At 40.4% G+C, this 68,017-nt stretch overlaps 1 protein-coding gene across 1 annotated transcript; it reads left to right on the top strand.

Moving 5' to 3' along the window:
• Positions 1–7,373: 7,373 nt before the first annotated feature.
• CNIH3 (cornichon family AMPA receptor auxiliary protein 3) lies at positions 7,374–51,668 on the top strand. Its single transcript, XM_030945616.1, has 6 exons — positions 7,374–7,529; positions 28,374–28,442; positions 30,828–30,875; positions 46,318–46,430; positions 48,854–48,997; positions 50,685–51,668. Exons 1-6 carry the CDS (start codon positions 7,449–7,451, stop codon positions 50,710–50,712), a joined length of 483 nt encoding a protein of 160 aa, XP_030801476.1. The 5' UTR covers positions 7,374–7,448; the 3' UTR covers positions 50,713–51,668.
• The last annotated feature ends 16,349 nt before the right edge of the window (positions 51,669–68,017 follow it).

The raw sequence follows: 68,017 nt of genomic DNA, 5'->3' as shown, positions 1-68,017 counted from the left end.
TACAATATTCTTCAGTACTTCTGAATTCAGAATTTACAGAATTCTTCAGTACTTGTTGTCAAATGCTAAAATAGTTTTTATAAGGGATTTTAGCTGAAGTGACTAGAAATTCTAAGTGATACAGAGTGCTATAATCATTAGTTTTACTCCTACAGTTAAAAATATCCCTATTTATGGCTTTTCTATTTTCTCTGGTTTAACATGAGGAATATGTTCCAAAGTTACAAAAGCTTAGGGGATCAGTTTGGAGAGGGTTTAAATTCAGTGTTTGATAAAGAGTTGCATTGCTGATGTGCTAATAACACAACTCATGTTTTTTTGGCAACTGATTTATCTATTATTTTCAAATAGAGATCAGCCAAACATCATCCTAATTTAATGAGTTAGAGGACAAGGAGACAGGGCTACAGGGGTCCTGAGCTGATGGCAACCAGATAATTCCTACTGTTACAGCAGCACATGCTGCTGTACACCTGCATGGCCTCTCCTTCCTTTTGTACCACAGATGAGCCCACCTCTCATAAAACTGCATTAAAAACAACTTTTCTGAATTAATAAAGCCATAATTGAATGTTTATATATTCATTAGTCAACACTGTTACTTATGCAGACCATATTGTAGATATTCATTTATGCCTGCAAGTTAAAAATGACTAAGACCATTAATTCACTGAGAACACATATGTCAGTTTGGTGAAATACTGATTTTTTCCCTAAATTATAGCAAAGACACCAGGTCTAGGTTTTCTGCAACAGATTGTTATTTTTGGGACAGCAGGGATGAGCATTCAGTATCAGTCTCAGTACAGAAAGACAAAGAGCATTTGGTTTAATTGGAGATAATTTAATCATCCTCTGAGAAGGAGAACTTTTGAAGGGCATTGCATATTTGACTTTGTTCTGGCATCTCTGTTCACAGTGATGGAGCAATGGGGTGTGATCTGATACAACCTGCAGTGGGTGGGAGCACCAGCAGGTCTTGGAGATTAGCAGAGTGTTACAGGGAGGGAAAAAATGAAACATTGTCAAAATCAGAGGAATCTGGCCCAGAATGTTATTTCAGTGTTTGGACAAATGCATATCTTATGCAAATTGTCTTATTAGAGGTCTGCAGGGTCTTCAGTGACTAATGAAGGATTTCTTATGAGAAAGCTTATTCAGAAAATTTGTCATTCCTTTTTAATTTCTTTGATGGAATTCAGTTATTCAGAATTGATGAAGTTGTAACCCACTCTCTCCCCAGCACAGACACAAATTAAATTTCTTCTTGGCAGGATTAAGCAATGTTAGCAAGAATTACTTCTGTATGCTTTCCATGTATTGATTTGAAGCAAAATAGGTAATGTCAAAGGCAATTAAGACTGTTTCAGACATTCCATGTTAAGATCTTTCTATTCCCTTCATGGGCTCCCATTTTTATGTTTGGCTTCCCCTCCAGACCAAAGGTCTTGACCAGTTCAGAAAAATCTCCTTGGGAAAAACACACAGATGCTATTTTGCCAATGCTGAAAATTTCATTACTAATTTATGGAAGGTTCCTGCTTTCCATGTATTGGGAGGATTTCACATCTGGAAAGAGGTAACTTTTGCACAATGAAGATGACTTCTCCTGTTGCCATGAATAATTATGGTTTTGTCTAATTCCAATCCTTCTGAAAGTTCCACACATAGACATTAGAGATGTGTTGTAATTAAGCAATCCTTTCCCCAATCCATTTCACTTTAAAGCAGGACCTCCCCTGCAACTGCTTTTTCCACTTGCTTTTTCTCCTCTGTCCTGGAACCAAGGGCAGAGATCCTGTCCTTCAGGGAGGACTAATATCCTGTCAGATATTTCACCACTGGTGAGGAAGCAGTCCTGATGAGCTCCCAGGAGATAAAAGCTGGATTTGGAGGAGGTATGGAAGTGAGAGGCAGTAGATGGACTAGGCTGAGACTATGAGCTAACAAGAAGATAAGGGGAAAACAGGCTAATGGGAAAGAACTGTGCAGTAGAGGGACAGAGGAGGCTGGAGCAATGAGAAAAGAATATCTTAAGAATTAAGAGATGGAAGGGCATCTATGCTCACAGAGTTGCTCCACTAATCCTGGAGGTAATGGGAAAAGTCACAGATTCCCTGATGACAAACACTCTTCTATTTGCTAGTAGATCACTGATGACATGAAGAATCAGCATGAGTGTCCTGCCTCTGTGGTTATCAGAGCATGGCACAGAACAGTACTGAGATCACTTTGTTTTCAGCTGGGGGATCTGAGCTGCAAACCTGAAGCCCCAGTTTTGCCAGGGGCCATTATGGATATGAGTGAGATTCTGTGTAATTCTGGTACAGGCTGGAAAGAGAACAGTAGAAGCAAAGCCATTATAGTGCTCTGAACAGTCTTATTTTGCTCTTTAGGAATATTTCTGTATCACATATTAATCCATGCTTTTTAAAGTGGATTTCTATAATATGGAGTTTATAGCCTAACAGGAACCTTACAAACTTCACCAGAGACAAAGGTAAAGATGTGTACTAAGCAGGGAATAAGCCCTGGCAATGAAATAGGCTGGGACCTGACAATTCTGCTGGAGATGACCTGAGACAGGCAGTGGAACAGGTTGCCCAGGGAAGCTGGACTGTCTCTGTCCATGAGGCTTTCCAGACTGGTCCAGATGAAGCCTTGAGCAATAAGCCTGACCTTGCCTTTGTCACTGCTTTGCACAGGAGGTTGGACTAGAGACAGCCTGAAGTCCCTTCTGACATAAACTTTCCTGTGATCTTATGATAATGTACTTAAAATATATTCATCCAGGTCCTACAAAAAAAGGTGGGAACAGCTGGCAGTAAAATGAGATTATTGTCAGTGGGTTTGTGAACTATCTTATTCTTGGAAATCTGAAAATGAGACTTCATTAACAAAATGTCACTTGCCTTTATTATTGCAAAGGTAACCTTTTAAAATGAACTGACCATGAAATAACAGAGTAGTTTCATCTAGAATCTGCAGATAATCTGAAATAATAATGCACAAGGGTATGAAATGCTTCTATTAATCTCTGTGGGAGATTAGTGGTAAAGCCCAATGATAGCAATTTGTATATAAGCATTGTTAATAATTTAGTATTACTTAAGGTTCACAAAAAGTCACATATATTATTAAAAAATAATCTGTGAATGAGAGTTCTCTACTATAATTAATATAATGGCTTTAACAGGCATTCAGTAACATGTTACACTTAAAGAACAAGGATGTAGCAATAATATATAAATCTTAAAACCATGAACTACTTTGGCTGAGGGTGTATCACCTTGTGGGTGGATTTACAGTGATTTTAGCCTCCCACTTCAGGGACTGCAAGCTTTAGAAAGACTTGTCCTTTAGGTTTATCCAGTTGTGGTAATTATTTGGGAGTTGAAAGGACTCATTAGCAGTCCCTTCTCATCTCTGATGCTGTTCTGTAAATTAGCCACTGGAAATTTCTTTAAGTACCTTCGAATTCTTTCATTATCTAGCACAAAAGGTCATTTCACATAAAATCAAGTGCTCTGAGACCTGCTAATGTAAGGACATGCTGAACTCGTGAATCTATTAAATCTGTTTTCACAATCTGTTTTCACAATTGGATGTTTGTTTTTGAGGGCTGTCTACTGCTCACCAGATGTTCTCTGTTATTATTTACCTAGTGACTGAATTTTTATGGCTCCTTCACAGAGGTCCTCACAAAGTAAAAAACCATCCTTACGTAAAAATGTCCCTGATCCTGTTTGTGCTCTGAGCTATGGTGATGTTTGCAGAGTGATAGCTTTGAAAATCAGCACCTCAGTACTATTTGTACAAATGCAGCACCACCATCTATCTGCTTGTGATGACTCTGTGTGAAATTGGGATCAGACTGTACTGCAATCATATCTTTCAACAAATATGCAAAATAAAGAGAAATTCTTTCTGTTTACAAGCACCAGATCCAAAGAGAGATAACTAGCATTCCAAAATTGAATCTGCTCAAGGACAGCAAGAGCCCTCACAATCTTTTGTAAAACCATTTTCTCCACAAGGTTTACATATGCACTGTCACGATCTCTCTGTGGGTACTGTGGGACAAAGCCAGCTCATGTACAAACTTGTGCTAGGAACTGTTGTCAAGCTTGAAATGCCTTGTGTACCCGTCATCAAATATATTTAAAAGAAAGATACTCTGGTTAAAGATGAACCCCCTTTTTAAATCAGTCTGAACAGAATTTACTTTCCGTTTCTTACCGACTCTCTACTTTGTCTTCAATTCATCTCATGGTTCAGCTTTCTGACTATTTTTTCTGTTGCATTCCTGAGTTACAGGTGTGAGCCAAGAGAGAGAGAGAAAGAGAGAGAGCAGCAATCCCTGCTGGAAATGGCTTGGGAATACCATCGAGGAAGCAGGAGAACTTGTGAGATTTTGAGGATGGAAGAGTGAAAGATGGAGTGCTAAATCTGAGACTGTGGCTGCTAAAATGAGCTGCTGAACATCAGAGAGCAGGAATTACTGCATTCCCTGAGAGTGCTGCAGAACCTCTGAGCCTTTTATTTTTTAATAGTAGAAATCCACACGGGTCTCAAGAAGTGTTAAAATAGCAGGTTTTGAAAGCAACAGTTTTTCATCAAGGCAAAAATATATTTTATATGTATAAAATAGGTATCTTATGCTCTGTGTTTATCTGTTTTGCCCATTCCAGGTTCCCTGAGCAGATAATCCTGCAGTCTCAGCTCCCACAGCCTCCACCCTCAGCTGCCTCTCCCTCCATCCTGGCTGCTGTGCTGTACATCATTTCAAAGGAGCACAGCTGGGTGCTGGACTGTAATTTCTCATGCAGCTCAGATCAGGTCCATTAGTTTATTTGAAGGTTAGGACCAAGACCATGGAAGTGCACGAGGAGCTAATAGACAGACCAGTGCTCCTGCTGTTCTCACGGGGGCTTAAACCATGGAGAAAATAGTCAGGCACATCCATATTGTTTTCACCTTTTGCTTCACGATTTGCAGCAGTCTCATTCATAAATGACAAAGAAACATCTCCCTGCTGTGAGGTCCTCATACCACAGAGAGCTGTAATGAGTTTGTAACGAGATGGAGATAAGGAAGGTTTTTTGTGATTACTCAGACAAATCTCTGAGTGCAAATCAGAGATGTGCTGAGTGAGGGGTACGTCTTTCCATCACTCTCCATGGCTTAAACATCTGAGGATACTTAAGGTATTTTCATGGTATTTTGTGAGAAGAACTCAGTAAGACAAAAATGTTCTAAATGCATCTTTATGGATTTCTTGCCTTCCTTGTATGTCAGAATCTTTTGTAATTTGACAGCCACTAGCAGTGATTAATGGCTAGCAATATGGCTAGGGGCAATGTGTGTTTCAAAGTCAGTATCAGGGAAGCCTCTGTGATGTGGGAAGTCTTTGGCTGTGGAACTGTCTCCTTGCAAAATCAGAAACAAGTGTTTTGCCTGTGTGCTCCTTGAAGAGCTCCAAATAAATAGCTGGAATATTAATGAAGATGAGAGTGGAAAACAGGGGAATATTCACCTTGGAGTGTGGTGCTAAACTGAGATTTAAGTGTTGTTTCTGTTTCAGTTTTTATGACAGCTATAGTAAATTTATATTTTTCATATGTATGCATATATATTTGTGGAGGTGTATACATATAAATGCTCCAGAAATAAATGTTTTGTTTTCTTTTTCTTAGAAGCATCAGGTGTTTTCTGTGTTGAATCTTAGCATGGGTAATATATATCCAGATATTAAAGTAACCATGGCAAAATAATTAAATAAATATTTCCAAAAATGACTCCTGTACCTTATTCACTGTTCTTTTCAAAAGGTATGGTTATGAACAAACCATTTACATCCACAAGTACATACTCTACAGGATTTCAGGTACAAAAAAATTAAAAGGTTAGAGAATTACAATAAATAGGTTTACTGCATCCCTGTATAACATAAATCTCATTTCTATTTGCCATGTCCTGTCCTTCTTAATTAGAACATCGGACCACATGTACAGTCTGGAGCAGCTCAATTATGAAAGGTCAGATCCATCAGTTTATTCCTGATTGGTTTATTAATTACTGGCCTTGACTCTTGATTCAAATCAACACTCTTTCCTCAGGATAAAAGTCATTATTATGTTACAAATAATATGTTACAAATAATATACTGTACTTTTAAACAAAAATATATTGGAAACATTTACAAATAAAGCTTCCACTGGACTTGGCTTTGATAGAATTATGTTCTCTTGTGCCATGAAGTCTGACTTTCACAGGTGACCGCTGGCAAGTTTCTAAACAGTTTTGTTACTGAATCACTTTAATCCATAAAATGAATGGATAAAAAATGCTGTGAGCTGACATTCTGTTTCAGTTTTGTAAGGACACAAACATATAAGTTCAAATACATAAACTTTCAAATACATAACTTTCATCCATGGTTTTCAAGATATTTTTAAATGGGACTTCTGATGGTTCTCTGATATTTTCTCATGAAAACTTTTTGCTTGCAAACCTGCTGTATTGTGCCAGCTGATGTCCTCCAAAGAAGTGGAAGAACTTTTGATGGTAAATCAAAACCAGATCTGCAGAAACAGCTAAGTTGTGTCTGGAGACACTGTGGATGCTGTTAAAGACAAGGTACTAATGAATCTATCCATTAAAAATAAGAGAAGGCAAGAGCTTGCTTTTCCTTTCTTATTTTACATATGTACTTCAGCAACTTGGATATTGCATATCCCTGAAAGCAGTGGCAGTTAAGAAAGGCTTTATTTATCTACTCCAACAGTAAATGCCTTTTTCAGCTGATGGGAAAGGGCAGACTGATCCTGCTTTGCTCAGCTGCTCTGCTTTGGTTCATGAGCTCTTGGGCTGGGCTCCTGTCCCCTCTGCCTGAGAGGATGGACACCACCGCTGGTCTGAGCCTGGGGAATGCTTCACCCACTTTAGCTGTCCCTGAAAGGAAAAAAAAACCCAAAAAACTTCAAAAACCCTCATCAAAGCACTTCAAGTTTAGGCACATAATTATCTTCTCAAGATTTGGCCCGAACTGATCCCAGCCTACGCTCCTTCCTCTCACGCTGTCGTGACAGGATTTCAGTCAGAACACGCTGCTGTCTCTGCCTGCAGAGACGCTCGAGCGGCAGAGGATCCCCCCGCCAGCCGCGCTCCGCCGAGCCCGGACCCCCAGCTCATTCCGCCGGCGGGACCCGCCCCGGGTGGAGCCTCCGCGGGGCGCGGATCGCGGCTGAGGGGCCGGGCCGGGCCGGGCCGGGGGCGTTGCGGGGCTCGGGGCGGGCCCGGGCGCGGCTGCGGGGGGCGGCGGCGGCCCGGCCCCGGCTGCGTGAGGCGCTGCCCGCTCCGCCGGCCGCGCCGCCGCTCCGAGGGTCGCCGCTCGCCCGCCGGCACCTCGCGCCCGGCGGAGGGGGGCGCGGAGGGCTCTCCCCGCCATGGCCTTCACTTTCGCCGCCTTCTGCTACATGCTGTCGCTGGTGCTGTGCGCCGCCCTCATCTTCTTCGCCATCTGGCATGTGAGTACCCCAGGCCCGTAGCCCCCGCGCTGGAGGACGGCTCCAGCCGCGGTCCGCGGAGGGTCCCGGTGCCGTGAGGGAGCGGGGCGGGCTGAGGCGGGGGCGAGCAGCCCCCGGCCCGGGCGGCCGGGGCGCAGCGTCCCGCGGTGGGGCCGGGGCGGACGGAGCTTGCCCGAGACCTGTGCCTGGGGGACGGTGTCAATTACACTGCTGGGAGCGCACGGAGCCGCGGCCACGGGGGTTTGGCACCTCGGGGTCTGTCTGTGGCAGCCCGAGGTCTGTCCGTGGTAGCCCGGGGGCTGTGGGAGCTCGGGTTCTGTCTCTGGCAGCTCGGGGTCTGTGGCAGCTCGGTCGCTGTCCGTGGCAGCCTGGGGTCTGTCTGTCTGTCTGTCTGTGGCAGCCCGGGGTCTGTCTGTCTGTGGCAGCCCGGGGTCTGTGCCAGCTCGGTGCCCGGTGCTCAGGTCCCCGCTGTCCCGGCCCCGCGCTGCTGGCGGAGTTCGGCGCTCTCCAGGTAACACCATCTGCTTCTCTCGCCTGCGAGCAGAGCGCTGTGACGGGGAAACCGCCCCGTATCTGATGAAGCAGATACGGTGTTTTCCCTTAATAACTTCCTAAAAAGTTGAATGAGAAACTCTCTCGTCCTTCGGATGCACGACCCGCTTATTGTGGTCCACCTTTGTTAATTTCACTCCACAGGGCTGCTGCGCTGTTCTGGGTGTCTGTGGTAGGCGTAAATGTGTAACTCAGAAGATGTGAGATCATTCTAATGCGTAACTTGCAATTCTTTTGAACTGTTACATATTTTAGAATTAATTACACTTCGTGTGTGCTACACGATAACTCCGTGCTGTAAGCGTTCAGGATGGAGCAGGGTAAGTTGGAATATTGAGTGAGTCTCATGGATGCTTCTACAGCTCCCTGATGGACTATGATTAAAAGAAAAACCCTCCTTTGACTAACAAGCATGGGAGCTGCAGAATTGGTTTTTATTGAAGTGGAAGTAAAGATGCTATCTTAGTTGTATTTGTACTCTGAAAGAAATCCTTCTGTTGCAAGAGTGCTTTGAAATTTAATTATTTTGTACGCTTCGTGGGACTGTTGCGTGTTCTTTTTTTTATTATTTTTTTATTAAGGAAACCACAAAGGTGTGATGGTATTGCCAAGTGCTGTTGTGATGTCAAGTACTGCAGGGCTGGAAAGGATCTCCAGCAGCCAGCTACTGCACTACTGTGAAAAAAGGAGTAGTAAAATTTAGATTATTACTCATGTTTTCTCTCCTCCTCTTCTGCAAACCTTTAGGTCTCCAAAAGTGAGAATTCCACAGCTTCCTCAAGGGGCTTAGAGTTAGAAGTGTGTTCTCCTTTGAATCTCTAGCTACAAATTAAACTGCAGCAATTTTAATGGTTGTTTTATGTGTTTTAAGTCTGTCACTGTGTCCTCTTTTTTTGAGTCTGGAGTTGATGTTGTGTGAATTCATAAAGGACTTGTCGCAAATCTGGCAAATAATTCTCCCATAAATGACTGCAGTTACTGCGAATTTACTCTTAGTGAAACATTTTTAAACTTTCATTCTATAAACTCATGAAGAGCAATCCCTGAGTACAAGAGCTCTGTAAAGGCAAGTAGGAAAGAAAACCTTTTCTTGATACACTTATGTTTATGCTGCATGTTTCTTACATCTGTTAAAAAATTGTTGAGGGATTGAAATGGAAAATGGCTGGAAATGCTCTTGTGTTGTAAGAGCAAAAGAATTGGCACTACCTTTTCTAGTAAATAGAAATATAATAAAATACATGGTTTGTGAAGGAAAGTCATGGAATAACAGATTTAACTCCTTGCCAAAATAAACTTTTAGGTGTCCATGTTGTCCACATACACAGAACACAAGCATTTTTATTATCCTTTCTCTATGAACTGGTGCAGTCTGGTTTCTTCTCTAAGTTATGTATTGAGTCATAGGAGTTTCTTTCACCTTAAACATCTCAGTAGTGAAAATCTTCCCAAGAAACAAAACTCCTACTCCTTCCCCGTGACCTGATTTTTCTTCCACTATAATATACTGGTAAGGGACAGTAAATATATTACGCATAGGTTCTAATAATGGCAGAGGAGTGTTCCAATAATTACATTGTTCTGTTTATTTTTTTAAGCCATTCTGCTGCTAAGAATAAGTTGATGAATAATCTGAGTGTCCTATCACTCTGGAAGATTTCTGAGAATAAGAATTTATATTTTGCAAATTATTTTAAAGGATAAGAAAAACGGTAGCATTTGGACTTGATATTGTTCTAACCTGAAGCTGAATGAGGTTTGGGCATATATCTGGAATGATTTAACAGCAGATTAAGTAAAACTTAATTTTCTTCCTGCTGGCAAGTCAGATGAATTATGAGTTTCATTCATATTGATCTAATAAATATAATAAAAAACTGTACAACCAAAACAAGAGAGTAAGATGAGGACTTTTAGTTTTGGACACTGTGCTTTTCTGGTGCCTTTCCTCTGAGAAGTTAGACTGTCTGTACATTCCTGTGCTCCTTACTCTTGGGAAGCAGACAGAATGAAGCTGCTCAGAGCATTTCAAAGGAATTGAGAACAAAATGCACACAGTCCTCTGGATACCTGGAATATATTGTAATATTTTTCCTGCCTCTGGGTGATTTTCTTGTATAGGTAGCCAGAGGTGTCTGTCATAAAAAAACCTCCCAACAAAAGCAAATTAGATATTATCAGAAACATTTGTTTACGATAATTCCTGTGCAGAGCTTAATGTATTATTGCTGGAATTTCACTCATTTATATTCAATGGAAGAAAAAGGCTTGAAAATCTTCATGTACTGCATTAAACCAACGTGACACTCTGTGGTGCAGGAATTTTTACAGCATTTAGGTTTTTCAGTGACCACATTACCTCTGGGTGTAATGTCACAGTATTACAAACACCCTATAGAAGTGTGTGATACAACAGCAGAATTTGCTCTACTAACTACATAATTTGATATTCTCATCTGATCTTGTTGGAAGCTCAAGAACAGTATTAGTCCTCCTATTAACTACCACAGGCACTTTGTTTTGCTGCCTCAGCTCTTTTTCTTCTTTATATACAGCTTTTTACTGATCAGTTTTATTCCATTCCTAAATGATCTTGAACTAAGATTTTAGCTTCTTGTTGACATTGAACTGAGCCCTATCAAGTCTGTTTGAACTCCCAACAAGACTTGACACAGCACACTGATTTCCAGTATAGCTCCACTGAGTTGTGTCTCAAGTGAAGTTAACTGAAGTTGACCAAGTTGTGCCTTATTTCTCCTCAGTTAAAAAGGGATGTGCTTGTGTTGAGTCCTGCAGCACTATGTTCTCTTAAAGCATATTGGTTTTGAGTAATCTGAGTCCTTCCCTTCTGGTGATATTTTAAGATGAAAAGCCTTGCTTTGAGATTTGTTATTTAAAGGAAAGCTTTAAGAAAAGAGCTTTTCAAAGTGGTCCATGGCAAAGCAATTCATAAGTACCAAGAACATTACTGTTAAAAAGAATAGAATTTCCGTGGTGGGCCATCTCTTTTTCAAGTTGTACAAGCGTATCTTTGCATGTGACTCCTTCATAGCCTAAGGATTGCCAGAAAGTTTCAGGGGTATCATGCCAGTGAAAAAATTGGCAGTGCCAGTGTGAGAAGCTGTGCCACACTGGATGCTTTTTGGAGTATTTTGATATAGTTGAGAACAGAGATGACTCCAGGAACAGCCCTCTGGCACAACAAGAGCAGCGTGTGTTGAAAGTGATGGCAGCTACTTGAGCCAAGCATAAGGAGAATAAAGCAGCAAAAGATGGAGCCTTTTTGGTTTATGCCCTCCACACCACCTTATTTTTCTTTTGGATAGTATTAATCTTGATAAATTACTTAATATAACTTTGGCTTCACTTAACAGTTACAAGTTCACAAGTATAATTAAAAACAGTGGCAGGCTGTGACTGACCAGAGTGATATAGGCCAAGATTGACTTGTAGTTTTAATCAAAGCATCCTTTTTTTTTTTTTTGCAAACACCAGGGAATTAAGCCCCTGTGATCTGTATTTAGTGTTGTTTCTGCTAATGTCTTTGTGTGTTATATTTATCAGATACCTTGAGTTATCTATGCCTTGTTTTCTCATTTGCTAAGTGTGAGAACTAAACTGCAAGTACTGCCTGTCACTTTATTTAAGACTATTCTTAAAACGTCTTTGCTTTCTGACAGAAGGTGCTATACACATGTAAGATGTTGCCACTTCTGGTTTTTGTCACTGCAGCATCCTGGTGATGTGGACTGTGTTTTATTAGCACTCAAGTTTCAGTAGTTCAGGTAAAAAATCCAAAAGCTCTCAAAGAGTTGTGCATGTAGAATTTGATAAGTATTTGGTTTCTGACTTACTTAGGCTTCCTCATAAAAATCCTAGCCTAATTTTTGATAAATTGTACAGCCTTAATTTTGAAGATACATAAAAAGCACATAAGCTTGGCTTGATAGCAAATTCAGTTGAGCAAAATTATTTGTTCACAAACTGTGTGCTGATCTGTCAATGTTCTCTGTGTATCTGTGTCTTATTGTTTCTGTAACTTAGATTTGGAGGAGAGCTCTGCCCTAGCTAAAGCTGTAAAGGGATCTGTGATCTGACTTGAACCTGTGCTTCTCTCTGGTGAAGGCTGTCAGTCATCTCAATTTAACCTCTCTGCAATGCTTTAGAGCCTCTCTAGAAAAGAAAATCTGTAATTTCTTTGCAGACTTCTGGTCAAGCCTGAATTCTTTTTAGACATTAAAGCTCAGTACTGTTCTCTAATGAGTCATTAATGCATTTCTCTGAGAATGTTGGATAATTACCTGCTTAAAAATAAAATCAGATTAAGGCTCGATGAAGGGGAGCACAAATGCTATTGCTGTGTGTTATACATATTTCTTGAAAATATCTTTTCTTGACTAAGCAGCTAAGCACATTGTCCCTCAAGGTTTTATAGTCAGGACAGTTTAAGGAATGAGTCTGATATTTCCACTCTTTTTAAAGACAGAGCACAGCCAGATCGCCCTGGCTATAACATAGCTTGACAGTTCCCTTACAACTTTTCTTTCAGAAGTTTGTCACATTAATGCTGACAGACACATATTAGGCCAGGCAGCACAGGCTGTGGAGCAAACTGTATCTTTTATATTGGGAAAGAGGTATATCTCAGTTTAGTAACCTTGCCATGCTTAAATAATAACTAAAAAGATCATAGAATTCAGTCTGTGGGCTCCAGCACAGACTTAAGCAGGATCTCTGTGTATGCTTGAACTGTCATGATGAGATTTATTTGGAGAAAGATTTTAAATTGTGTGTGTTTGCCACTGGCTGTAATTCTGGATGCCTCACAAGTCACAGTGCCTCCATTATCTGTGTAAAATAAATTATTCTGTGGAGTCTCGTGCCTCCCACAATATGTGCAGAGAGCTATTTAAATCTTATTTGGTTGTCACTTATCCGAGGGGTTTTTGGTCTTAGGATTAGTTGTAAAATCTACTTACTAAAGGGATTTATATCCAAATTGGTAAAGAATGTATTTCTAGTGCTTTTAAGTAACTGCTATGCTTGTTAATAAGCAAGGCAATATAGCTGTCATATTTTATTAGACCATGAGTAAAACTCTTAGACTGAGTTGGAGGCATGAGTTTATAGCTCATTACATGTGTTTGTTTATTCAGCCACCACATACTGCATTAAATCAAATTTAAAACATTGAATTCAGCCTTCAGACCTCTGGCTTAGTGGATTACCCTCACCCCAACATAAATATCCTTTTAGCAAAGTATTTTTCAGAAGGAGGAGGAAGGTCAGCAGAGAATGTTTTCCATACAGATAACAGACATCTCTTTGACCCATTCCTCTTTGTCAGACATGCCCCTCATTTATGACCAGTGTGGCTGCTGACAGCTGGAGGTGACTCTACCAGGCAATGGAACTAGGTCTCATTTAAGTTGTAAACTGGGGATACTGGGAGGCTTACTCTTCTGGTGATGATAGTTTGGAAAATACTTCCAATTTCTGTGGAAACAAAGTATCTCTCCCACATGAAATAGGTAAAAATTATTATTATTTCCACTCTGAAAAGAGTCACTTAAAGTCACAGGGCAGAGTCAGCTGATGGGGTAAAGGCAGAAGAATGTCAAATACTGTTTGATTTACTAGGTCACCTTCCAGGGTTTCACAGTTGGAAGTTCCCTGTTCAAAATTCAACTTGTGACCATGATGGTGTGCAGAGAGCAAGAAGCAATTTTATTAACTGAATGGTTCCTGTATCCCTTGTTAGTAATTACAACTCTAGAAACGTCTTGTTCCTGATAGAATAAATGGTGAAAGGTTCATAGAATAATTTTGTTTGGAAGGAATCTAGGAAATCATCCAGTCAAATATCTTCTTCAAGGCAGGCCTAATTTCAAAGTTAGGCCAGGCTGCTGAAGGACCTGACCAGACCACTTATGAACTCCATGAGTGGAGAGATGAAACACTGCCTGGATGGATGAGGGGAGAGCCGTGGATATTGTCCACCTCAGCAAGGCTTTCCTCACTGTCTCTCACAACATCCTCACAGGCAAACTCAGGAAGTGTGGAGTGGATGAGTGGACAGTGAGGTGGATGTGGAGCTGGCTGAATGCCAGATCTCAGAGGGCTGTAACCCATGGCACAGGAGAGCGGTGTCCCCTAAGGGTTGATACCGAGCCCAGTGTTGTCTGGCTTACCCATCCATGACTTGGATGAAGGGGCAGATATGTCCTCGGCAAGTTCACTGGTGGCACCAGGCTGGGAGGACTGGCTGATACCCCAGAGGGCTCTGCAGCCTTCAGAAGGACCTCAGCAGGATGGAGAGAGGGGCAGAGAAGAACTGCCTGAAGTTCAGCAAGGGTAAATTCAGGGTCTTGCACCTGTGGAGGAATAACCCCAGGCACCTGTATAGGCTGGGGGCCAACCTGCTGGAGAGCAGCTCTGTGGAGAAGGACCTGGGGGTCTGGTTGGACAGCAAGCTGTCCCTGAGACAGCAGTTTGTCCTTGTGGCTGAGGAGATGAATGGTATCCAGGGATGCATTAGGAAAACTGTTGCCAGCAGGTCAAGGTCCATGATTCTGGCCCTCTGCTCAGCCCTGGTGAGGCACATCTGGAGAGCTGTGTCCACTTCTGGGCTCCTCAGGACAAGAGAGATGTGGAGCTGCTGGAGTAGGTCCAGTGGAGGCTGCAAAGGTGATCAAGGGCCTGGAGCTTCTTCCTTCTGTGGAAAGGCTGAGGGAGCTGTTCTGCCTTGAGAGGGAGCCTCATCAATGTCAGTATCTGAAGGGAGAGTGCCAGAGGTTGGACCAGGCTCTTCTAGAGTGGTGTCAATCAATAGAACAAGGGGCAATGAGCAGAAGCTGTTGCACAGGAAGTTCCACCTGAAGATGAAGGAGAAATTCTGTACTTGCAGGTAACTGAGCACTGGGACAGATTGCCCAGAGAAATTGTGGAGTGTCCCTCATTGGACATATTCCAGAACCACGTGGACACAATCCTGTGCCGTGTGCTCTGGGATGACCTTGCTTGAGCAGGAGGTTGGACCAGGAAACCCACTGTGGTCCCTTCCAACCTGATCCACAGGTGCAATTTCTGACTTTTACATCGTCCTCGTGGTGCATTTCCCTGAGAAAAGTTTTGTGCTGACTTCTGTGGAACCCACCCCAGGAAACTGAATGCAAGATCATGGAGCAAATCCTCCTAGATGCCATGCTAAGGCACATGGAAAAGAAAGGAATGGTTGGTGACAGTCAACACAGCCTCACTAAGGGCAAATCACACTGAGAAATTTGGTGACATTTTACAACTGTGTTGATGGATGAGGGAGGAGCAACAGGTGTCATCTGCCTGGACTTGTGCTAAGCATTTGACACTGTCCTGAGTGACATCCTTGGCTCTAAACTGGAGAGACATGGATTGGACAGATGGATAACTCAGTGGAATCAGCTGGACAGTTGCGCTCTCAGAGTTGTGGTCGGCAGCTCGATTGTTGAGACAAGTGGTTTTCCTTGGGGGTTGGAATTGGAACCAGTGCTGTCAAACCTCTCTGGTGACACAGAAGGTGGGACCAAGGTCACTCTTGGTGGGTTTAATGACACCAGGCCATGGGGTGTGGTCAATATGTGGGAGGGAAGGGATGCCATCCAGAGGAACCTTGACAGCTGGAGAGGTGTGTCACAAAACAACACGAAATGAACGACACTCACACACTGAGATGTCCAAGGCAAAAAAAATGCCATTTCTGGACCTTGATATTTATAGAATTGTAAAAGTGACAATGGATTGGAGGATGAAATTCCTGCTTCTCCAACCACACTGGTCAAACTAACGGTTCATCAATTCTCTCTTCCTCCAGAAGGGAATGCAAAACAATCATTATTTACATGAAAGTGCGTAAGAAACTCCATTACAAAAATGTAAGCATCAGAAGGCTTAGAAGAACTTCAGAAGAACAGGGCAACAGAGGTGGACCTGTGTGAGCCTCATGACATTCAGCAAGGCCAAGGACCAGATCCTGCACCTGGGTCAGGTGCACCCCAAGAACAAACACAGCCAGGGTGGAGAATGGATGGAGAGCAGCCCTGAGCAGGACTGAGGGGTGTTTGTTGATGAGAAGCTCAGCATGCCCTGGCAATGTGTGCTCACAGCCCAGAAACCCAGACATGTTCTGGGCTGCATCAAAGGAGATGTGACCAGCAGGTCAAGGGAGGGGATTCTCCCCCTCCACTCTGCTATCCTGACATCCCACCTGGAGTGCTGCGCCCAGCTCTGGAATCCCTAACGTAAGAAGAACTGTTGGAGTGTGTCCAGAGTAGTTCCACAAAGATGGTTTGTGGTTTGGAGCACCCTGAGAAGGGTGAAAGAATTGGAATTGTTCAGCCTGGAGAAGAGAAGGCTCCAGGGAGACCTTACAGCACCTTTCAGCACTGGAATGGGGCCTACAAGAGAGCTGGAGAGAGACTTTTTACAAGGAACAGAACAAGAGGAAATGGCTTTGAACAGAGGGTAGGTTTAAATTCAGAGAGCCATCAGTGCACTCTGTGAATGCAGGACAAAAGTCTTTACGTTTTTCTCAGCTTCCCATTGAAAAGGTATTGCTATAAAGCAAGGATTTATTTTAGGATTGTCATTGTGGAAAGTTACATTAAAATCACAAAACATTTACAATGGAAGTAGGTTTTCTCAGCAAGATACTGCAGGAATGCTGAACTTGTGGCTCCAGTTTTGATAATGTGAGCACATGAAGCAGAACGTCGGGGAGATGAAGAGGTAGTGCCATCACTGAGTTCTCCCATTGTACACGGCTCACCAATGTAACAGCTCAAGAAAAATCTGAGTTAGTCTTGGGTCCTTTTAGTATTTCTATGCTTTTGCAGGTCATGTCATATTCTAGCTGTCAAATATAGGTTGGGTTTTTTTTAAATACATCCAGAAGTCTTAGCACATTGCTGGAGAAACCAAAGCTTAAAGAATTAAGGAAACTGACAGTGAAATTAGTGATAATTAGTAACTTATAGCCCTTGCAATTATCTCATACCAGATAGTGTGCAAGTGCCAGGCATTGTTGATACAAGCACCATTTTTTTAATAGAATGACATTTGATTTTTTAAATGCATTTAAATGCCAACCATCTTCACGCTGTGTGTGAGTCACGGTTTCAAGTGTGTAATTGTTTAGTCAATCTTCTGTTGCATTATTATTTTATCACGCTATGAGTTTGGGCTAAATAGTTCACATTGTATCACCATCTAACTAGAATCTTCTTTATACATTCACAGAATGGGCATTTATGAGCAAACATAATGAAGGCTCCACTGAAATCAATTTGATTGCATGTGCTTCAGAGTTGTTCTTCCCTCAGTATTATATAAACACTATTAGCAGATCCTTTAGAAAATTGATTTGCTGATGATCCAAGTGACAGGCCTGTTTGGAGCTATGCTGAAATGTATCTTTATCCTTAATCATGCTTTTGTCATTAAAGTAAGGAGTTTTATGAGAACATGGCTGAACAGATGAGGATGTTTTTGGGTGTTGTTCTTTTGATCTCAGTTTTTGATCACTTTTACACGTTGTTGTGTCCCTTCCCCTTGCCTCTTTTCTGCACCCACAGCTCCAGTGCTGCTTTATTGCTTCCCCTTGCTTTAGCCCTGCAAACACAGCTGTGTGGCTGAAGGCCATTTCATATCTATCTGTGTGTGTGTCTTGGCCTTGGAGTTATTTCCTCCAAGTTCTGCCTGGCCTCTTTTTGGCCAAGAAAGAAAACTTGGGAAGGTCTTTAATGTGGTCATCCCTGCCTGGTGCTGCCTGCATTTAGAAGAGCCCCTGCTCCATTGTCCTGCCTCTTGCTGGTCCAGCTGGGCTCCTGCTGTGCCCCTGAAAGTCAGGAAGCACAGATCCAGCAGAATTTCTGCCTCCCACAGGCTTCTTTCTGAGACAGCTTTAGTAGAACCCCACTGCTGAGTGGGTAATGGGGAATAAAAATGATGTGGGAAGGGAGAAAATGGAGCTGTGGGAGGGAGGACTTCAGGGAGAAAGATGTGAAGGAAAGAGGAAATGAGAGGAAAAAAATCCGTGTATGGCAAGGGGGCTAACAAGAGGGAAGATTGCTGTGTTCTCATTTGGGAGGCAATTATTTGGGCAGAAGAGGCTGCCTGAAGCCAGAAGGTGTGGTTAATTCAAGTGTTGGATGTTTTTGGGCAGCCCATGTTATGAGTCTTCTGTGTGGGTATGGTGTAATGTGTGACATGCTTGAGCAGATTTTTTAGTGACAGAACCCAGATTCCTTTATGTGACTCCTGGGTTTTGGTGCATGTGCATAAATTGCTGCTTGTAGGAATGGAGAACATGGGAGAGGGGGGAAAAAGTATCAGCAGCAATGAGAGGAAAACTAAGGAGTGTGTGGGGAAAAGGAAGGTAATACTTCTCCCAAGCATGTATCAGCATAACGGAACTTTAAAATATCAAAATAATAACTTGTAGCAATGTGTAGGAGTCTTTGGAAGCTCAAGAAAAGAACAAATTGTGTTGTGGTGATAAGACTGGATACTTGCTTAGAGGCAGCACCAGCCAGCTGGCCAGTCTCTCACCCATGACTTTTATCTACTGATACTGAAAAGAATCTTCTCTTTTGATCTCGTTCTCTTACCGTCTTCTTTGGGGCAAATATTTTTTTCTAGTTGTACCTATTTTGGTACATTTTCCCATCTGTTTACTACCCTTTCCCTGAATTTATTCTGCAGAAACAGTCTGTTTATTCCTAGCTTTGGATTATCAGCTTTGAGCTGTTAAGTAATAGAAAAAGTGCTTTGGTTCACTTTGAGAATAATTTATGAAGATAGAGCTTTGTGGCTGCAATGCATCTGTGTGTTTCTCCTTGCATATACTATAATTCTGATAAGAACTAAAAGTAGAAACATTGCACGGGAGCACACTGAATTTAAAGTGAGATAGATTGGAGATTATTTGTAATTTTGAGGAAAACCAGGCCACCTTTCCTGCTCCCTTGTGCACCTGGCCAGCCTCTTGTACAGGTGTTTCACCAACTCATGTCTAGCCTGTCCCCAGTTTGGTGTGGAAAAAACTGGATAGTGAAGAGTTTGGCCTATGCAAGTAGCAGATGTACAAATCTGTAGTGGTGCATCTGTGATATAGGGGCTGTGAGAAAGACATCAGAGTTGTTTAATTTCTTACTGTGTTTTCTTAGTCGAGATGGAGTTTAGTATAAAGAGAAGCAAGGGCAAAGCAGTGCTATCTCTGGTGCTGAAAGCAGAGTTCTGCAGCCTCTCCTGGACATGGACAGAAAATCACACTGCTTTCATCTCCACCCGCTTGCTTGGGGGACCTGCAAACCAATTCATCTGCACTAGATATTCCCTGAATCACAGATCTGAGTTTGACACCTCAGCTGTAAAGCTTGGATCCAAATTCCCATCATTTCCTCTTGGCCCATTGAAGACATCAAGACTAGGGGTGAAGTCTTGGCCTAAGTTTATACATATGCTTGTTGAGTTTATCTGCAGATGTGGTCCTTGTTTACATCCTTTCCAGGACAGAAGACAAAGCTGGTGCAAGAATCTGTATGACTTTGTTACAATGACCTTTGCTTTGATCAAGGCACTGGAGCATCTCCCTTCTGAGAGAAGACTGAGGGAGCTGGGCCTGTTCAGCCTCAAGAAGGGACAACACATTGGAGACCTCATCAAATGTCTGTCAGTATCTGAGGGAGGGTGCCAAGAGGACAGAGCCAGGCTCTTCTCAGTGGTGCCAGTCAATAGGACAAGTGGCAATGGGCTGAAACTGATGCACAGGAAGTTCAGCAGGACTATGAGGAAGAATTTTCCTGTGAAGTGATCAAGCACTGGAACAGAATGGCCAGAGGAGGTGTGGAGTGTCCCTCCCTGGAGATGCTCCAGAGCCATGTGGACACAATCCTGTGCTGTGTGCTTGAGCAGGGAGGTTGGACCCACTGTGGTCCCTTCCAGCCTGACCCATTCTGTGATGCTGTGATGCCTTTTCTTAGTTTGCTGAATGTGTGGCTGTGACGGGGAATCCTTGCTGTAGCAGGTTGTTTGCTTTTCAAGTCCTGACCATCGCATCTAGTTAATACCTAACTAAGAAGTGACAGCATTCCCAGTAATGACATGTCAGTTTGATGTCACTGGTGCTCTGTGAATAACTGATCTTGGGGTTTTGGTGCTGAACTGAAGAGATCAGAAGCAGTTAGAGACTGAAATGTTTAAAAGGTTTTGATCTTGTTATCTAAATTGAAAAACCTGTTTGTTTTATAAGGAATCCACATTAAGTACCCCAGTGCATGTAGGAGGAGGAGACCATATGCATGAAGAGAATATTGGCAGCATACTTGTGTCAAAAGCACAAGGAGTGTGGGAGATTTATACTCTGTTCCCTATTGCTGCAGAGATTCCACCTGTATTTCCCCCAGCCTACAATGATGCATAGATATTGTGCCTTTGGGGCTGGTGGGAAACACTGTCAAATTCTCTGTAAGATTTTATTGGAAGAAAGAGAAGAGCACAAATGCAAGTGCTTGGGAATGCCAACCATACCTGCTGCCTTTGGTTCAGACCCTGACATTAACTCACCACTGACCCATGGAGTCTTCAGCCAACTGAGATAGAAGAATAGTTTCTACCACACTGAATGTAATTAAATGGAAGTATTGCATCTCTACATCCAAAAAAGCTTCCCTTCTGTTCAGAACAATGTGGTGTATGCTCCAGTTTAGGTGCTAATTGAAAATGTGGGGGTTTTTTTCTTCTTATTGGTATCAAGTGTTTGTGTCCCACTGAGGGATGAGTTGTGGAGTGTGTTTGATTCACAGAACACTGCTGCCTTCTGAACTGGTTCCCTGTAGTGAATGCAGTAAAGTAAGGTGATAAAAAAAAAAGGGAAAAAAAGAAGAATTGTGACAACAAAATGATGAAATCCTTTGAGAGGGAAAGAAGGATGGCAGTCTGGACAGACCTTAAAAATTCCTCCTCTGCTGGAGGTCTGTTTGGAAATGTGTTCTAGCTGCAGGGAGCAAAACTATTAACCTATTTAGAAGCAGGCTCTGTACAGCTATATTAGCATCATCCCTCCTGCACAGCTTGCTGCTTGTCTTCCTTCTCTTAACAAAATGCACTTTATATGTGCACAGCTGAATTTTGTCTGGCTGCATTTCAGCTGGTGTAGACTGGAAGACAGCGAGTGGGTATAAAGTTGTGATAAAAGCCCAGGTCATCTCTGTCTGTGGTGAATCAGTGGGACATTTGTCTCTCTGCTGCAGGAGGGCGTTGACATCTCAGTTTCAGGATGACTGGGGAAGATATTTCAGTATCTGTGGTGAGTGAGTGAAATCTGTGACCAGAGTCCTGTTGTTAGCCAATAAAAACTGTTTCACCTTGCAGTTAGATGAAATTATTTTTAAAAGTCCATTTTATACGAGTTGTAGAAATCTGTCAATAGATGCTTGTCAAATCATCCTTCTGGAAACATTGTGTGCACAACAGAATTTTGCAGTTGCTGAGGGTTTTTTGGTGGTTTTGTCAAAATTAATAACATGAATTCTTTACATTCAGGAATCAGTTTGCTTTTCCAAACTGTGATCTGCAGTGTTGCAATAATAACTGATACCATGGACAGAGTAACTTTCCAATCAAGGCACTCAAAGCTTGGTACAGTGTGGTTGTATTCCTGAAGATAAATTTCCTTATTTTTTCCCAATGTGGATGGAGTTTTTCGTGCTTGTGCTAGTAGGTGTGAACTGTTTTGAGTGACTGCCAAACAGTTATTCTTGATTCTTAGTGGTTTCCCCTGCACCTCACTGCAGGCTTGGAAATCTGATTTCGTGTAGCTGTTGCAGTGATATTGCTTTTGTCCATCTGTATAGAGTTGGGGTGTTTTTTAATTTTGCTACTTTTTCACTTGCATAGTTTTTATCTATGCAGGGAAAAATAGAGGTGTAAATATAGCAGTTCAGGCTGGCATGTTTGTGCACACATGCTCTCAGCAAAAGAGCCTTCCTCTATGGATATTCATCAGTATTTACAATTATATCTCTATATTTCCACTGGTAGGTAGGAAATAATTTTGAGTCATGTTTACAGAATGAAGATTATGCATTTTTAAATTTGCATACTGGACTTTCTATTGGAAAAGCCTTAGGATCTGGCTTAAATGCTGGAGAAATTACATTAAGATTTTCATTACTTTAATTAGCTTAAGCTTCCAGTTAGAGCCTAAAAAGTTTAAATCATATTGTCCTAAATGCAGCATCTTTTACAGAAAAAGAACTTGAGTAAAGGGATATAGGCTGGGTGCTCAGGTGTTTGTACAGCACTGGATAGAGCCACATTTTGGATTTCTGTGTGGAGGGTTGTTTGATGGTGGCAGCATGTGAAATTCAAGCTAAGTAGAGCAAGGAAATGCCATACAGTTGTTAGTGTGAAATCTGACAAATAGAACAATTTTCTACCCTTGAGTGACTTAAAACCATTTGCAACCTTAATCCAAAAAGGCTCTGCTCAAAGCAGTGTTCTGCTCTAGAGATGAACAACAGCACAATAATCAGGCAGAAGTGCATGGTTTCACTTCTCATGTTATTAGTGTACTGACAGTATTCTCTCTTTCCCTTAAACTTTATATGGTGCAACAATCCAGAGGCTTTGGTTCTTCTGCCACCGATTCTGTAAATAATTTAATTTCTTTGAGCTTCATTTTTTCCCTTGTATAAAAAATGGAAATTATATTTTCCTTTGTTAAAGCCTTCATTGCCTTGGAGGCAGATTTATAACTGCAAAACATTGTTAATTATTATTGTTTACTTTTAATAATATGCGGTGAATTAATTACTCAGAAAATGAAAGAGAAGAAAGGAATACTTCCCATCTCACTTTTTTCTTTGCCCTTGATTTGGCTCTATTGCTAAGGCTCTCATCAACACCAGCCTGTCAGATCCACTGGTCTGGGAAGCCACTGTGTGGCATAGAGAGGTATGTGAAAACCAAGACTGGAGACTTCTTTCCCTTTTTTAATAGGAGATGCTTAACAAGTGGATATAGACAGGAAATACAACATGATAAAAAGCATAAAATTCACTGGAATTTGGGGGAGGTTGCCCCTCCATTCATACAATTTTGAAATATCTTTCATGCTTGGTAGCATTAAGCAGATTAATTCAACCAGAGGGCAAAGAGGGATGAAGAACACCTCATAGATAAATTTCTTGTTCAGGTTCATTTACTATCACGATAAGAATTGGGTAGCAAAAAAACATTCTCTCAATCTGTCACTTGGTTGTTGCCCCTGTTCTCTGTAGCTCCTTATGGGCTCCCTCACATCCAGGCAGTGACTTCTCTTCCCTTCCAGGTCCTTTTTCATTCCTCCCTGGCTGACTCTTACCTGACTGACATTTTTTCAGTTGCTGCTTCTGCCCAACAAAATCCAGCCAAGTACCTCAGCCAATTTCCTCATGATTCAAACACATTTTCCCAACACAGTTAATATCTCTGTGCATCCATTGCTGGGCAGCCATGAAGTTTAGGAGCTCCTAATCTTCCTCCCTTCTGTCCAAGTGCTGACCTGCAGTCAGCCTGGGTGCTGTGAAAGCTGCCTGGGAGAGTGCAGGGGGGACAAATTGTCTAAAAGAACCATTAAAGACAGTTCCTTCAATATGGGATGGTGGTGCATTGACAGGGTGGTGGCAAGGGAGCATATGTTAGGTGTTACTGTTCTGTTCTGTGGTTGGTGTGCTTGTCATCAAGTTCTGTTTTATCTTAACTTTCCTGAGATGCCAGTAGGCAATAATATCCAACTTCTTTGCTGTCACTGCATTCACACCTACACCAACTTCACTGCCACCCTAAACCACCACATTCTCAATTAAAATATGTTTCTGTAAGAGCTCAGTGATTTAAAAAAAAAAAAGTATCTTCCCTAAAAATGAGATATCATAGCTAATTTCTAACATCAAGTGAAATTTTCATTTTGGTGGGTACATAAGCATAAAAAGAAAGCAAAATTCATGTTTGGTTTTGTGTGAATACTTCCTTATTCAAAACTGTTATGGTCTCTCTGATAAGCAGAGAGAGTGCAGGCAATTAAAACAAATTTTATAAATTTACTTGCAATTGAAACATGTATTGTCATCACGATCTCATTGATGCATTATGTGTATAAATTGGGGCAAACTCCTTGCTGGCTTGTACTGGGAGTTTTGAGATTTGCAGATGGTGTGAATCACCAGAGACTGCAAGCAGTGTTTTTATAGAACTTCAGTTTTATTAGGTGGAAAACACACACAAGTACTCTTCTCTCACCAGGAAAAAGCATGGCTAGGGCAGAGGCAGAACAAACTTCCTGCAGTGATTTGCAATGTGGATTCACAGGGAAAATTCCCCAAGACAGAAGGTAATGCAATATCCATTGTCCATTCAATCCCTGGCCTGTTTCTGCAGTAATTATAAAAAATGTTGCTAAACATGATGCACTTTTTCTTTTCCTCACAGGGCTTTGCAAGTCAACAGATAACTTGGTGTTTTGGGTTTTTTTCCTTCAAGTTGCTAGATAAATGTCAGATGGTCCTTATTCTCTGTCTATGAAGCTGTGTACAACACTAATGTTTACTAACAGAAATAAATCTCTCCATTTTGTGAGAGCCAGTCTCTAGTTTTCACGTTTCCATTTGGAAACATGTTTCCAAATTCTGTTCAGTACTGTGACCAGGGGCTGGTCATTTTACTTTGGAGCAGTGTGTTAATTGTGTGGCCTTTGCAGAGATTGGGTTGCTGATGTCCATGCACGTGCATGATTTGTAGTCTTGATTGCCACCCTCCATCAAATTAGATTGGATAGCTGAAAGATAATGAATGCTTTATAAAATACATTCATTTCCAGGGGTGAAACTATGTCATTTCTTATGCAGTGTCCTGCCTGGGATCTATTTCATTATCTCAAGGTGAGATGAGATGAACTGCTCAGCTCAGGATGCTGTGAGTGTGGCAGGTTCTGAGGTGAAACAGCCCCTGAGAATGTCCAGGTGCTGTCCTAGAGCATTCAGCACCTCTGCTCAGCAGATGTGTGGGAATCAGTATTATTGGATTTGTGGGGTGCCCCGTGGCAGGAAGGAATGATGAATCTGACTCCATGTTCTCAGAAGGCTAATTTATTATTTTATGATACTATATTATGTTAAAGAATACTAAAGAATACAGAAAGGATACTTACAGAATGCTAAAAAGATAATAAAGAAAACTCGTGACTCTTTCCAGAGCCCTGACACAGCTTGGCCCTGATTGGCCAAAGAGTCAAAACAATTCACAGAAAACCAATGAAACAAACTCTTGTGGGTAAACAATCTCCAAACACACTCCAAAGGAGCAAAACACAAGAGAAGCAAATCAGATAATTATTGTTTTCCTTTTTCTCTGAGGTTTCTCAGCTTCCCAGGAGCAAAATCCCGGGCAAAGGGATTTTTCAGAAAATATGACAGTGACACAGGATGAGCTGCATCCAGCTCAAAAGGGAGCAGGCACGAGGTTGTTCTTCTTTCTGTGGTCAGAGCACTGCAGCTCCCCTGAGAGCACTGTGAAATACTTTGTGCAGACAAGTACTTGGTTATTTGGGGTTTGGATGGGAAAATGGCAGCTCCAGCCACTCAACGCCCCAGGCCATTAAACTGCCACAGAATGGGAGTTATAACTGAAAGAGGAAGATGTTTCCTAATTAATTATGCAAACTCTGCTGCAGTACAGCCCAGCTGTATTTTCAGTAATATAATGTATTTGTTGCACAGTTACTCAGTGTGTTGTGAGCAACTGCTACTCTTAAGAAACTACAGTTTTACTCAGTTGTGGTTTTAGATTTAGGACAAACCACATTGTAAGATCTAAAAGCAATGAAAAAACCCCAACACACCCCACTCCCAACAACAAAACAGAAGAAAACCATGCACCCAAAATGCTTTGGGAGTTTCTTTGTATTCCTCTAATTCTGAGCCTGCCTATACTTTATAGTTTTTCACTGTAACTGAGAAATAGGAAACAGGAATGTGCTTTTTCATAAATTAAAATAGGTATTTTCATGTCATCACTAGACTTCTATTTCTGGAGATTTAACAAAATATAAAAATATTATGGAACTTTTTTTGAATAAATTGAGGAGAACTTATTTTTGTCAGCCTCCTTCCAGAGAGACACTGAAACTTTCATTGAAGAAACTTTCCTCCAGTCATGTGTGCTTGAAACCAGACCTCAGTCTCTTTCAGGTGTAGCAGGAATGTCTCTTAACATTGTCATAACTTGCAGGCGTCTCAAAAGGTTTGTCTTTGAGACTGTTGTGTTTACACTTACTGGTTCTGTGAAAACCATGTGCTTAAATACCTGTCAGATGTGTTTCACTTACAGATAATGCAAGCATGACATAAATTATGTGCCAGCAAATAAAGAGTGGGAGTTTGGCTACAGAGCTGGGAATGCTGGTGAAGTTAAAAAAAAAAAAGAGGAAAAAAAAAGAAAAATATAAGTAAACATAAATGTGCAGTATATTTGAGGCTAACCTCTTTTCCAACCTTCCTCCTTTCTGTAAGTGCTGATATCCAGCTGCAAAGAGACACCCAGTTCTGTGTGTCTGACTCACCTGTTCATGTGTAACCCTCTTAGCAGTTGCTCCAGCTGGAGGATATGAAGACCTGTCCAAGAAATATTAAATACAGAGGTGTCATGAGCCTTATTCTTCACAAATGTACTGCAATACCCCTCACAGCTTCTCTCAGTTGCTCTTTTACCATTGCAGATCTAATTCCTAACTTGGAAAGATGCTGCATCCGTAGGGAGAAATGCTTCACTTGTAATCACATTTTATAGTTCCCTTTGTGGTTTATTCTGCCACTTTGACTTGTCATAGTTGAATAAATTGAATTCTGTGGAGTTCTCTTGTAAAGTGCCACACTTTTGATTTTTAAATGTGTTTCAGTGGGATGAATGCAGCATTGGAGCAGGATGTGGAGCGGTGCTGAAATTCATGGATTGTAGCTCTGGGTTTTATTCTCGAGCCTCTCGCCATATTATTGTGATTCAAGAACAGGCCATTTTCAGGATTTCTTCTCCTGCCTTCCATCTCTGTTAGATGAATGTGTTTTGGCTATGCAGCAGGTCTGTGCTGACACCCAGCTGGTTCCTTTCTGAGCAGCCAGGCTGCAGGCACGCTGTTACACATCAAGGAATGGCTGTTGCACTCATCTGCTAATTACCAGACCTGCTGCCTTGTACTTCCATCATCTTTTATTAAGAGCAGACACTTTAGGCTGTAAAGTGTCTAAAAAGGAATCAGTGTTTTAACACCTGTTTATGTGGTGCCTGTCAGGGAGCTTTCCTTCCTTGGGTGAAGCAAGACAAAAGCAGCAGAAAAGGTATTACTAGAATGCAAACACCAAGTTAAGAATGTGCTTTGAGATCTTTGAAGTGAAGTGTACTGAGGATTATTACCGCTGTTTTCTTTCCAAGAAAAGAGTCTTCCAAGAAAATGCTAGCTCTTCAATAGGTCTAACTGAAGATCTTCCAAGAAAATGCTATAAAACACTATTATTTTTATAGACAAATTGTCTGCTGTACTTTAAAAGCACCAGTGATTTCCAGGATGTCTCAATCCATCTGTTAATGGAGGAAACCGAAGGACCTGAGCAAAAGACATCTCTCCATTAATGAGGTCTGAAGTAAAAGTTCTAAAACCTGCCAGAATTTAGGAAGGGCATGTTTGCTCTAGAGTGCTTTGCCTTTTGAGGAGTGTGCTTGTTAATGAATAGCAGCTTAATGGTGAAGCTGATACTAATTCAGAATTGATATCTGAGGTAGGCTTAACAACTAATAAAAACCAGGATGTTTATGTACTAAACCTGGAACGTCATATCAGATGCATCTCTGTGTTGTAGGCAGCTAATGACTTTTTCCATCAAATATGGAGATGTATTCGTTTGTGAAGTAGTTTTATGTCATGTGGAAATCTGAAAAAAGAAATCTTGCTGATTTGAAGGAAGAAATATGGAAAGTAGCAGCACTGAAAAGGCTATAGATATGATTTTGCAGAGTGACAGATTAATGAGTTCTAGGTGTCATACGTAGGAGTATCCCATGTTTTGTTTTAACTACTTACTTCTAAAGGGAGTGTGTCAGGGAAGCTATTTTCCCATATTTTCCCTGGAAAGTGAGGAAGGCAGGGAGTGCATCTGATTAGTCCCTTAAGGAAAAGAAATGTTTGAAGGAGCATTCATTACAGGACTTGAAAAAATTGTTTTTCAGATAATTGCATTCGATGAGCTTCGGACAGACTTCAAGAGCCCCATCGACCAGTGCAACCCAGCCCATGCAGTGAGTACAGCCTGGGGGCTGGGGCTGCTCCAGAAACAGGGAGCACTGAGCTGTTGGTGAAGGATGAGTGTGGAAATGAACTGGGAGTCTCTTGTGAAGTCAGCTGTGGTTTGGAAAATTGATTTATTGGGCCAGTCTGAGGAAGCCAGATGGCAATTTTTATGTTAATGGCTTTCCTCTTTGCTGAAGGAGGCAGGAAAGTAATTTGGAAATTCAAAAACTGAAGAATGTCATGTGATGTTAATGCTTTCTTTTTCACCTTTTCATTCTGTGGCGCAAGTTTTCCTTTTTGAAACACTTTGCTTTCTCTGTGTTTGAGCATGGGATGATCACTTTCTCCCCTACTGCCTGTATCAATGAGCCAAAAACTTGAAAGAACCGGTTAAGAGCTGCATGCCTGGACCTCTCTGTCCCATGGTAGGCCTCTGGACTCTCCTGTGCTTTAGGAGTAAATATCATTTTCTGCTGCATCTGCTATAGGAGAGCATTAAGTGCCTTGGACTGTAAACTCAGTTTTAACTAATGAACCAGAAATGCAGCCTAGATTTAAGCATATCCAAATTCCTCTGTTAATTAAAGCTGTAATCTAGGGTGATTTAGCTGACTACAGCTGCACGTGCCAGTTTGTACCACTAGAACTGAGAGCAGAACTTGGCTCCCCATCACCTCACTGGGAATGACAATGATTATGGCAGGTGCTGAATTTGATCTCTACAGAGATCTGATTTTTAATTCACTTTATCTGTTTTTACTTCCTATCTGAGAACTACACACTGAATTTATATGTACCAAATTCCAGTAAATTGTTCACTTCTTAAAAGTTGAGATGCTCTATGGAGATAATCTCATTTTATTTTAAAATGGTAATGGAATTGGTCTCCATGATAAAAAAAAATTAACAAGACTCCAAAAAGAGGCACAGCATTTTTCTGTGGGCCTATCAAGTTGCCACTGCCCCACTGTCTTTCCAAAATGATACTTTTTTTAAAAAATGGCTTAAACTTGGGGCAGAAAAGGAAAAAATCTATTTCTTTGGAGATTAGAATTAAATTTGCCACAACCTTGAGTTTTAAAACATTTGAAAAGCAGAAGGCTTAGGGAGAGTTGGCTTCTCACATTGTTATAGTACATTACCTGTTTAAAAACATTCATTGTTTGGAATATTTTGCCATATCTAAATGAAAATATCAGGTAATCTTCTGAGGACAGCAAGCCCACTCTGCCTTTTGCAGAGTAACTAACATTAAGTGGAGTCTTTCACAGTAACTCCAGTCAAGGGACTATGCAGTGAAATTTGGTTTTGCTGGTTAGCTTCTCATTATGAGCCATTGAAAAGAAAGCCTGAATTTCATTTGTCTTCTTTCTCTGAGTTGAGTTTTTAGAACACCTTTTGAGTCACAATGCTTAATTACAGTGATTCTCAGTATTTTTGAATGCATCTGTTGTTTAAAGTGGCATTTCTAGGCCATTTCAGATATTTTTCACTAATGTGTACTGTATTTGCAGGGTGCCCCAGTGAAGGAAGGAATGATGAATCTGACTCCATGTTCTCAGAAGGCTAATATATTATTTTATGATACTATGTTATATTAAAGAATACTAAACTATAGTATACTAAAGAATACAGAAAGGATACTTACAGAAGGCTAAAAAGATAATAAGGAAAAACTTGTGACTCTGGAGAGAGTCCCGACACAGCTTGGCACTTGTTGGCCAAAGAGTCAAAACAATTCACACCAGAATCCGATTAAACAATCACCTGTGGGTAAACAATCGCCAAACACATTCCAAAGGAGCAAAACACAGGAGAAGCAAATCAGATAAAATTGTTCTCCTTTTTCTCTGAGGCTTTTCAACTTCCCAGGAGCAAAATCTTGGGTGAAGGGATTTTTCAGAAAATATGACAGTAACAAATGTGTTAAATTCTAGTATCATGTGTTCAGGCACCATCTTAGTGACAGAGAAAGAGCTGCCATGCAAACTTCATTGTTTTTCCCACTCAGGTTTATCTTGAAGCCAGAGGTTGGGTGCCTGAAAATGCAAGCCCAGGTCTCTGTGGTATCAACTGGCACAATTGGATAGAGTCACAAATGATGACTTAGAAGAGTTGCAGCCTCTGGCTGAAGGCTAACACAGGCTTGAATCCCCAGCTGATATTGTTACACCCAGTAACAAATGAGAAATAACTTACTGGCGCTTAGAAATGGGAAAATCATTGCATTTGCAAGCAGTGGGTAAGAAGTGAATGCTGTCAATCCAGATTAATAACATGTGCTGCTTCACTGCAGCCATTAATTAAAACATTGACCCCTTGTAATTGTGATATATTGTCTTCATTTGTGACACCAGCTAATCTCCTGCCTTTCCCCCACTTTCTCTTGACAGAGGGAGAGGCTGAGGAATATTGAGCGGATTTGCTTCCTCCTGCGAAAGGTGAGCGTGAACCAGCCAAGGATTTGTGAAGTTTATGAGAATTAAAGCCATCCTGTGGCAATGTGCATTTATTTTCTCTTTGATCCTCGCACTCTGTTGATGGAAAACTGGGTTCAACTGAGAAGTGAATGTGAGGATGACCTTGTAAGGACAGAGCAAGACAAATTGTAAAAGGTTGACATAATAGAGGTTGTCTGCATAAAAACTGAACTTCAGAACATCAGCCCATTTATTTTGGAATGAGCTTTTCCAAGGTGGCAAGTCCTTTTACAGTTGCAGCTGGAGGTTCTTTTATAACCCTATTAAACTGCTGTTACTGTTGTAGTACAGGCTTTAAAAATACCCTTTCTTTTTGAACAGTGGCTTCGTATTTGACATGCTGAACATTTTTATTAGTTATGTATCTAATGGTCAAGGTTTCTGGTTGATGGAATAGAAAAGTTTGTAACAGTATGTGTTTCAGCTTGACACAGGTGAGATGCTGCCTGCCTCAGCTTCTGAGGCATTTGAAGGAGCTGATAGATTGTGGGTTACTTGTTTGTGGCTTCAAATAGGATTTTCATAAGCAATCTTTATTTTTCCTGACTGTGTCCCATTGAAGTAAAAATAATCACGGTTCCAAACTCTTTTATTCTATGTTCAAGTTTCTATACATTGTATTCTGCAGAATGGTAACAAAGCCACCTAAATCCTGCATTTTTCCTTAAAAAGGTCATCACTGCCATGGGGACTGCTGAACACAACCTAATCAAGCTAAGACCTAAATTCAGATCGGATTTTAAGGAACATCATCCTCAGAGGTTTTGGGAAAGCCAGTGCTGGGGATTATCACTGTGGGCTGATCCAAAGGCATAACTGTGACTCCATGCAGAACCTATGGGCTGCCATCCTCTGCTCAGTCAGAACCCGAGTCCTGTCTGTTTGGCACCCCTGTGAGCATGTGGCTGCTGGGAGCCACATCTGAGTACTTCCTGAGCCTGGTTATGCCACTTGGGATACAAAAATAAGGGAAAATACTTATTACCAATAGCTTTCCACTTTATCAAACACGCAGCCAGCCAGTCTCAAGCTGTGTCCCAGTTTCTTGGACATAAAGCAACTGTTGAGTGGTAATGGTTTAATATATGTGAGCCCCATGGGAATGCCTTGCCTGCATCAATGTTTAATTTTTATTGCACATTGGCCTTGTTGTGAACGGCAAAATGGAGCGTTTTGGCTAATTGCAGACTCTGTATTCATAAGGGATTGGCTTGCTTCTGTTTCACTTAAATGGTTTGTTAATTCAGCCTCTTCTTCAAAGTTCTTTGGGGAGACATTTGTTTTAATTGAGAGATTATATGCAAGAAAAGGAGGGTGCAATAACTACAGAGATTTGTAGCCCTCAAATCTGACAACCGCTAAAAATAGCTGTGTTTTATGTAGCATAGAGGAAAATTGAGGAAGAACAGTAAAGAATAGAGTGCCAGCTATATTGATACAGGAAAATAGCTGTTAGGATTCTTCCAGCAAGTACTAAATATATCCTTCAATATTGTGTGGCTTTAGGGTCTGTTTCTATTTTTATGAAACAACAGCATACCTGTTTTGAAGTCAGGAAGTTCTTTTATAGGGCATTGAAAACAGTGGTATCTTGCTATTTTTGACATTAGAACTTAATGTTTAAGAGCTGATGTAAATTTGTTGTTTTAAAGAGGTTAGAGGTGGGCTATAAAAGTATGTTCAATTTCATTATTCACTGGTTTTGGAAGGGGTCCTTGGGAATTGTTAAATTGTTAAATATGTCATAGAAATCTGATTCCAGTGAGCAAAGACCTTTTTAAGGATGTGGTTTTGGGTTTATATCCAAAATACTTGGAGAAGTTTATTGAGAAACTGTGACCAGGTGTGTGATATTTCACCAGATATTATATATACTTAAGTAACTTATTTACATTTTCCAAAATAGAATGGAGGATGCAACTGTTCTGCAGCCAGGCATTTTCTGGTTTGGGGAAAATGTTTCTCTGTCATTAAAACAAGCAGGGTTTGTGTGAAACAGGTATGTATGGTGCTGGCATGTGACATGCAGGAACACATGGCTCCTTGTTTCTGCAGTGCTGTAGGATTGAATAAACCTAAATTTTCTGGTTACTGAAGAATGATTGATTCAGTATAAAGAAGCTATGAACATTTTACAGCCACAGTCAGGTCTCTCCTGCCCTGAAGTAAATGGGAAGAAGGCTTCTTTTCTCAACCCAGCCCCATGTGAGGTCCTCTCAGGCTGCAGGTGCCTGATTTTATTCAGTGCTGTGGGGTTTTCTGGGATGGATCTGTGTTCCTGTGGAATATCCCCTCATGCAGACACTGGTTCCATACAAGTGTTGGGTGATTCACACAGGACACACCAGGGTGAGCAAATGCTGTGGAGGCTTTTTTTCCTCTAAAGGGAGTTTTTTTTTTTCCCCTAAGGATGTGATTCCATGGCTCCCTGCAGTGCTGTCCAGAGGACACAAGCTGGTGGTGGGTGGGAGCAGAGCAGTACAGAACAGCTCAGGCTTCTTGGGCTTATCAGCCCTGCTGAGGGGTGCCTGTGATGGGCCAAGATCTGCCTGTGAGGTCTACCATGACTTTTACAGTCAAATATTTTGGTGGGGCTGTTAAAATATGTTCAGTTACTGATGACAGTGATATTATTTAATTGTAATTGCAGTTGTATTTCAAGAAATCTAGCCAACAGACTGATTCCTTATTTTTTAATTCCTAATTGATACTTACGTTAACATTAAGGACAATTAGGAATTTCCTAGATTAAAGTACAGTCAAATTCATTAATCAAGCACTGCAATAAAATTACTTTACCTTGGAGGAAATTTAAATTAAATTTTGATTAGGTTATGCATCATAATTTTGGAATTAATTCAATAAATCCTCACTAAGGAGGAGAGTTGATTGCTTCTTGCTCAGTGAACACATTTCAGATTTCAGTTTGCTCGTGCCAGACACTGCTCAACAATTTAAGTAACTCTTCTCCAATTATCAGCAAATATTTGTTTTTAAAGCCCATTAAGCTAAAGTAAGAATGATTTCTGAACATCAGAACTGGAACTTAGTGGGGAAGGAGTTGAGGTTGATCAGACTTTTACTCATTTTTCTGAAGTAGTGCAGCATTTTAATCAAGTTATGCCTAAAATTCCTAAAACTGCAAGTGTAAGAAAATACTGTACCAGAGCTCAATCCTTTTTCTTGATTTTATTTGGGGTTTTTTGGCTTTTACAAATCCTCAAGGGATGATGGGAAGAGAGTAAATTCAGCAAGAATTCTAACCACAGGCAAGGTGACATTAATCTCAAAGATGTTCCAGATGAACTTGAACTGTCTTGAAGAATACAAACACACAGACAAAAACCCCTGCAGGGACTGGGTTTGAATAACCCAACTCAGCCAGTTCAGCACCCCAGAACCAGCAGAAGTATAGCAGATAGTGAATCAGGAGCTGGGGTGTTTAAAACAAAACAAACCTAAAAATCTATTCGCCTAACATTTTTGAAGCAAGTTTAAATGTTTTAGTTAGGTGGTTGGGAAGTGCCAGTGCTTGGTCTGGTCTTGTGCTTCTGTCACTGTGGTTTCCAGTGGAGCTGGATCTGCTGTGGTAATGGTGGAAATGTATTCTGTATTCAGTAGTTCTGGTGTTTACAAGGTTCAATTCTGGTTTTTACCACTTTGCAAAAGTAAAAATAAATGTCTATTTAAAATTTATATTTCATTTTATATGTCCTAATACCTGTGATCGTTATGTTTTACTGTATTTACAGGTTTTGGTAAATAGCCAAAACCCACAGGACCTCAAAGAGTGATTGTAGAATTGCCATTCTATTCACACTGAGACAGTGTAAATAAAATGTAAAACCTAGTGAGTGTAATACAGAATTCCAGACACACACTGTCTGTACAGTTTTGTTTCAGTACATTTCAACATTTATATATTCTGTAAAAAAAGTTAATATTACTCACGTGTGTGCAAGTAACAGTAATCTAGAGACATCCAGAGCAAGCAGGAGCTTGAAGAGTTTTGGGTTAACACCACAGGTTCAGCTGTGGACAGAGCATTCTGAGGATGGAGATAAGGCCTGGCCCTGTGTCTGTGTCATTCACTGCTGTTTGTCAGCAGTGAATGCAGACTCCCAAAGTTTGGACAAAACCCCACAATATGTTCAGTGAAACATTACTGAGCTCCTTGGATCAGCTAACAGGGAAAGTTAGCTTTTAGGCTTTTCCTTAATAGCAGAAGAGGATTATTTGAGTACAGAGGTTCTTTTCCTTTATAGGTCTCTAAATATTATGTGAAATGAACCTTGTTAAAAAGATCTATCTTTCCTTTTTTACCCTTATCCAGCTGACTTTTTTTTTCTCCCATATTTTGGCTGGAGGACACTGACCAATACGCACTGGAGTGATTGCCATATAAAATATATTTTTTTTACTTGGACCCTGATAGGCTCCAGACCTTCACCTTCCAGTAGCTCCTAGCATTCCCTGCTTACAGCAGCTACAGTGGCCACTCTCCTTTGAGGAGTGTCAGGTGTCCCAGTAGCTCATTTCAACGACTGATCACATTCTTTTCTTCTTGATAAATTTGCTAGTTATTGCCCGGATCACTCTCTCTGTTGTTCTGCCTCATGGTCACTGGCAAGCCTGAGATAATGTGATGGATTTTAAGAGTGTGGGTTTGGGTCTGTCTGTTGATTGCTTCATCATGCATTTAGGGATTTATGGATGTGTAACTGTCTTTTACCCAGTCTGCAGGCTGATGGTCATTAGCAGAGCCCGTCTGTAAGCCTATAGCATGGCTCATTACAATGCTTAATGTGAGCTTATATAAGCAAATTTAGCAAATGTGATGCATAATCACAAGGAATTTTGAAAGTGGTGTATAACCATCCATACTGCAAGAAGGAATCACACTTTCTCCCTGGGCTGAGAAATCTCCTAAGTGGAAACTCCAGCAGCAAGACAATTAGTTTGTTGTGAAACTGGGAATAGCAGCAATGGTTTTACCTTGGTAGTGCTGTACATTTTTTACAACCTCAATAAATATGTTTTAATTCCTCATTAAGTTGGACTTAACAGAAAAAGAAAATGTTGCAGCATAGCCACAATTGGATAAGTCTGCAGGGTTAATATATCCCACGTTTCCTCTTACCTGGTAGTGGGCTAGTCTTTGAAGCTTAAGTGCTTGTGTTATCTAAGAGGAAAACAGAATTTTCAGTCTAATCATTAGGCATTTTTGGGCTGTGGAAATGGCAGTGATATTCTGTGTTACAGGAGAAAGAAGATGATGTTTCCAGAGTTCTGATAAACTGCTGCTCAAACAAAGATCACAAAAGAGAACAAAAAATGGCAGCGTGTGACATTTTTCCTGTTAGCAGCGATTGTTACAATGATGGAGCACATGAACTTTGTCCACTCTCATTAGAGACCAAAGAGTTCATCGTTGTGGCTGGCTTCTCAGTACATGTCATGTTTCTTGATGTATCTAATGCTCTCTCTTTTCACACCTCATCAATGTGATGACACTGCTGAGTTTTGAGTAATCTTCTGGGCAGCAGGAAAACTGTCAGGAGACCCTTCCCACAGAGTGACTGGGAACATAAACCCCAATCAAGAGACAATGTGGATATCTTCAGAAGAGTGAATATAAAATTCTGTGGGTAGAAAAAATACTGCAGATACCCAGGTTGTTATTCAGTGTCTCCCTGTGGCTCAGGGCAACACAGAAGGTTATACCCAGGCAGTCTATAAAACTATTTAAGTAAATACTATGTATTTTAAAGATTGTTTTTATAATCTCAAAAGCTTTTTTCTTTTCCTCCTCAATCTTTGCACTGCAATTTCAGTGGTTCAGAACAGAATTGAATGCTTTTGATTGGATCCCACTAGATAGTTTTGTCAGGATCTGAACTTGCTATTAACTGGCCTGATAAGCAATGTGAATCTGAAACAGATGTTCATTAATCCTTTTTTTACAGGTTTAAACATATGATCTGTTATTGGGACTACAGTGATATTATAAATTAACATTATCAGATGAAAACTTCATGTTTTAAAACTGTCTTAAGTCAAAAGGGTAGTTTTAGGCTGTTACACATTTGCCTTTCTGGAAGAAAATAATAATACAACTCTGCTTTTATTGTCTTTAGGTAGATGTTCTGTTGTCTTACATTTTGCCACTTTTTGAATTTTGCTTTCTGTTCTCTTAGTTGGATACTTTGATCTTTTAAATGTGTATTGAGAGATGACTTTCAGCAAGACTTGACTCTCCTTTTCTATTGTGTTTTTGTTGGTGTTTGTGTTACAGCAGTGCTTTTGGTCTCGGGTAAAGAGTAAAGCCTGATTATGCCAGATGCTACAAAAACCACATGGTAATAAATATGGAGAACATTTGTTTACACTCACCAGACATGTACACAACAGGAAAGGAAAGGTTGCACGGTTGTTCTGATGATAGAAATCTTGGTTTTGGAGATCTACTTGGTTTTCTTGTTTGCAGGCAGAGCTTGAATCTTTTCTTTTTAACCGACAGTAAAAATTTTCTTTCTGTTTTTGAGGGGTCTGATGATTTGTTGGTTCAGTAATTGCATGGGGTCTTGGATCTCTACAGTAGCTGTTCAAATCCAGCCCAGTTTGGAGTCAGACCCAAACTGCTGTGGTCACATTGATGTCAGATTGCTGGGAATGTAATTATCTGGTGTTGTATGCTTAGATGCTTGGGATGTTTGCTCTACAGAAATGCTAATGAACAGAGGCAATAAGATGAGCTAGATCTGTCAATATCACACTGAATATGAGCTACGTCCCTCTGCTATACATGCACACACAACATTAGCTTCCAAACTGCCACAGAAGAAGTTCCAGAGTTTGCATGTAGCCACTGGAATGAAGGATATTGCTGTTTCAGAGGCATAATTATACCTGCAGATTTTGAATGGTGTCAGCTTGCCCTGCTCTGCATATTCTGTCCATTAGGATTTGGACTGTGATTGCATCATGCTTCATAAAACTAAATTCATTGAAGTTCTCCATTGTTTGAAGTGCCCCAAAACTTTTTAAAATGCATTAGATTCTAAACATGTGTGAGAAACCTGAAACTGGTCTGTATTTCAGTACTCCACGCTTACTTGAAAGGTACTGCTAAACTTCTATTGCATGACAAAGCCAACTTTATTCTGGCCTTCAGAGTGGCTCTGACAAGATATTTTTACATTAGGAGAGAGTATTTTTTGCACTTCAAGGGTAAAATGTGAAGTTAGCTAAAAATGTATTAGTACACGATTTTGAGTTTATGAAAATCATGACTTATGGTGGAGTTCTTTTTAGACAACCTTCACACAGCATCTCTCACTAGTCAAAAGAGGCAGGAGATAAATTCTAAATCTTCTGTTCATGTAAACAGTGAGGCTGTCCTTAGGTTGTACAAGGGAAAGAAAGAAAGAAGAATTATGACAGGAGAAGTGGAGATACAAGAAAAGCAAGTAAAATATTTGTAGCTGAAGTATGACACACTTTCACTTGCTCTGTGTTGGTTTAATTGTTTTCTGCAGCTTGCCTAAATGAGGAGGGAGTTAATATATTCACAGTGATTCACACTTGGTAGAGGTTTTGTTTGCACCAGAAGGATGAAGGACATAATGATTTTCCCTGAATCTTGTAATAGATTTCCAGGCCTTCAGTACCTTTGTTACCAAGCTGCCTTTTTCAATTCTGCACTCTGACAGAAAATTCAGCACAGATAATCTAAAAGCTTCCCTCTTTCCCTCTCTTAACTCTTTTCTGCCTACTTATTTGTTATCTATGAAGTGTGGAATGGGATAAAATTGGGCATTCCCTATTCAGTTAGTCTTTTGGGCACCCACATAGTTTGAATTTCATCAGAAAGGATGGAACTTGGCACAGAAGCTATTTTGCAGAACTGATAATAGAATTGGGATCAAAGAGCTGGCAGTATTTATATTTTGTACACAAATTATCCCATAAATTTTGCTTGACTAGAGATAGTACATCTCTTCTTCACACTTTCTGTTTTATTTTAAAGAGGTTGTATTCATATGTACTAAAAAAGTATTACTATTGCAGTAAAAATACTGAATATAATCCCTTTTGTCCTTTCTTTCGATACAGTATCATATCTGGAAAGAAAGTCCTTAAAATAGGACTAAAGAACTGAGAGGAAGTGTAGTATTTCTGGCAGGCAATTCATTCACTACTGACACTCATTGATTAAGTGAATTGTGCCAACACTATTTTTAGTCAATTTTACAAGTTCCTGAATTCAGCACTTTTGAAAAGTTAGAACATAACAATTGTTATTTTTAGCAATAATTGCCTAAGGATGTCTGTGTGCTTACCTAGGGATAATGAGAAGATAGATCCTGCTGTGTCTGCCAGGTGCTCATAGCAGGGGGAGCTTGTAATGGGAGAAGTTAGGAAAACTATTGCAAGAGTGAAGAGTTCAAACTTGTGACTCAGTCACAGTTTGGTCCTTATTCCTCTTCTGCTCCAGGGGGGAAGTAGGATTTGCCAGAGTGATGCCTGATGAAAACTGGAATATCCTTTGAAGGGAGATATTCACAGTGTTGCTACTCATGAAAATATTTCTGTATGAAACTATTTCAGCTTAACTAACTATATTTTGCTACTAATCTCATCTCTAAGTGTTTAGTCAATAATCAAAGTGCCAAACAAAGTGTCACTCTGTAACTGATGACCTCTTGCTCTACAATTCAGCTTCTCCCAGTCCTCTTCTAGAGGGTTTGTAAACATAAGTCCTTGCAGTGGGAGAACATCGCAAGTAACAGTGGAATAAGCTGAAGATGCAGCAAAAATGTAGATGAGTAATCTTGTCTGTGCTGTCCTCCTGAGAGCAGTGTACTTCTCAGCCACTTGGGGTGATGCAATTTATGCATCTGTTCCTCAGAGCTGTGTTGAAATATTGGCAGCATTTGACTTGCTAATGGCCTATATTTGCTCTAATTCAGTATGCAATAAAGTAAGTATTTGCATTTTAATAAAATGAAGGAAGTTAAACCAGAGGTCACTGTTATGTTTGGCAGAATGTTCAGTGTGGCTTTAAGTTGGGATCACACCCTATAAAGCCACTGTGCAATTACAAAAAGCAGTATAATTCCTGAATGTAGAGCACAATGATTCCACCCCATACCTGTTTATGGATGCAGAGTTTTTTCTGCTGAGAGTTAAATGTCCCGCCTTGCATCTCAGTGCTGGTGTTTTCTATACAGCTGTTGTAGTGCCAGGGAGGGAAATGTCTTGGCCACGTCTGCACTGCACCAAATCTGCTTCCTGGGACTGCCGCTCTTCACACACCCGATGTGGAAACAGCCCTTTAGCGAACACTTCATTTCCAGCATTTATGGAAGTGTCAATCTTGGGCAGACCCCCAGGAGAAGGCCTGAGGGCCTTTCCTGAGCCCTGCAGATGGCTGAACTTCATTTTGATCATCCCTGAGGTTTGTGCATTCATAGCCCTGCCTGTGAACCGGGGGTTGGTTTTGTAGCTCCTAACGAGCAGCTGCTGTGCTAATTGCCGTTCTCCCCACTTTTGGGGGAGCAGACAAAGGCGGCAGGAGCTCTTGGAGCAGCCCAGCTGCAGGGTGTCCTGGCTGCTTGTGCCTGAAATACCAAAGTGAGGTAGGGCAAGGAGAGGTTTATTACCCTGTTTTCTGCCAGCACTGTGGAAATCAGAGGAGTTGGCGCTCCGGGGTTGCTAACCCAGCTTCTGTTGCTGGTTCGGAATTAGCGTTAGAAAAAGGAAGGTCATAAAGATGTCTCCTGATCCCTGCTGAGTGGAAAAGAACAGTTTGCAGAGGAGATGCACTTGTAAGATCACAGCACATCTGCCCTAATGACATGCCTGCCAAGGATGGGGCACTTCTTGGATTGTGCTGGTGCCCTGCAGACCTTTCAGTCTTTTTTTAAATCCGTTTCATAACCTTTTTACCTGTTGTCTGCTGTGACCTTCCACGGGCTCTGCAATACCAAAAATATTTATGGATACTCCTGTGTGTCCTGTAAAGACCTGATTCTCATCTTTCACTCCTGTTAAAGTTATTACTGGTCTTAAAAAAAAGCTTAAATATTCTAGTCAGAAACTAGCTCCAGTGGAATATATAGAATTGAATAGAATTATCCCCATGTTGCAGAAGAGAGAGAGAGACAATGAGAAGTGAAATGATAGGCCTAAATATAAATGTGTTTAGTAGCTGAGATGGAAAGAGCATCCAGAAATCTTGTCTTTTAATATTAGATCTTGTACTCTGTCACAGATGGATAAGGAGTGAGAATAGTAATTAGGCTCTTTGTGTTACTCATTTCATTGTCTGGTGTTTGTGCTGTGGAGTGACTTATGTTCACATCCACTTAAGAGAAATGTTTAAAGAAATTCCAATAGCTCTTTGGAATAATTAAATTACCTTCACAAAGCACTGGCTTTTTGCTGCTTTGTTTCATTTTGATCCTGAGCAGAGAGTAGAGGGGTGAAAACAGATATTATATCCCTTTTTTTTTTTAATTTGTGCTCTCAAACATTTTGTTTGTAACATTAAGTCTTGCATGTGTGTGCTGCTCCTCTCCCCCAGATAAAATGTAAAGCTGCATACATGAATTTAATATGTTCAACTGCATGTTGTCCTTTTGATGATCTGGAATCCATTTCCCAAGTCTTTTCTTCTGAACTGCATGCACAAATCTACCTACCAAACCTCTAAATACTTCTAGAGGTTTGCATAACATGGTTTTGAATTACTTAAAATGGTTTTGTTACACGTTTGTGTTATAACAATTTGATGCTACTGAATTAGCAACTAGCAAACAGTCTGTAGAGACCCAAGCAAGTGTGGATTTTAACAAGAGAATTGAAATAAATTGGACCTGAATATTTGGACAGAAAACCTTAGTATATTTACTGTGACAGTATTGTATTGGCTCTAGGGCAGCCTTTCAGAAGAGTTTTTGGAAGTCAAGTAGCCCAAATCATTTAAAGTAGATTAGAAGGTTACACTAGAAAAGTGGGAAGACTTCTTGTATTTCAAGAGTAAAATTTAGTGTTTCGTCTGTTTGATCAGAGCAAGCAGTATGTTTAAAACTGTTAGAATTATTAAGATGTATGGTCTGTGTATTTAAATTACACATAGTTGACCCTTCTTCTTTGGTTTGTGCAGCAGCAGGAGGAAACAGATGATTTCAGAGTATGTACATTCCACATACACACACAGTCTGGACTAAGGCACATGCTGCTACTATTTTTTTGTGTGGTTTTGCTTTCTTTTTTTCCCTTTCTTGCACTACACTTCTGATTTTTCTGGTCTGTGCTGTTCAGTTAGGGGAATTTTGGAGTCATTAAATAATCTCCCTTTGATCTCACAGTGTCTTTAACTCAGCTGACACTCCCCAGTAACCCAGGTTAGCTCTGGCAGGCTCTGTAGGGATGGGCTTTAAAGTGCTATTGAAATAACTCCCGTGTCCTGAAAACCTTGGGTACACCTCCACCCCCTCTTTCCCCTGCTATTGATGAGGACTGATTCTGTCAGCTTTTTTGAGGGATGTGGTGGAAAAAAGCAGCAAACGAGCCCCATAGTGACAAGCTGCAGCCCTCCTCTAGTGCAGGCAGATGCAATAGCAATAACCACGCAATAAAGCAGTGTGCACTTAGATCAGACCTCATCTGGGGCCTGTGATTCCACACATGCATGATGCTTGAAATTTTCTGTTGCTTTCAGGTGGATGGAAAGGGGCTGGTGTGATTTTAAGGCGAACAACTTGTTTGAACTGGGGTAATCACCAGAAGGAGATTCAACCCCCACTTCTCTGCAGGATTTTCCTGCCATCTGTAGGAGGAGAAGGCAGGCATTAAGAGAGGAAGTTTTTTCAGCCTCTAACAGTGTAATGAAGAGTCTCAGAAGCTCTGGTAGGGTAGAGAGTGTAATGGCTGGCAATTTCTGGGTACAGTGTAAAATCTGTGGTTCGGTGTGGAGGTTGACAGGCACAGATGGAGACTGATGGAGACTCTTGGGTGTTTTGGGGACGGAACAGCAATTCTGTGAGAATTATTATTATTAGTGTGGAGCACTCAGGAGCATTGGTCTAAGCAAAGTGCTGGAAAGAAGCATCTTGACAATTCAGTGTCTTAAGAGTGAGAAAACTGTTTGAGATTTGTGAAATTTAATAGCACTGATGAAGGGATATTATTATTCCTGCCATAATATTTTCCCAGTTCTGTTTTCTATGAGGTATTTTATGGGCCCTGTTCACTGGTGAGACAAACTGTAAGAGTCATTCCATGTAAAAATGATACAGTGTCCTGTAAAATCAAAATTACATTTGAGAAGGAGGTATCCATCTGTAATAAACAGAATAAGGAGGAAAGATACAAACAGAAAAAGACAGGTTTATCTTTTGTGTAAGAACAACAGAACAGATTTAGGAAATGGGAAACAGAATAACTTCATTTAGGACTGAGCTTCTCTAAAGAGGTCTTTGTATTCCTATAAACAGAAAGAAGCTGCTGATAGGTGCTTAAATTCAGTGCTTTTTTCCTGCTCTTTAGTTCAGCCAAACCTAGGTATCTGTCCGTAGCAAAGCCTGCTTTATTTTCTATGGAATTACAGAAGGATCAATCTCCATGTGCAGTGTGTGTGTACTACTTCATATGAGAATGAATTCTTGTGGTGAGATGGTAATGAGCATGATACCCACCTAAGGTTTTACATTTTAAATGTGAGTGATAAATTGTGAATCAGGGTTTACTGATGTGGACATTTACTTAACTATACAGTTATATCAGAACAAAACTAACAAAGTTACAGTGGTTTCTTTTTCCCTTGCTTATGTTGTAGCAAAAGGCATTTCTGATTAGCAGCTTTTTTTTTTTTTTTTTTTGTAGAAGCTGACTTCCTTTTCAGGCTTTCCTGTGGTTTTCCACAGTGAAATATCAGCCATCTGAATTTCTGGTGGTAAATTTGTGGTGCTATTTGAGTTTGGGCCTCAAAGTGACCAAGTTGCCTCCCTTAAGAGTTGTGCTGCTATGCCAGTTTCTCCTTCTCCGCCATGTTTCATAACCATCACAAGCTTTATCTTGAGCTGTGTCAGAAAGCAGAGGTCGTTATTTGAATCGGGATGTTCCTGGTTCAAAATAGAAGTGTACTATTTATATCCTAACATGTTTACCATCTGACAGCTTCCTATGCTCTCACAGGAATGAATTAAAGACATTGGTTTAGTTCCTGTTGCAGTTATCTGTATCACTGAAGTTGCTTTTCAGTTGAGTACCTCAGCAGGAGCTACAAGGATTGACTGCTGCTTGTTTCTCAGCCAGCTTTCTTCTCTCCAGGAGCTGAATCCCACGTTTGCTAAAGTTGATTTCAAGTTTTCATTGTTTTCAGAGGATATAGTGTCAAATTGTAGGATGATTCTTAGAGTCAGGAACTGAGGCAGTGTTTTATTTTAGTTATTTACTTGACCTCATAAGCCTTGCTGTTAGTTAGTGCCTTTCTATACTTATGCTTCCAAGTCTCTCACCTCCTTTTAGATTTGGTCTCTGAAGTACATCAGCTGAATGTAACTGGCTTTGCAGGCTGGGCTTTGTTTGCTTCTTTGCAGGAATTCTCTCCAGAAAAACTGATTAGCAATGATCCCTTCTTATTTATGTCTACAGGAAAATACCACTCCAAGAAAAGGTTGAAGAGACATCAATGACCCTTTTACTGTTGTACCAAAAGTATAGATAGATTTAATTTACACCAGAAATTGTGACTGGAAAGTGAGCCTACTTCTGAGAGTCCTCAGCTTCCTTTGCTTCCTTTCTAATTTCACTGCAGATTTTTGGTTTGTTTTTCAAGCTCTGCATAAATATTCACCGTGGGTTTCCTTCCCTGTTATTACCAGCCAGCCCACTGATCAGGCACCAGGGTTGCAGTCTAGCTAAGTTTGTGTATTGTGTTGGAAACAGCAATCAAATATGTGAAAATGAATGTAATATGCTTTTGAGTGTTGTGATGTTCAGTGGGCAGATGTACATCATGAAGACCTTTCTTGTCTACAATTTGTTATGAAGATGAATCATTCTTTGGGGAAAGGTTATAGTCATGTTGTAAATCACATTCTCAAACTGAAAAAAAAAAAAAGATCCAGCAGTGATAAATAAGTACCATCTGGAATCTGAAGTATATAATTGTATTATGATTTGTCATCCACATAAAATAAGCCCTTGAGAATGTTTAAGTTGAAGGCACAGTAACGGAGATGCCCAAATCTGTTAAGTTCTTCAAGTGCTGAAGTGAAATGCATTAGAACAGTATGTGCCATGTAAGGTGGAAAGACTCCTAGAGCCAAGATGATGGAATTCCTTGCAGCACAGCTCTATATGGGAGTAGTTATTTGGGAAAACTGTGTAGTAAATTTTACCTTGTTTTTTTAAAAAAATAGGGCTCACTTTAATTATTTGACATATGATAATGAATTGTCATCAAAAAAGCCCCCAAATGCTTTTTGTGATTTGATTTTGGTTGATGTATCTCCAAGATGAAGCAGTGGATGCAGATGAGTTTTGCATGAGTTTGTCTAGTTTTGAGAAATATGCACTGCTGGAAATTAGTCTTTTCTGTGACTTGAAGAAAAGAAACAGAGATTTCTGAGAAAAGACATGGGAAGAAAACAAGAGAAGAAAGACAGCTAAGAAATGAGAAAGCAGTGAAGAAAGCAAAGTGCCTTTTGAAATAACTACTCTGAATCAACATCACATACATTTCTGCTTCTGCCAGCTGCCCACTCATTTTCTCTTTTAATAGAAAGAATCGTCATGGTTCTGAAACAACGAGTGTAGGGAGCCTTGGATTTTCTTAGGAAGTGAGTTTCCTGTCTTAGTGGGTTTGTGCTTGCAAGACTGACTTGCTAATGGATTTGATCTCTTTATGGTGTATATAACATATCAAAATGGTAGAAGCAGCACTTTGTTTTTCCAGAGACACTGCTCCAATGTAGGAGCAAAACTTCAGGAATAGCCTTGTTTCCTTTCTGAATGCTTCAGTAATAAAACTTCATTCTTCGAAAACTCTTTTACTGGCATTCATTTAGTCTCAAAATGCTTTTGTGAGGGAGGCATTAATATCATGTATGTTTTGTAGACATAGATCTGGAACACCAGATGAGACAGTAAGTGATTTGTCCCACGTCTTGGAGTACAAACTTGGGTAGAGCCTTTACAAACGTGGCCCCGGGTCCTGTGCTCCTTGCTCAAAGCCACACTCTCTGCCAGTTGAGGTGTGTCTAGGGACAGACACACAGGACACTTGCAAGACTTGCAGAGTTGATTTGTTTCTGAAAAACTACCTAGGTGACTAAAATCAAAGAGGTGTTTGTTTGACTGACTTCTGTTCTTTCTGCTCCTTTCCTTTTAGCTGGTGCTGCCGGAGTACTCCATCCACAGTCTTTTCTGCATCATGTTTTTATGTGCTCAGGAGTGGCTCACGCTGGGGCTAAATGTTCCTTTGCTTTTTTATCACTTATGGAGGTAAGCCCTTCTTTTATATGCTGGCTGCTTGTTAGCCTTGCTTGTCAGCTCAGCCCACATGCAGGTTTTGTGAACAATGAAGGACAGTGATAGGGGTGGAGATGAGCATCTCTTGCCTAGAGGCTCTTGCCTATAAGCCACTGAAACTTACATTTCCAGAGAAAAAGGATTTTTTTTCATGATTTAGAATAGCTGAGGAAAACATATGATAATACAATGTGGCTTTCAGTTACTTGGATGAATATTCTGAAGGGTGTCAGGATGCACTCATCACAAGTGAAAACATGGAAGTGAAATAGGCTGGAATCTGAATGTGGAGCTTAGTGAAGCTCTAAATACTTCACAGATGTGGAGTTGCAAGACAGTTCATATCTGAAAGAGTTTGGACCTCTTCATTCAGCCCTAGCAAGGAAACCTTTCCATTGTAGTTGTGAAACAGACTGGGAAGGTTGACAGATTTTTGTGTCTCATCCTCTTTGGCAGCTTTTGGATATTTTTTTTTCAGTGTAAAGTAAGTTTTTTCTTTCTGTACAGTAGGGAATTTCTGTTCTGCAAGGGAATCCTCTTTTAGAGACTCATGGAGTAGGGATTGGAGTAGATGAAGAGCTGTTTCTTCACACTGCCCATATGAAGAAGTGGGGATTTCCCACTCTGGACCTCTAAATTGTGTTTATATTCACTGAGGGGCTTCCAGAACTTATCACATAAGACCTGCTGTTGTTTTCCAGGCAGGCAATGCAGCTGCTGCTGCTGCATCTCCCTCTGCATTCTAGTGGAGGATCAGCCTTCTGTTGCTTCTGAAAATAACCAAGAGACATCAGTTTTTGTGATTGTCAGTCTGGAGACTTCCCTAGTTCTGCATTTTCACAATGTTTGTAAAAGCACAGATGATTTTTGTCTATCAGGGTCTCTTTGTGTTACAAAGGTACATATGGTAGCAGAAGAATAATTCTGTAAAGAAGTCAAAATCATCATCTCAACCAGGAACTAAAAGGCAGTAGCTTTTTTACTTTTCTTTTCTGCAAAAGCTTGGTGGTAATGCAGAGTCATATGATCAAGTGTATTATTCAGAAATTAGAGTGCCAGTATAGTTCTCAGAAAGCTAAATTAGATGAGCTACAAGTGCTTTTCTCTCTATTGTTCTGCTGCAATAAAAATGATAATATTTTATGCTGCTCTTTTGCTAAGGGTTAACAACCCTTAGTGTGACAATGAGACTCATTAAAAAAATTTCTAAAAACAACTTTTTTCTTTCCAAAGGGAAAATGGTCAGATTCTATGTAATGATATCAACCTTTGGAGAAAACTTCTAATTTTTTTTTTTTTCTATGATTCTTCATATGCTTTGCTATAGATACTGCATAATTACTCCTGCTTTAACCACAGGCAGGTTTGGGTTCATTGTGTAAAGTTCTGCACAGAACCATGGGAAGACACTGTGTAATATCTTCATCCAAATTGAGAGAATTAAGCAAAATTCCACCTGTGGCTGTCCATAAAAGAACTTGCAATCTTATTAGAGGTTGTAAGTGGATGTGACTAACATTGGAAGGGAGAAAGGCAAAGTTACTTTGAGAACATCTCCTTTGAAAGTTTGCTGCTGGTCGCTTGCTTGGTGTTTTTATATCTTCCTGTCTGTCTATCCATCTGTAAGCAATCAGCAATCTTCTGCTTACTTTGTCAAAGCAGCAGAAATAATAATATTTCCTCTGATTTGTGCTGATCTTTGTTGAGGACTTCTCTTTTTTTTGTTTTTGCTTTTGCTTTTTACTGCAAACTACCTGAGACAAAAGCTCCTTTGCCAAAAAAAGTTCTTCTGTCATGATTTTCTCACCCAGTCATTGCTGAGAATCATTAGAAATTTGTCCTGTGTAAGAAGAAAAATATTTTTTGAAGAAAATTATTTGGGTGATAAATTCTTAAGCAGTGCCACATGTAGAAAACATTGGTCAGCCACTTCTTATATTGCTCCATATTGGCTTTTTTCCTTTTCAGAGTTGGAGGAACTTAGCTACCAGCTGGTTGGGACTGTCACCTTTCATCATGTCTGAAATCAGTTGTGTAGGTGCAGTAAAAGACCCATAATCCTTCCTCTTCTCTGTGATCACAAACCACCATATATTGTCACTCACAATGTGTGAGTTATGAGTGGATAAGCCAGAAATAACTCTGTAGGAAGGGGAAATGTTTTGATCTGAAGAATTAATAGACCGCAGAAAATCCACATCCATTAATTGCTTGGTTCTGTAAGAAAGGAGTGCTTAGACTAGCATCCTGATTTTTACAATGTCTGGAAATAGAGACTTGGCAAAGAAAGGGGAGTTCCTGCGATGTCATGGAAGATGGTAGTCAGGTGTGTGTCTGCACATACTTAATACAGATTACTAGAGAATCATTCCAGGTGTCTTCTCCTGCTCTTTCAGGTATTTTCGTTGCCCAGCAGACAGCTCAGAGCTGGCCTATGATCCACCTGCAGTCATGAACGCAGACACCTTGAGTTACTGCCAGAAAGAGGCCTGGTGTAAGCTGGCCTTCTACCTCCTTTCCTTCTTCTACTATCTCTACTGGTGAGTCTGGCCATTTCACTAAGAGAACAGTAGCTGCTTTTCATTTCATTTGTGGAATCGCATTTAGGAATGAGTGGAACCAGTTGGAAAATTTCCTTAGTCTCATAAAAGGTTGCTTCTGCTGTTGATTGAGGGAAGCACTCCTGCTGACTGCTGGCACTTCAGTACAGAATATTTAGTGTTTACCTAAGGCCTGAGCCAGGTCCCAGCACCAACCAAAGGAAATAACCTTTGCTTCTCTGTATGATCTTTTGGGATGGTAAAATTGTGAATGTTGTGCTAATGGCATTACGTCAAATAAAAAACTAAAATTCCTTATGATTCAAGAGGATCATATGAAAAATACTATACCTTTGGTATAGTAATACTCAAGATGGTAAATAAATGGGTAGGTAGATGTTGGGTGGGAACATGGGATGCACCATGCCCCTAGTCATTCCTACAGGTTCCCTTTCATGACAGGGCAAAGCCTGTGCATGATCCAAACCCCTAAATAAAGTAAATTCATGGAGATATGCACACCAACTGGGCATTGTCCCCCTGCCCCTTTCAGCTGTCACATGTCCTCAGTGCACAGGCACAAATGCCCGGTGCAAAAATATGTCAGGATCATTTAAGGTAAGGCCTTGCCAGGATCCCAGTGTAATCACATCATAAAAACTACGGGACAACAAACTCTAACACATTTTAAATGGAGGTGATGCTGTAGCTGTCTATCTTCTACTCCTTCCTCCATGATGTATTTGCATGGAGTTGCCTCTTCAAGCCAGTCTTGCATGTAGTCATCCTTCTGCAAGGCAGAGGTGTGCTGGTGGAAGAAAAGTGTGTTTTTCTCCTCTGATTATTAGTGTCTGACCTGTTCTGCTGTTCACCACATCTTGAGGAGTCACTGCTGCACGTTGTTTTTTCTCAATATTCCTTTTAAATGCTATTGAGCTTTGTGGGAAAAAAGCATTTTTTAACTCCACGTTTTTGTGTTGGGATCAAAGTCAGCTCAGCAGTGTGGTGTAGCATTTCTCCTGAGACTTTACTGCTGTGCAGCTTCCTCTGAGCCCTTCAATCTAAAACATGGCCACCATCCAAAATCCACTGCCTGGTGCTAGATAAAATAGTATAAATTACAGACATTTTTTCAATGCTTTCCTGGGTATTGGCAGAATTAGAATTGCAGCAAAATGGAGCTGTGGCCATATATACTGTTTTCTCTGCTTTTCAGAGTTGCATTTAATATGTATGGATTCAGTCCAGCTGGTGGCTGCATTTTATGTTTCTTCTAGTGCACAGAGTTTTTTTCCAAAGGAATCAAAACAATGCAATTTCATGGAAAACCTTGCCTGCCCTGCCGAGAGTTGCTGGTTGAAGTTTGAAAGATCAAACACGCTAAAGCAAAATGGTTTTGTTTCTTTGCTGTTCAAATCCAGACATCAGACTGAGCTTTAAAAAGCTCAAACACAGCTTGTGGTGCAGTAGGATGTGGATAATGAATTTGTTATTTCTTGAGTGCCTTTTGATACCCATCTTGAATGCACCATAATTAAGATGCTTTAGAGAGATAGAAGGAATGCAAAGGAAAGCACAGGCCATTACAGCCAGACCTGAGGATCAGACAGCAAAGGGTCATAAAAATCAAAGTGCTCTGCATGCTTCAAAGGGATACTTTCATATTGTGTCTTTCTTTTACATTCAGCATGATCTACACTCTGGTGAGCTCTTAACTGAAAGATCATCACTAAGGACTGAAAACAACAAAGGCTGGAGGTGCAAGGATGAGTGAACCAAGGGATGCATGATTAAAAACAGCAAAGAGGAAGACCTTGAACCCAAGCAGTAAATATGGTACATGAAAGAGAGATCCAGCAAAGAGAAGCAGAATACCATGGGAGAATGGCTGAGTTAATTCTGTTTGTCTCCTGTTTCTCAATGTATTGCAGCAAATGATTTTCAAAACCCAAGCAAACAAAAAAAAAATTGCAACAATGTGGGCCAAATTATACAACTATTCACCTTTCCAGGGATAATGCTGCTTGGTTTAGTGGATTCATTAAAACTTTAATGCCTGTAGTTCCTGCTGTCTTCCAGGAAGCAACATTCCTTTTCTTAAGGACTATTCTGGACTGAGGAAGCACAGGACAAGATGATCTTACACAGAAAGAAGATCTGTACAGCATTCTGAAAACAAGCAGTGAGTGGACTTTGGATGGATATGTGACTGAGCTGCAGGGCTGTTCTCACGACACCAATCAAACAGGGATGTCAAGTCTCATGGAACTGCTTCACTGGTTTTGGTTTGTTGGGGTTTTTTTCCCCACCAAAACAAAATACCAAAAGAATTTGCAGTTTCAGTATTCTGTATTCTAACTATGTGCTATTCCTGCAGGTGAACATCCAATATATTTCTGTACTTCATTTGTGATGCACCAACACCATTCAGTGAGATGTAGAAATACATTGGGTTTAACCTAATCAGGCCAAGCACTTATCAGAATAGTGTTCCTCTGACTGAAAAAAAAAAAAACCCCGACCAGGTAAAAGCTGCATATATTTAAAGAGGATTGTAACATAGCTATTATATTCATCACAATGCTGGATAGCAAATACTGGACCAGCTAATTGTGGTCTGTAATTCTGTTTTGCAGTTTTACTTCTGCTGTAAAATTTAAGCTGGAACAAATACACAAAATGTCTTTGTCTTTTATGAGGTTCCTATTGAAAGATGTTCAGTTTTTTATAATTTAAAGGTTTTAAAATTTTGTCATAGAATTCTCATTCGAATTCATTTATATGTGCTGCATATCTTTATACATATATATGTATATACAAATACATATCTACATAAATACTCACAATCTATTTACATTTTAGGTCCATCTGTTTGACAGGTCAAAGGCATCAAGTGTCCAGAACTGCTGCTAAATATATTTCAGTGCTGATCCAGGTGAACCCAGGCTCATTCCCTCAAAGTCACTGGTGCTGTGGGTAGTAGCAAGGCTATAAACTCGAGACTAACTCCAGAGCCTTCACTGACACTGCTTAGCTCTTGCATAAGGTGGGTTTCTACCAGAGATTGGCAGAGAACAGTGTGGAGAGGCCCATCTGTCCCCTGGCTTGTTCACAGCTGGTCCTGTTAGCAGGATCTCACAGATCACCACCTTTGGTCTGGCTATTGAGGGCCAGCAGACTGATCCTGTACCAAGCTCTGAGGTGTTTCTAGGCTGGGCACAGCAGCTCATGCAGTCTCACCATGGCTGCTGAGTCATCCCATGTCTGGCATGTTCCCTGTGGAGCTGGAGTTACTGTGTGCCTGCAGTGCCAGGACTCACTCTGGTTTGGTCTGTGCAGTAGCAAAATTAAATCCTGTTAACCAGCAAAGCACAGTGGCTGCATGATAACTCTGCTCCTGGACCATGCCAGCTCCCAAATCCTACCTGGGTATTGCTTGGAATGGGGCTAGCTGGCCTGTGCAAGCATTATTCTGGGATCATTCTAACAATATTTATATGAAGTTGTCCCAAGGGCTGACATACTTTAATTTACAGTAGTTTGTTTTTATTGGATGCATTTTATGTTCGTACAATGTAGTATACCCAGTTCTAGAAGCATAAGGCTGCCAAATCAGATGTTGAGAAGCTGATTTGGACTCTGATGGTTCATAGGTTTGGATTGCACCCACCACAGAGGTGGCTGAACTGCTCTTGAAATCACACTGACTCTGCTGGCAATACAGATATGTTCTCTTGGAATGAGCCTGAGCTAAGGAACTTCACTGCACCATTACAGAGCTAACTGATGGAGCTCTGCTGCAGAGGAATAATTAATGCACAACCCATGAAAATGATGTTTGGCTGTAACTGAATTTCATCTCTGCATCCTGACTAAATCATCTAGTTCTACAGCAGTATAGGAACCAGATTCACAGGAACAAGTCACAGTGAATAACTTCTAGATGTCTTGCTACCTCATAAAACTTTCATCTCTGAGCTCTGAGCAGGTGACTGAATCGTTCCATGCATCTTCTAGGATTTCATGGGAGATGAAAAGAAATTACTTCAGGTTCCCTATATTCCAAATACATGCTTTCAAGTCAGTTTCATTGAAAGGCTTGGAATTTTGTGAGGTTGGATGGATAAAAGTATGATGGCTTCTTGCCTAATCCACACAGTTTTCAGATGCTGAGGTTCAGGGATGAGCTGGACTGGTAGGAGGTCAATTATTTTCCCGCAGGGCTGAGTAGAAGCTCTGTGAGTTTTTGTAACTGGCCTTGGGCTGTAATTCTTGACTTTGCACAAAAAGCAGTTGTTTATGTGGGTCTTCTGAATGTAGCCTCAGGGGACTTCAAGGACTGCAGTGGGTATGCTTGGTCATTTGAAAGAGGTTCTCTATTGCAGGCAACTTCATCAACACACTTACCAAGCTCCACTGGAAAGCAGAACACTTCATTTGGTCCTACTACTGCTTTGAGTGAGTGTTTCCAGGATTTCACTGCTCTGGTACTTGAATTTTTTTTTTTTTTTGCGTTTTCAGAATAAATTTATTCTTAGATAATTTATTCCACTTGCTTTTGAGCCAACATTAGCCTAAGTACGCTTTCTCTCATGCTGCTTAAGATTTCAATATATAGAGAAAGAAGTCCTTTTCACCCTCCATTCTGTTAAAAGTGAGCTGTCTCCTGTCCTCCCATAGAAAACTCTATTCTCCATGTCTTCTTTAAAGGGTTTCTCTGTTGTCTTTCCAGTCAAATTAATCTTTCTTAAGAGTGAATAATCACAGCTGTTCAGAGTATTCTGGAGAGTGTTTTACTCTAATTAGTCCTTGTTGTGAGTGGACAATGAAAGCTAACAGTCTCCGTTTTTTCCAATAATACTTATTCAAAAAAGTAATCACACAGCTCTCAATAGCATTTTGTGTCTCTTTGATATAAATCTTAAAGCTGATGGAAAAACTGATTATGTTCACTTTAATTGAATTTAGTCTGCAGAGCCAGGAGTTGGACTTGATGATTCTTGTGGGTCCCTTCCAGCTCAGGAGATTCTGTGATTCTGCTTTAACCAAAGCCAGGGAAGAATAGAAAAGAATACTGTGATCTTTGGTCACAAGGAAGTGTCTTGCCCACGTCACACTTTTGAGGGAGAAATAATCAGTGCTATCCTTTTTGTCTCCAGTTCCTCATTGTTGGTTAGCGGAGGCTGGAGATTTCCTCTGCAAGCCTCCTTTCTTCCTGTCTCTTTTCCCAGAGGGCTGAATGTCATTATTTAGGAGCAGAGTTCTCTTCTCTCACAGAGAGAAGAATCTTCTGGGATTTATTTGATGATAAATCCCAGAAGACACAAGAAAACACATCATCACCCTTTGCTCCTTCAGGAGCAGATGTGAAATGAACATGTTCTTAAATGAGTATTCATTTTCCTCAGCTCCACTATCTGTGAAGTGAAAGAGGTGATACATACCTTGTGAACTCTTCCCATACATGTTGTACTCTTTTTTTTTTTTCTTTTTCCAGTAACTGTTGAATCTGCTTAAAAGAAAAAGGTAAGAGGTGGAAAAAAATGGGAGAGGAGACTTGGATGAGCTGCTTACCAAAGAGGCATCTACACAGTGTGCTGGCCTTTAGCTGCCTGTTCCTGGAAGGGATGAAAGGCAAGGTCTCCTATTTATAGTCAGGTAATTGCAGTGATGCTGAATAAAATTGTTGCTGCTCTGACTGTTTCAGTTTCAAGTACAGCAAATCAGTGCTGATAGCAGAATGCTTCGCCTACAAATAATTAACTGTACTTAAGCTGTCAGAAATGTTTTTCCATCTGCTTCCTTGAGCCATATTCTTCCTTTTGCACTAAGCCCCTCGAAGAGAAAGAAAAAGTTCTTCAACCTACACCTTACAGAAACTGCTCTGAGGTTGTTATGATCTGGCAATGCTGTTGGGGTCATGAGTAATCCTACATTGTTAGCAAGGGTATTATCAATCTGTTGTTTTCCCTTTCTCCATTCCATCTCCACACAGGTATTTTTGCCAAAAAAAAAAAAAAAAAAAAAAAAAAAAAAGAAAAATCACAGTGCATGATCCAAAATCCTTGAATTTACTGGAGGTAAATTATTATTTGTTTTTTTTCCATTTAATGCCCATTCCCTCTACGTGGGGAATAGGTTCACGCTGGAAAGTCTCTAGGCTTTTGTTGGTAGGATTCTTTAGATCTTGATACCACATCCATTAAACTGAATAATGTTAATGGAAAGGGAACCTGCATTTTTGAGGGATAAGGGCAAAATTTCAGTGCTCATGCTAAGCTACCGCAGAAAGTTATACCAACTAGGTAAAAATCTGGCTACGTGGAAGTTAATGGAAATCATGCCTTCTGTTTCATGTGAGCCCCACTTAACACTGCACAATTTCTACCAAGAGGTTGGTGGAAATTAAAAATACAAGAGAACCCAAACAAATACACTAAGTTTAGTTCATCAAAAATGTTATTGGATGTTAGATAAAGCTTGAGTTGCTACAAACAGAGCCAGAGATGAAAAGGTCAAAAGAAACCAAGAGTTGAGTTTTTTATTCTTTGGGAAGCAACAAATACTAGGTTGCCATCCATGCTCCACTGAACTTTACATTGGTGATCTCAGTCCAGATTCCTGCTCTGGTGAGTTTTTCCATCATCCATTGCTCATGAACACATTGTTCTGATTTATTTTTGTTCTGCTCAGTAACACAGTTGCAGGTGGGAAGGAGGGAAAATTCTCCCATGAAATACAATATTCCCCTTCTTTTCTCCCAGAAAACATGTGAACATGCTGTAACAAAATTCTGATGATGTGTTTCAGTGATACACCTCAACCAAAGAATGAAGTTCTTTGCTGCAGACAATATTCTGATGCAATTTAATAAGCCACAGGTCTAGAAATATTTTTTTAGTGCTTACACACTTGAATTAGTTATTTTATTACTTCTAATTTTGCTGGCCAACTTCCCATGTAACAGAAAATATGCTTCTGTGACCCAAGTCCATGAATTTTAGTGAAGTCAGACTCTCAGTAAAATTCTGAGGAATGTAACGTGCTTTTTAATTTTTTTTTCCTAATAATGAAACCCCATATTTGAGTACTGCATTATGGCAACAGAATAAAGCATTAAAAGCCAAAATACCTTGTTTAGTCTAAATCTCAAAGAGATGTTGCTCCTTTTTCCCTATAAATTATCCCTAATATCACCAGTCTCCTGATAGACCTGAAGAAATTTGCCTGTCCCACTGTTCTGGCAGTTTCAGTGTTTTTAAACAGATTTTCAGCCACTGATCATCAGTGTGAAACGCTGACTGGAAAAAACAACTTTTACAGAGCACCCCAAGAAATGTGGAAACATTTTAAATAGCACAGAAGTCATCCAGTCTTATGGAATGGCTCTCACCTGTGCATAGTAAAGTACCAAGCACTTAACAGTGCAAGTAAAACATGGTACAAGTCTTGTAGAACAAGCAAAGCAGGGTTTCTCTGTGTTTTATGAGCTCTTGGGAGATGGAGGCATTTCTCTCTCTGAGTAGTGCCTGGTACTGCACAGCTGAAATCAGGAATTACTCATCTAGATGGTATTATAATCCTAAATAATGAATACTTTTTCTCATGGGAGGAAACAGTGGAATTCAGTGGAATTAGTCAAAATGCATTTGATCCACTGCCACCGAGATGGGTACCTGACCTGGGCTGGTGCTGTGCCTCAGGGCCTACTGACAAACTGAAGTGTGCTTCACCCTCTTAATGCAGGTAATTTGATGCTGCCAGAAAGCACTAAAATGTAAAGAATAGTGATCAAAACTGCTCCCCATGTCAGTATTTTGCACCCTTCTAATTCATTTTGGCTTCACCCATTTATCCTCTTTCTTTATTCCCCACTGGATCCTGTTTCATGCATTTTTCAGTGCTGCATTTACAGCAAACCCAGTGGAAGCTCAGACTAAAAAACAGTGGCACTGGTTCTAATCCAAATCCTTCATCTGCTTGTGGACATTTATTTGAGAATAAAATTATTCTAGTTTGGTTGTAACTAGGTACAAATAGAAATTAGCTATTTTGATAGGCATCCTTTCATCCTGGAAAATGAATAAAGCCTCATTCCTACAGGAGTTTGATGTTTAAATGTGCAACAGCACAAATTTGTTACTAGCCTAGATCAGCAGCATAGAGTTGCCTCAATCTGGCAAAGGATGATAAATTTTTGTAGGCTGCAGAGCAGCAGAGCTGTGTTCACAGGGGGAACATGTCCCATTTACAGGCTGGTGTCACCTTCCATGGTGTGGAGTTGTGCAGGTTGCTGGGGGGCATTTGGCCTGTTTTAACCCCTTGTTTCATCCACTACAGATTATATCACCCTTGGATTTTGTCACCTAACATTTTGGTTCTAGATCCTCAAATTCAGCCCTGAAGCAGGCTTTTTTAAATACATATTGATATATGTTTATATTGTCTAAGACATTGCATGAGATGAACTCTAAAGGAATATAAAGTGGGTTTTATATCCCCTTTATTGTCTGTTTATAGGCTTTTAAATACTTTAGTATTTAATTATGTGCTCCTTGATATGCACATACCCACACAGGCCATCTAAAAGCTGAATAAATTCTTGTCTGTTAATATAATGAACAAAGGAAGTGCTCTTCTGTTATCTTTGTGTTTTATCTGCAACATAAAGCATGTCCAAACAGTAACATCACTTATGGGGTTATACTAAACACAAAAAGGAAGCTGTATTTCTAACATGTTAATTTAGAACACATTTTTGACAAGGGCTGCTGACAGGTTCAGAGTTGCTGCTGTGGGGTCATTGTAAGCCATGCCACCTCAGGTCATCTGAGAGCCTTTTCTCAAGGGATGTCAAAGATATTCCCTGAATGTGCTCTTTCTCTGACTTTTTGGCCTTGAAAACCTAGATGCAGTTAGCAAGGTCTGCAGGAGGAAACAAAAGCTGATCAGTCCTGCCTGTCACCCAGAGCACTGCCATAATCCCAGCAGCATGCAATGCTTTGGCTTTGAATATCTGAATATCTGTGGAGGAATCTGTTGTATTTTCTAGCATGTGTTTGCCTGATGAGAGCAGCCAGTGCCCCTTCATGTCAATTATTAAACAAGATTGTTAAGTTGTATTGGAAAATGTGACTCATTCTTTCAAAACCTGTTGCCTTTAAGTAGAAGCAGTATTTATCCTCCAAAAGCTTCCTGAAGTGCTAGTGGCAGCAGCAGAATTTTAATGTACCCTCTCTCATTCATCATTTGAAGTCTACAACAACAAGCAATGAATCTTTGATGAACCTTGTCACGCTTCCTTTGGATTTTAATAGCAGTTTTATAAGCTTCAAAGAAGTTTAGAAGTAATTTGCTATGACTGTATCTACTTATTTTTAATCTATGAGCACTCAGCCCAGCACTGGTACATCACCAGATTAGAAAGTCTTGCCCCTGTGTTTCTGGTGTAAATGAAAACCTATGTACCATATATTACAAGTATATTTTCCAGAGAAATCCCAATAAAAGCTGCCAGAGCACAGAGATCCCTTTAAATATATGTATATATATGTAATAAATCTATTGATAGTATCTAGAGACAATCTCTTATCCAGGAGCACTGGGAGCAATTATGAATTGATGATGCTTCTTTCCATTGGATTGCAGGGCTCTGTTTTCTCTCTGCAGCATGTTTTGACACCCATGAAACACACTTCCATGTAGATAAGAGTGATTATCACACTGCAGATAAGAGTTCAGATTTTATCAGAGATAAAGAGTGTGTTCTCAAATGAGGACATTACTTTTGTCATTTCTTGTTTTGTCATCCTGTTTTTGTGCCTTGCTGTGCTAGAGGGTAGAGTCAGAACTACTGAGCACTCAAAGACCTGGAAATTTGTTTACTGTTGAGACAACCTTTGCAGTCACCAGCATTGTTGGCTACAAAAATAACCTGTCCTTTTAAAAGAAGTTTGTCCTGAGACTTTATGACTTGTAGAAACTCTGGATATAGTTTCTCTGCAGAATTAAGGCGCATCAGCATGGCTGTTTCAAGCCTTTCAAAAAGACAGAGCAAGCGATCTACAATAGATTCCTGGCGCTGTGCAAAGCCCAAACGGAGCAGAGCTGCTTTGCCACGTCCTTGCCAATGACTGAGGGCCATGTGCTCTTGGTTGGACTCCATCCTGCCTTGCTGATTCTGGCTGCTGGAATGGTTCCCAAGGGGGAGCTGCTGGCCAGGCTGAGATCAGCTCTCTTACCCTGTTAAATGATGGGCTACTCTGCCAGTTCTGTGTTTCTCCAGTGGTTTGGTTCAGCAGTACATCAAAGGGATAGAGCAACACTGGAGAGATGCAGCAAAAATATATGTGTTGTTTAGTGGATTTCTGCTGGTTGGTGGTGAGGCTACAGGCTCCTTAAATCCTCTCAGGGCAGGCAGGTATTTATCAATTCTACCCAAATACGAATATTTCAGTTTCAGTCACTGATTACTTAAGACTTTATGTGCAGAGATGAATATATCAGGGAAACTTCTTCATCAATAGTGGGTGAAAGAGATGACCAAATGATACTGGGAGTGTTATGTCCTCTTCTAAGCCTGACTTTGAGTCTGCAGTTTCTCCAGAATGTTCAGAAAACTCTCACAGGTTGGTCTTTGTAATCTGGCAGTGAGATTGGCAAGACTGAAGATGCTGGTGTATCACCTTTACAATATGCATTATCAATTCTGTGATGAATAACAACATCTTTTGTTAGTGAGCAATACCAGAATTCTGTGTGCTTCTACACCTATTTTTGTATGTCTCATCTCTCTTTCTCTGATGCCACAGCTGCATATATTTTTAGCTGGGGTGATATGAGCAACATTTTTGAATTCTCTGTGTTACTCATTGTTCTACTTCACATGCAACTGTGTGTGGTTTTCTTTTTTTTTTTTTATATTTAAATTGCAGCTGTCATGCAGGAGTCTTCCCTGAGCTCTCCAACTCTGATAGCCAGTTGGGCAGATACCCAGCTGGGCAGATTGAACTGAGACTGGTCCAGCTGGACCAATTCCTTACTTGGATTTGGAATCCAAAACAGCTACTTTTAAAACTGAAATACCTTGCAATCTCTGCTCTGGCCTCTGATTCTGCAGAAGCAGACAAGTACACCCCCAAATGGAAATATTGCTCATCCCAATTTCTTAAGCCAGGAGAGGCAGATTTGTAAGAGGGAGAGGAGGGGAGAGAGGGAACACAGAAGTGGATGAAGAAAATTAACCCTGGAGGGAAGCAGGACAGTATGACAAAAGCAAAACATCTGCTCTTCCCAAACAGCCAGTTCTGTTCCTCCAATCTGAGGAGGCTGCTGTGTTTTAATAATCAATGTTATGGGTAGGTGGTCATTTGAACAGGCCCACCAAACCCTTTTTGGGGTAGATTTCTTGTGTCATTTCTGCAAATGTGAGGAGCAGATGAACTATTGTACTCTGACAGCTCAGTGTGTGATGGTGGCCAAGTGGCCTAAAATTTCTATGCTGCTGTTATTTCATCCCTGCCATGGAGATTAAAATGCAGTCTCTTGACACCACATTGTCAGGTTTATCTATAGTTTGTAAAAGAATTTGAATGCATCAAGTGTGGCACATTTCACTAATAAAAGAAATCCTTTTCTAATGAGGAGAGGCAGCATATTTTAATATTTCAAATACTTGACAGGGGACCTTCGGTTTATTTCTGATTACCCTAGTGACTTATTGTCAATGAGGCATCACTTCATTTTTAAGAGCACTGATTTTCGCCTCTCTCCAAATTTGGTTGAGTGTTGAAACATCCTGCTTTGTAATGCATAAGGAAATTTCCAGATGGAGAATACCAGAGAGGAAAGCACATTATCACAGCTCACAAGTGCTGTGTACCCTTCAGAGGATTTTGAATGGTTAACAAATTGCATATCTTCTTATGAAAACTGCCTTGGCAGCAGAAGTCTTAAAAATGGCACTGTGAAAATGATGGCATTGTTTATAAGAAATTGTAAGTCCTTATTTGCATAATAGCCCAGCAAGTTCATCTGCTCAGATCCTGCTTGCAAGAAAACCAGTGCATTTTGTTGGTACTCTGAGCAGTCCACAGCCACATGGGTTGTGCCACAGGGCAAGGAAGTTTTCCAAGTCTGAGTGCAGGATGGCTGCCAGGGTTATAATGCTTGGCTGGCTGTTCTGAGTTACCTCATTTTATTCACGTTCATCAAACAAAGTGGGAGACAAAGACCCTCTGTAAAACAGTGCTCCTGTAATTCTGGTTGGGGAAATCAATTCCCTGGAGGATCTGAGAATGAAAACTCACATAACCAATATTGGTGCCTGACAAGTGATCAGTCATCTCAATTACCAAAGTGCACTTTTTGCTCTCAGCAGCACAGCAGGTTGAGTTCTGACTTACAGAAACAATTTTTTGTAGTGGATCAAAAATCCATTAATTTTCATTTGGAGTATTTAATTTATTAGGTGAGTTAGGCTTGCACAGTGGTGTAGCAATTCCATTATATTTCTTGCTTTAAAAAATGCAGTTAAAAACAAAAAGCCCATGACATACTGGCTATTTATTATGCTATCAGAAAGTTTGGCTTAACTCTTGACAAGTCCATAAGGAGATGTTCTAGTTCTGTTCTCTGAATTTTGAACTGCAGCTCCCAGGGTGGGACTGGGTCCTTCTCACCAGTGATGTGCTAAATCATGAATTTCCAGAGCTCTTTAAAATCCTAGGGTAAAGAACATAATTGAGTTAAAGTTGATTTGGTTTGGATTTTGTTTATTGTAGGAATTGCAAGTCCCTTCCTAACTCCATAGCAGCAAATATTTCAAAGGCAATATCTATAAACTTTTACTATCTTATATTTTTCTCTGAAATAGTTGTAAGAGTAGAATTACTCTTAATTTTCTACATTAAATTTACTGTCTGAGCCCAAGCTGTGATGGATCCCAAACAACTCAATTTTATATCTCTGTTCTCAGACAAAACAATTTTGGTTTCACAATGAGATTGAACTCTTCATTGGGTTATTTGTAATTTGAGAATATTCTGCTCAGGTCCTAATTTGACTTTCTTGTTTCCAAGTTCCTTCCAGTCATTTCAAGAGGGAAAGGTTTATAAACACTTGCTAGAGACAAAAGGTAAAATGTTAGTTTCTGCTTATAAATTTAAAAAATATGCTGTTCTTGAAAACGTTTTTCTCTACTTTTCTCTGTTGCTTTCGTAGTATCTTGGGGAAAATATGCTGGCTCATCTTCACATAGGAGTTGATGATTAGCCTGATGTAGCCAAAGGACAGTTTCACTTCCCTGCTGTTTTTATTGCCTCTAAGAAGCTTGGGAAAGGCAAAAGGAAGAAGCTGTACTGCTAAAACCACTGAAAATAGGGAAAAAAGGTAAAAAACACACACGCACAAAAGAACCCCCAAACACAAAAAAGCTATAAATGCTCTGCTAAACCTGATAAAACATGCTAAAACCCACTAAAACATCAAAATGGCTTGAAACACCAGAACCCACCATGTGCTGTACAAGACTTCACAGAATCTCAGGGCCTTCCAGCTTGTGTTGGTGTTGTCCCAGAGATGGGACACACAGGAGCAGTGCTACTCTCTGCTGCATCACACACTGGGTCTCATCCCTGCTTCATGATGGAGATTCAAGAAGTCACAGGGGTGAAGGACAAACTCTGAATTTCAAACTGTGTCCCTCCAACTTCTTTAAAAATTCCACCTTACTGCTGAGACATTTGCTGCCTGCTTGAGGACTGTGATGATCCAGGTCCCTCATCCCAGGAAGTGCTGACATTTGGCATGCTGGGCATTGGACAGCAGGTAGTGGAGGAGCTGAACGAGGCCATCAGCTTTCCCCTGAGCTATCACTATCACTCCATCACTATCAGCTATCCACTAAGCACATCAAACATTCTCAGGGAGATTTAAAGAATAATGGCACCATTTGCTTAATTACTTGCATAGTTAGCTGATTGTTTTGACAGTAAAATTACTTTAATTTAGACATCTGATCACACAGGACATGATTTTTTTTTACCTTTTTAAATTCATCACTTCTTGCCCTGCCACTATTCCATTCTATGCTCCCATGGAGTTTAATCCTCATGTCTCTGAAATATTAAAACCACTTGAGGCACAAGGTCAATGTTTCCATGCACACAGTGAATACTAAATCAGATGCTGTTCTTCATATTCCAGACTGAGGCTTCCAGGAGGAGGAGGGATCAGGAAACCTTTCAAGTGCTTCACTAACATTGACAGCTTTATTATTATGTAAATCAAATAAGAGGAAACATGTTTAACAAAACATCAGAGTTTGCTGGGTTTTTTTTATTATTTAGGAAATAGCACGTATGAAATGGAATTTAAGTTTGTGGTCTGTATTAAGTGGATGCCTAAATACAGGGAGTTAACTGTTAGATAGAACACTTGTGTGAATGGCAAAATCTGTACACAAACCAACGTGTGCAACAGACTGTGACTTATTCCTTGGCATGTAAAACTGCCTAAGTGGAATTCAGAGTTGCCTGGCAAGGGTCAGCAGTTGCTGCTTCCAAGAGCTGCTGTCTCACTTATGTATTACCACAACAGCTGAGTAGAACTCATAAATATTTGGTGGGTCTTCATATTGTCTCACTGAACTAGAAGGACCTGGTGATCAAGGCATTTATTCAGCATCTGTGCTCTGGAATCAGGAGGAAAGAGTAAAGGTGGGGAGAGAAGCAGGCAGGTACTCAGGCAAAATTAATTGATGGAAGAGGGGCAAAAATCCACTTGACAATGGAGAGGGGCAGACGGGTAGCAAGGGGAATTTGAAATGATAAACAAATCTGTTCTGTCTGTCCATTATATATGTTTCTCACTGCTCATCTGAGTTCCAAGAAAGCACAATTCTAAGTGTGGAGACTGGGAAGATTGCAATTATTCAGAGCACAGGAGCGAAATAATTGTGCCGAGTGCTGAACTGGAGTTTGCTCATTTCAAATTCTAATCAGACCTGTGCATGGCACAGAATAAATGATAATTATGAGCACTGCAGGAGCTTGTTGCTGTCATGACTGAAGTCTGATCATTCTGTATCTGTTATTTAATTAAATTTGCTTATAAATCCCACATTATGTGACATCAAAGATAAGACCCAAAGTTGTTCTTTTAATCCATCAAAAATTCTAGGCCCAAACTGCTCTGTCATGCTTTCTTCCCTGGAAAAACCAGCTAGTAGCTAAATCTGTTATTTTTATTGTAACAGCCTGCTCCTTTCAAACTCATTCATGCATTGAAGCCAAGGGCTGGGTATTCCACGGTGACTTAAACTTTGACTTGTTTTTATTAAGTGTAACAGGTCTGATTAGCTATTTATGGAGGCAATCATACAGCCACTGGTGCAGAGCGTCTGAATACCTGCAACAGGACCAAAATTATCAGGACTTCCAGCCTTAGGGGATTGTGTTTCTGATTTCAGGTTTAGCAGCTCGGAGGCTGTACAGAAATCATGCAGGCACAAGCTCCTCACAAGTTCTTTCCCTGCTTGAGAAGGATCTGTAGATGGAAGTTTGGGGCAGAAGAACAGTTCAGAGAACCAAATGAGGCTCAGCTCTGCCACTGCTCAGACTTGGGCCTCTGGTTTTTTGTTGTTTTTTTTTTTACTATTCTTTTTTCTTCCTTTGTTTTTGTGTTAATTAATTTCAACATAACTCGAATTTTACATGAAGAATTAAAGGGACTCAGCGGTGAAAGTGGTCACTTCTTTGAGGGGTTTGTGCTTCTGTGCATCAGTGACCACTAGATGCTACCATTTCTTACCTTCTTGAGGAGAAGGCTTAACATCCTAGATTTCCCTTTTGTTAAAAATGCAGAATTATGTTCCTAGAGGCAGTGTTGAGCCAACTAATTTACCTTTTGCATATTATTGTTCTTTTTGCCTAGACTGACTTAGAATTGTTTTATTCTTCTTGCAGTTTTGATATCTTTTTCCCCACCACAAAATGCAATCAACTGATGATGTTTATATGGCTTGATAAAACTCCCCGTTTTTTTTCTTTTACCAGCAGAATAGATCCTGACACATAAACTAATTGAAACTAGCTTTACATAATGGTCATTTGTCATAGAAACTATTTCCTAATATTAATCACAGGATGGTTTGTATTGGAATGGACCTTTAAGATCATCCATTTCCAACCTCCCTGCCATGGGCAGGAGCACTTTTTCCTAGACCAGGTTGCTCAGAGCCCCATCCAGCCTGGCCTTGAACACTTCCAGGGATGGGGCATCCACAGCTTCTCTGGGAAACCTGTTCCAATGCCTCACCTTCCTCCCAGCAAAGAATTTCATCCTGATATCTCACCTGAACCTACCTTCTTTCAGTTTAAAAATATTCCCCTTGTCCTGTTCCTAAGTCCAGGTCTGCAGTTCCTTACTCTGCACTTGGTGCTGTTTGTTACCAGAAGCTGTTTGATGGGAAAAGGGCTGATAAGGATTTGTGATGGTCTGTGAGAAATACAGTGGTTTCACAGTGGTCTGGCATATTTGATGGGTTTCATATGATACATTCTCTCTTAACTACAAAGGATCCTTCAAGTAAAAATAACCTTTGCTCTTAGAATTCATTAACACAGATGCTGTCACACCCCTGCTACTGCTCTACATGTTCATGTTCATATTTTAATTGGCACTGGACTGCACTGAGATATCAATTTCAATTGGCAAAAACCAATTTATATATGAGGTGTGAGTACAGGCCTCTGCATTGTTTTAATTAATGTGGCCTCTGTCTAACTAGTGTTTGTAAAACAAAACATTTGTTATAGCTTGCACTCAACTTTCTTGTTTTTCAAAGAAAAACATTATATTGAACCACTTTAACCATCTTGAATGAAGATTAATTGCATATTTGCAGTAATATATTATCCTCTTTGTGAGCAACATCACAATAAAATAAGGGTGAGATTTTGGATGAGAAACCTATCATTTTCAATGAATAATAGCAGTAAATGACAAAATTAGGTACAACTTCAGTTTTATCACTTTCAGCTTGACCATATCTCCTTGTACTCTTCTCCTATAAGCTCTGCGGCTTTGTTAAATATGTCCAGGTCAGCCTAGAAAATTTACTTTTCTATTTCTAATGCCAGAAAGACCCTCATGCTTTCTGCTTAACTTAGCCTGGAGGAAGTTTTTCATACCAAATCTTTTTTTTTCTTTTTTCCTCCAGCCTTATAGTTCATAAATTTTCTCATACATTTTGCTTTTTCTGCTGTATGTTACTGGAGGCTGACGAGACAGCCCTTAGTCACTGGAGAAATTTGTACTTGCAGGGTGCTGTGATGCAGCCAGAGCAAAGAATTCCCTTATTCCCAGGACTGCAGGGAGATGAGAGTTGTTATTCTGCTGAAGGAGGGGAAGAGGGCAGGTCATGCTGTGTTTGATATCACATGTGTGTGTCTGTGTGTGTGAAGCTCTGCACTGGGTGAGGAACAAAGCACTCCCACCTCACAAAGCTGCTCTCCTGCTGGCTCCAGGGAATGGGAATGTGATGCTACAAAGCACTTTGGTGTCTTTTTTAAATTTTTTTTTTTTTTTTGGTCTGGGCAAACTTGCCAGGAGAACAATGCCTTTTGCACTCAGGAGCTAGTGATCATTGTAATGAATTGTCTAAAAAGCACGACTACCAAGGAAAGATTTTCTAGCTGCTTTATTTTGAGCATGAACATACACACACACACTGCCCAGATACTCCATGATTAATTAATGTTTTGTGAGTCTGAAGCTCCTCAATTAGACCAACAGTTTGAAATTGCATTCAACAATTTAGGATGTAATTTATATTAGAAATGCCCATAGTAATTATCAAGACTGGAAAAGAGGCGGCCCAGACGGGATTTAACTAAAAACTTGTCAGCAAAAGAAATTAAATAAACACTCAGTGTTCCTGGGAGATGAGAAAAGTCCCTGATCACTCTCTTGCTGGGTGATTTTATGCAGAACTGGTATGGTTTGCTAATTCAGGGATTGTTTCCTGATATTAAACCCCCCCTTTCCTTGTCTTTATATGGTTTCAAATGGTGAAATCCTTTAAGAATACACCTGTAATATCAGTGAGAACCTGTCAGATCTCTACATGAAAATAACTCTATCTCAGAAAGTGACCTTTATATACATCTTCTACAGGAAGCAGCTACAAATCATTAACATTCTAATAAGAATTTACTCAATACATTAATCATAATGCATTGAACATAATGAACATAATGAACTTCTGGGGTTCTTTAAGCAGGTTGTCTTAGGGTTTGTGATCCACGGCTCATGTCTATGGCACAACAAAGCACAGAAGCACCATGGCAGATGGGGAAGCCCAGATGTGGTGTTTTCGGGGTCCCCAGGATGAAAGAGGAACTGATGAATCTGGCTCCATGTTCTTAGAAGGCTAATTTATTATTTTATGTAATTATATTATATTAAAGAATGCTATACTAAAACTATGCTAAAGAATAGAGAAAGGATACAGACAGAAGGTTGCAAAGAATGATCATGAAAACTCCTGACTGCTTCCAGAGTCCTGGCACAGCTGGCTGTGATTGGTCATTAAGTCAAAACAATTCACATGAAACCAGTCAATCAATCACCTGTTGGATAAACAATCTCCAACCATATTCCAAAGCAGCAAAACAGGGAGAAGCAATCAGATAATTATTGTTTTCATTTTTCTCTGAGGCTTCTCAGCTTCCCAGGAGAAGAAATCCTGGCGAAGAGATTTTTCAGAAAATATGGCAGTGACACCCAAATAACTCAGAGGTTATTTCCTGGGAGGGTTGTGACACATTACAGACACTAAACTCCATCTCTGCCTATTGTCCTGAGGGAGGGCATTCTGTTCTGTGTTTGTGTGTGTGCATTTCAGTGCCAGCAGCTCAGGTGGGGACTATGGGTCACAACAGGGGCCCAGTGTCTTTGTGTCCAGGGGAAGGGATGGGGATGCACAGCTGCTGCCTGGGTGCACATGCCAGGTGTGAT

Source organism: Camarhynchus parvulus, chromosome 3 (assembly GCF_901933205.1).
Source record: "Camarhynchus parvulus chromosome 3, STF_HiC, whole genome shotgun sequence".
NCBI lineage: Eukaryota > Metazoa > Chordata > Aves > Passeriformes > Thraupidae > Camarhynchus > Camarhynchus parvulus.
The sequence above is the reverse complement of the archived record's forward strand: the minus strand, read 5'-3'. Positions and strand labels throughout refer to the sequence as shown.

What these genes read in the sequence shown, in the direction of transcription:
- CNIH3 (XM_030945616.1), top strand. Translation starts at nt 7,449, where the DNA reads ATGGCCTTCACTTTCGCCGCCTTCTGCTACATGCTGTCGCTGGTGCTG. An exon ending in TTTGCTTCCTCCTGCGAAAG is followed by an intron (nt 30,876 to 46,317) that starts GTGAGCGTGAAC and finishes CTTTCCTTTTAG; the next exon opens with CTGGTGCTGCCGGAGTACTC. An exon ending in TTCTTCTACTATCTCTACTG is followed by an intron (nt 48,998 to 50,684) that starts GTGAGTCTGGCC and finishes TTTTACATTCAG; the next exon opens with CATGATCTACACTCTGGTGA.